The 72,089-nt window shown below is 39.5% G+C and overlaps 2 protein-coding genes across 12 annotated transcripts; both read left to right on the top strand.

The window, feature by feature from the left end:
• The first annotated feature begins 23,848 nt into the window (after window positions 1-23,848).
• LOC110871979 lies at window positions 23,849-35,061 on the top strand. Of its 11 annotated transcripts, none has more exons than XM_035988967.1 (10): window positions 23,849-24,146; window positions 24,236-24,258; window positions 28,422-28,514; window positions 28,920-32,265; window positions 32,347-32,807; window positions 33,007-33,043; window positions 33,148-33,214; window positions 33,307-33,394; window positions 34,125-34,674; window positions 34,780-35,061. In XM_035988967.1, the coding sequence occupies exons 1-4, from the start codon at window positions 24,106-24,108 to the stop codon at window positions 31,538-31,540; spliced, it is 2,778 nt and encodes a 925-aa protein (XP_035844860.1). In that variant the 5' UTR covers window positions 23,849-24,105; the 3' UTR covers window positions 31,541-32,265; window positions 32,347-32,807; window positions 33,007-33,043; window positions 33,148-33,214; window positions 33,307-33,394; window positions 34,125-34,674; window positions 34,780-35,061. The 11 variants fall into 11 exon arrangements, with proteins under 11 accessions (XP_035844860.1, XP_035844863.1, XP_035844857.1 ...); XM_035988970.1 differs by having other exon boundaries at window positions 33,007-33,062; XM_035988964.1 differs by having other exon boundaries at window positions 28,920-32,084; window positions 32,212-32,265; window positions 32,347-33,214.
• Window positions 35,062-39,210: 4,149 nt separating this feature from the next.
• LOC110871980 (rho GTPase-activating protein 5) lies at window positions 39,211-43,814 on the top strand. The gene is made up of 5 exons (XM_022120740.2): window positions 39,211-39,983; window positions 41,728-41,848; window positions 42,010-42,129; window positions 42,815-43,045; window positions 43,154-43,814. Exons 1-5 carry the CDS (start codon window positions 39,565-39,567, stop codon window positions 43,622-43,624), a joined length of 1,362 nt encoding a protein of 453 aa, XP_021976432.1. The 5' UTR covers window positions 39,211-39,564; the 3' UTR covers window positions 43,625-43,814.
• The last annotated feature ends 28,275 nt before the right edge of the window (window positions 43,815-72,089 follow it).

Below are 72,089 nucleotides of genomic sequence, written 5' to 3'. Positions count from 1 at the left end.
ACTTGGGGATTTATCCCAAAAATTAGTTTTTTTTTAAAACCTCGTTGTAAATCAAGTCTTTCAAACATTCAACACCAACACATCATCACTAACATCAAAACATCATTAGACCTCATTAAAAACGTCTTTGAACTCATCATTCGACTTCGTTGAATTGAAAATTATCATTAAAATCTCTTTTAAGAAAATAAATAAAGATTGTGTGTTTAACAATATTTGCCCATACGGGCTTCGTCACCCACGATTTTGCCCTCGTCAGGGCCGTCTCCCACATAATTACCCCGAAGGGTTTCGTCTCCCACATCATGGTCTGTCGTATCACAAAGACAACGACAAACAAAAAAAATAATATAAACACACAACAGTCTAAAAAAAATACACCTTTACATGCGTAGGCACATAATTGTTCGTCAATTATTAAATATATATAATATGTAATCATATCATCTTTAGCAATCAAAAAAAATTAAGCATGTACTTCAGCCCAAAAACAATTGAAAAGAGCACACAAAAATGGGCAATAGAACTCACCTTAGCAAAATGTGCGGGTTAATAAAAGCTAAGGAAACGAGCAAGGAAGCAAATCCTAGAGAACTTCAACAACCTACACATTATCAATTTACATCACCACCTAAGCATTTCATGCCCAGCTTCAAAAAAATCTTTAGACACCTTAAATTAATAAACTTCTTAAATTGGTGATGCAAGAACTCTACAAACTATGTATGCGTTGGCATGCATAGGTCCACCCAAAACCCCATGCAATAGCTTGTTTTCAATTATTCCTTCACATGAAATCATAACCCAAATTTTTGTTATCACCCCATCCTTACAATATACAGCTCACTAGTTAAGTTTTCATGCACCAATCAACATTATCATGCATAATAACCAATTTATCTTGCACCCCATCATTATCAGTTATTCCCATGCTTGCAACGCATGATAGTTTAAACGCCAAGTCCAACTCTAGAGTAATAATGAACAATCTTGCAGGAAACCTATGACCTTCCAAATCTATAAAACAATCATCTAAAGCATCGGTCACTCTAGTAGGTCGACCCACAGCAGTCTCAACACAAAAAGGTTCCTCAATCTTCCTAGGCATTCTACGCAAGTTACCACAAAAGGATTGGGCCACAAAACTCCTACTAGCCCCAGAGTCAAATAACACAGAAGCAGGAACATCATTAACAAGGAATGTACCTGAAACAACATCTGGGTTAGTCTTTGCTTCAGCCTTAGTCATCGTGAAAGCCCGTGCATTAGCCTTCGGTTTCACATCCTCCTTCTTATCTGAGATCGCACCCTTGCTTGACCCTTCGCCTTTGCCAACCTTACAGTTTGTCGAGATGTGACCATATCCACCACATTTATAACACTTATAATCATTCGAGCAGTCTCTAGAGAAATGACCTGTCTTTCCACAACGATAGCATAGTGACGATTCAGCCCTGCACTCTCCCAAGTGCGGTTTCCCACATTTCTGGCAATTACGCGAACCCTCAATCTTAACCTTCTTATCCGCTAGACCCCCATGATCATTACGAAACCTCTTATTTGACCCAAACCATTTCTTCTTTTCCGGTTCTTCCACCTTCTCTTCAACTCCCAGTACATCGTCGTAAAGAGTCGCACTTAACTCAACAGCTGCATCGAAATCTTGAGGAGCATGAGCTTTTACTAAATGCCTGACCTTATCAGGCAACCCCTCAATGTAATGTTTCTTCCACCTTTCATCATTCCCAGACATGTACGGTATCAGACGTGCCATCTCAATATATTTGGAGGTATACTCCCGATGTGACAATTTCCCTGCTTTGAAAGTTAAGAACTCCTTCTCAACCTTCTCAATTTCGTTAGGAGCACAAAATTTCTTTTTTACCATCTGCTTCAACTCTTCCCACTTCATGTCATCCAACTCTTGTGCACTCTTCCTTTCCCTAATAGTGTTCCACCAATGCAGTGCCTCAGCGATAAATGAATGGGCAGCAAATTTGACTGCCTGATCGGCGCGACACTCACTGATAGAGATTACAGCCTCCATTTCAGATAGCCAGTGATAAGTCGCTACTGCGTCCTTACGTCCATCAAAACGAGGCGGGTCACACCTCTTAAAAGTTGCATAAGTACAACCCCCTTTTGTATCCTTAGTTGTACCATCTCCCTCACCATCAGATTCATCATTGGTTGCCTTCTTTTTCTTAGTCCAGATATCTTTCAACACGTCTTCCTTCAATGATTCAAAAGCCCCTTTCACAATATCAGGTAGAAACTCATGAATCATTCCGAGGATTTCATCCCTAACAGCTTCACGAACAGCTGGTTCTAGCACGAACTTCTCAGTATGCTGTGAGGGCTCTGAGTGCTGAGAAGGCTCAGAGTTTCCAGTATGAACCAACCCTTCATCAACATGCTCATCAGTCGTCTTGTTCTTGCGGGCATTCTTAGCGCCTCCATCGTTAGTTGGTTTCCTTCCACGAGCCATCTACGAGTTACTGAAATGAAACACCAAACAGAGCAATTCAGGTACAATTTAAAACACTATAAGCAAAACAATTAGTTAATGACGGTGGCCAATCGCCATTTCCCTCTCGCCTTGCCTTTCGGGTTTTAAACCATCCTGTCCTGCATCGTTGGCATTTCGCCCCTGTCCTAACCTACTAAACACAAATAAACAGTTGACGATCTTGGCTTTAGGTTACCCGTTTTGGCATTTCCACTCATGGTCCCATTTTCAGTCCAAGTCTAGGCATCGGGGATGCCCAGATCTCTCAAACCTGGCTCTGATACCAACTTGTAAAGCCCCAAACTTGGGAACCCAACTCGTTGGTAGTACTATAAGCAAACATAGTTCTAGACCAAAATGTCATCAATACGCAGCGGAAAAATTTAAATAAGGTACGAACAAACTTCAGAGTACTAATACGACTAGAGCATGTTAAAGGTTCAAAACACGGGAAATGCCAAAACACTAAAAGATGCCGGGTAACCGCTACCAATACCAAAGAGCCGCCAACATTCAAACCTTCTTCTTACCTGAAATACATGCTAAAAACGTCAACTACGCTGAGTGAGTTCTATAGTAATTAACTTGGGGATTTATCCCAAAAATTAGTTTTTTTTTAAAACCTCGTTGTAAATCAAGTCTTTCAAACATTCAACACCAACACATCATCACTAACATCAAAACATCATTAGACCTCATTAAAAACGTCTTTGAACTCATCATTCGACTTCGTTGAATTGAAAATTATCATTAAAATCTCAACTTGTAAAGCCCCAAACTTGGGAACCCAACTCGTTGGTAGTACTATAAGCAAACATAGTTCTAGACCAAAATGTCATCAATACGCAGCGGAAAAATTTAAATAAGGTACGAACAAACTTCAGAGTACTAATACGACTAGAGCATGTTAAAGGTTCAAAACACGGGAAATGCCAAAACACTAAAAGATGCCGGGTAACCGCTACCAATACCAAAGAGCCGCCAACATTCAAACCTTCTTCTTACCTGAAATACATGCTAAAAACGTCAACTACGCTGAGTGAGTTCTATAGTAATTAACTTGGGGATTTATCCCAAAAATTAGTTTTTTTTTAAAACCTCGTTGTAAATCAAGTCTTTCAAACATTCAACACCAACACATCATCACTAACATCAAAACATCATTAGACCTCATTAAAAACGTCTTTGAACTCATCATTCGACTTCGTTGAATTGAAAATTATCATTAAAATCTCTTTTAAGAAAATAAATAAAGATTGTGTGTTTAACAATATTTGCCCATACGGGCTTCGTCACCCACGATTTTGCCCTCGTCAGGGCCGTCTCCCACATAATTACCCCGAAGGGTTTCGTCTCCCACATCATGGTCTGTCGTATCACAAAGACAACGACAAACAAAAAAAATAATATAAACACACAACAGTCTAAAAAAAATACACCTTTACATGCGTAGGCACATAATTGTTCGTCAATTATTAAATATATATAATATGTAATCATATCATCTTTAGCAATCAAAAAAAATTAAGCATGTACTTCAGCCCAAAAACAATTGAAAAGAGCACACAAAAATGGGCAATAGAACTCACCTTAGCAAAATGTGCGGGTTAATAAAAGCTAAGGAAACGAGCAAGGAAGCAAATCCTAGAGAACTTCAACAACCTACACATTATCAATTTACATCACCACCTAAGCATTTCATGCCCAGCTTCAAAAAAATCTTTAGACACCTTAAATTAATAAACTTCTTAAATTGGTGATGCAAGAACTCTACAAACTATGTATGCGTTGGCATGCATAGGTCCACCCAAAACCCCATGCAATAGCTTGTTTTCAATTATTCCTTCACATGAAATCATAACCCAAATTTTTGTTATCACCCCATCCTTACAATATACAGCTCACTAGTTAAGTTTTCATGCACCAATCAACATTATCATGCATAATAACCAATTTATCTTGCACCCCATCATTATCAGTTATTCCCATGCTTGCAACGCATGATAGTTTAAACGCCAAGTCCAACTCTAGCATCGCGGTACTCGTCCGTCTAACCCGAACCCAAGCTTGGCCTTGGCCTACATGCGCATACGCACACGGAATCGGGCACATGATCCAGTATCACTCCCGTCACCCGGTACAACCCCATTCCCACGCTAAACAACCTGAACCCAATCACCTTAAACACCTATCGGTTGTCACCCATGACCCCAAGCCGTGACAAATTCTTAAACCTTAGACATGTAACGAGGGATCAAGCGAAGTACCTGCGGTGGTTTGCGATAATTGTCCGGAACGGAGATCGCCTAACTACCGTGTTTAATCACCAACCTGTGTTTTCAAAACCAAAACTGGTTCATCGCTTTATGTTCGACAACACAATTAATCAAGACCCTTAAGGCATTATGACAAAAATACAAGGATGCCTTGTCACAAGTTACATACCTAAGACGCGTGTACCCGGTTGAACTTTTGAAACTGAGTAGGGACCGGGAGCAACTTCCGAGCACCAAGCGATACACCGAAACCTAAAAAAAATCCATTGAACGTTGGTTTTATCAAATCATCATCTAAACTTGTGTTTAAACAAGAGAGTTACCTTGAACCGTCGAAGAGAATGGGTGATTACTTCTCTTCTTTTTTTTTTGTTTCGGCCGTCGTAGGGTTCTTTGTTGTTGTTGGTGAACGCAGTAATGGCGTGAAGGTAGTTTTTTAAAAAGAGGAACTCATATGCACAATTGCACTTTGGTCCTTTTAGTTCTTCCCAAGTGATAACTTGCTCCCAAAGTTAATAGTATCCAAGCTATCATTAATTACCATTTGCACCCCAAAGTTATTTGACATCCACTTATTTGTCAATACATAATATACATACCGTACAAGATATTGAGAATTCGGGCCGTTACAAGTCTACCCTCCTTAAAGGGGTTTCGTCCTCGAAACCTATGTCACCAGAAAACAACTGTGGATAGAGTTCCTGCATCTCTACTTCAGACTCCCAGGTAGCCTCCGACCCCTTATGATGTTTCCATTGCACCTTAACCATGGGAATAACTTTACTTCTTAGACGCTTTTCCTTCCGGTCCAATATCGCTACCGGTTGTTCCATGTAGTTTAGTCTCTCATCAACTTCTATGTCATTTAATGGTACATGCACGTTTTCATCGGCTAAACACTTGCGCAGGTGAGACACATGAAATGTGGGATGTATCCCAGCTAACTCATCTGGTAATTCTAATCGATAGGCGACTTCACCAACGCGTGCCAAAATTCTGAAAGGTCCAATATATCGTGGACTCAACTTGCCTCGTTTCCTAAACCTAATTATACCTTTCCATGGGGAGACTTTAAGCATAACCCGTTCCCCAACGTTGAACTGTATAGGTCGTCGGCGTTTGTCCGCATATGACTTTTGTCTATCTTGGGCGGCTTTCATTCGAGCTTTGATTTGTTCAAATTTTTCCGATGTGACTTTAACCACATCAAGACTCCCCAACTCTTTCTGACCAATCTCACCCCAACACACGGGGGTTCTACACCTCCGCCCGTAGAGCATCTCGTAAGACGGCATCCCAATAGTGGCATGATAGCTGTTGTTATAAGAAAATTCTGCCAATGGCAGATGGCTATCCCAACTACCACCAAAATCAATAACACAAGCCCTAAGCATATCTTCAAGTGTTTGTATAGTTCGTTCCGACTGTCCATCAGTTTGAGGATGATATGCGGTGCTAATATGCAAACGAGTCCCCATAGCTTGGTTGAACCTCTTCCAAAATTTAGACGTAAACCGTGTGTCTCTGTCCGACACAATTGACACTGGCACCCCGTGTCGAGCAATAATTTCGTTCACAAACAATTCTGATAACTGCTCAGATGAGAATGCTTCACGAATCGGCAGAAAATGAGCGCTCTTTGTTAGTCTATCTACAATCACCCAGATAGTGTCGTGACGCTTCGATGTCTTTGGTAGTTTTGTGATAAAATCCATCGTAATGTGTTCCCATTTCCATTCGGGAATCTCTAACGGTTGAATCTTCCCATACGGTTTTTGATGCTCTGCTTTTACCTGGAGACACGTCAGACACTTCCCCACATACTGGGTTACGTCATACTTCAAACCCGGCCACCAGTAATCCCTCTTCAAATCCTGATACATCTTGGTGGCCCCCGGATGAATCGAATATCTTGACTTATGAGCCTCGTCGAGTATCTTCTCTCTAAACCCACCAAAAACCGGCACCCACATGCGATTACCCATCAATCTAATACCTTGGTTATTCTCGGTTAACATCCCATGCTGCCCGAATACCCGTTCGCCCTTCAACCTATCCTCACGCAATGCCTCAGTCTGTGCTTCTTTCAACTGTGCCAAGAAATCAGGAGTTACAATCAATTGGTATGACCTTACTCGAATGGGTGCGTGTCTCTCCTTACGACTCAACGCGTCAGCGACCACATTCGCTTTCCCAGGGTGATAAAGGATTTCACAATCGTAGTCCTTAATCAATTCGAGCCATCTCCGTTGTCTCATGTTCAACTCTTTCTGCTCAAAGAAGTATTTCAAACTCTTGTGGTCCGTGTAGATAGTGCACTTTATCCCATACAAATAATGTCTCCAAATCTTAAGGGCAAACACCACTGCCGCCAGCTCCAAATCGTGAGTAGGGTAGTTAACCTCATGAGTTTTCAACTGACGTGAAGCGTAGGCTATCACTCTCCCACGCTGCATCAAAACACAACCCAGTCCCTGATATGAAGCATCTGAATACACTACTAAGTCATCTGTTCCCTCCGGTAATGTCAAAACCGGAGCTTCGGTCAATCTCTTCTTTAGCACCTCGAATGCGGTTTCCTGCTCTGCACCCCACACAAATTTTGCCTCTTTCCTTGTCAACCGAGTCAATGGCGATGCTAGCTTGGAGAAATCCTGAATAAATCTCCTATAGTAGCCCGCGAGACCCAAAAAGCTGCGAATTTCTGATGGAGTCTTAGGAGGACTCCACTTCACTATTGCCTCTATCTTAGCAGGATCCACCATGATCCCTTCAGAATTAATAACGTGTCCCAAAAACTGTACCTCACGCAACCAAAAGGCACACTTGGAGAACTTAGCATAAAGTTTCTCCTTCCGTAGCATCTCTAACACCTCTCGCAAGTGAACCATGTGATCCTCTTCACTCTTGGAGTAAATCAAGATGTCATCAATAAACACAATCACTGACCTGTCTAGCATTGGGCGGCACACCCGATTCATCAAATCCATGAATGCCGCAGGGGCATTTGTTAACCCAAACGACATCACTAGAAACTCATAGTGACCATAGCGCGTACGGAATGCTGTCTTCGGAATGTCTTCCTCTCTTACCCGTAACTGATGATAACCTGACCTCAAATCAATTCGCGAAAACCACTCCGCACCCTGTAGTTGATCAAACAAATCGTCTATGCGCGGCAAAGGATATCTATTTTTCACCGTGAGCTTATTCAGCTCCCGATAGTCAATGCACATACGCATGCTACCATCTTTCTTCTTTACAAACAACACCGGAGCACCCCACGGAGAGATGCTCGGTCGAATGAACCCTTTATCCAAAAGGTCCTGAAGTTGTTCCATCAATTCCTTCATTTCAGTCGGAGCCAGACGGTAAGGCGCTTTGGCAACTGGCTGAGCTCCTGGCAGTAAGTCAATTTGGAACTCGATTTCCCGTTCTGGGGGCATTCCAGTCAAATCATCAGGGAAAACATCTGGGTAGTCACGCACCACAGGCACATCAGTTAACTCCTTAGGTTCCACATCGTCACTAGTGACATACGCCAAGTAAGCCCCACACCCGCGCCTCAAGAACTTTTCTGCTTTCATCATAGAAATGATTTTTGGCAATGAGCACACCTTATCGCCATAAACCGTCACCAAGCCCCCTTCTAACGAAGTCACTCGTATCATCTTTTTCCGACAGACAATATCTGCATCAAACGCAGCTAGCCAATCCATTCCCAAGACCACATCGAAACCACCCAGAGTAATAATGAACAATCTTGCAGGAAACCTATGACCTTCCAAATCTATAAAACAATCATCTAAAGCATCGGTCACTCTAGTAGGTCGACCCACAGCAGTCTCAACACAAAAAGGTTCCTCAATCTTCCTAGGCATTCTACGCAAGTTACCACAAAAGGATTGGGCCACAAAACTCCTACTAGCCCCAGAGTCAAATAACACAGAAGCAGGAACATCATTAACAAGGAATGTACCTGAAACAACATCTGGGTTAGTCTTTGCTTCAGCCTTAGTCATCGTGAAAGCCCGTGCATTAGCCTTCGGTTTCACATCCTCCTTCTTATCTGAGATCGCACCCTTGCTTGACCCTTCGCCTTTGCCAACCTTACAGTTTGTCGAGATGTGACCATATCCACCACATTTATAACACTTATAATCATTCGAGCAGTCTCTAGAGAAATGACCTGTCTTTCCACAACGATAGCATAGTGACGATTCAGCCCTGCACTCTCCCAAGTGCGGTTTCCCACATTTCTGGCAATTACGCGAACCCTCAATCTTAACCTTCTTATCCGCTAGACCCCCATGATCATTACGAAACCTCTTATTTGACCCAAACCATTTCTTCTTTTCCGGTTCTTCCACCTTCTCTTCAACTCCCAGTACATCGTCGTAAAGAGTCGCACTTAACTCAACAGCTGCATCGAAATCTTGAGGAGCATGAGCTTTTACTAAATGCCTGACCTTATCAGGCAACCCCTCAATGTAATGTTTCTTCCACCTTTCATCATTCCCAGACATGTACGGTATCAGACGTGCCATCTCAATATATTTGGAGGTATACTCCCGATGTGACAATTTCCCTGCTTTGAAAGTTAAGAACTCCTTCTCAACCTTCTCAATTTCGTTAGGAGCACAAAATTTCTTTTTTACCATCTGCTTCAACTCTTCCCACTTCATGTCATCCAACTCTTGTGCACTCTTCCTTTCCCTAATAGTGTTCCACCAATGCAGTGCCTCAGCGATAAATGAATGGGCAGCAAATTTGACTGCCTGATCGGCGCGACACTCACTGATAGAGATTACAGCCTCCATTTCAGATAGCCAGTGATAAGTCGCTACTGCGTCCTTACGTCCATCAAAACGAGGCGGGTCACACCTCTTAAAAGTTGCATAAGTACAACCCCCTTTTGTATCCTTAGTTGTACCATCTCCCTCACCATCAGATTCATCATTGGTTGCCTTCTTTTTCTTAGTCCAGATATCTTTCAACACGTCTTCCTTCAATGATTCAAAAGCCCCTTTCACAATATCAGGTAGAAACTCATGAATCATTCCGAGGATTTCATCCCTAACAGCTTCACGAACAGCTGGTTCTAGCACGAACTTCTCAGTATGCTGTGAGGGCTCTGAGTGCTGAGAAGGCTCAGAGTTTCCAGTATGAACCAACCCTTCATCAACATGCTCATCAGTCGTCTTGTTCTTGCGGGCATTCTTAGCGCCTCCATCGTTAGTTGGTTTCCTTCCACGAGCCATCTACGAGTTACTGAAATGAAACACCAAACAGAGCAATTCAGGTACAATTTAAAACACTATAAGCAAAACAATTAGTTAATGACGGTGGCCAATCGCCATTTCCCTCTCGCCTTGCCTTTCGGGTTTTAAACCATCCTGTCCTGCATCGTTGGCATTTCGCCCCTGTCCTAACCTACTAAACACAAATAAACAGTTGACGATCTTGGCTTTAGGTTACCCGTTTTGGCATTTCCACTCATGGTCCCATTTTCAGTCCAAGTCTAGGCATCGGGGATGCCCAGATCTCTCAAACCTGGCTCTGATACCAACTTGTAAAGCCCCAAACTTGGGAACCCAACTCGTTGGTAGTACTATAAGCAAACATAGTTCTAGACCAAAATGTCATCAATACGCAGCGGAAAAATTTAAATAAGGTACGAACAAACTTCAGAGTACTAATACGACTAGAGCATGTTAAAGGTTCAAAACACGGGAAATGCCAAAACACTAAAAGATGCCGGGTAACCGCTACCAATACCAAAGAGCCGCCAACATTCAAACCTTCTTCTTACCTGAAATACATGCTAAAAACGTCAACTACGCTGAGTGAGTTCTATAGTAATTAACTTGGGGATTTATCCCAAAAATTAGTTTTTTTTTTAAAACCTCGTTGTAAATCAAGTCTTTCAAACATTCAACACCAACACATCATCACTAACATCAAAACATCATTAGACCTCATTAAAAACGTCTTTGAACTCATCATTCGACTTCGTTGAATTGAAAATTATCATTAAAATCTCAACTTGTAAAGCCCCAAACTTGGGAACCCAACTCGTTGGTAGTACTATAAGCAAACATAGTTCTAGACCAAAATGTCATCAATACGCAGCGGAAAAATTTAAATAAGGTACGAACAAACTTCAGAGTACTAATACGACTAGAGCATGTTAAAGGTTCAAAACACGGGAAATGCCAAAACACTAAAAGATGCCGGGTAACCGCTACCAATACCAAAGAGCCGCCAACATTCAAACCTTCTTCTTACCTGAAATACATGCTAAAAACGTCAACTACGCTGAGTGAGTTCTATAGTAATTAACTTGGGGATTTATCCCAAAAATTAGTTTTTTTTTAAAACCTCGTTGTAAATCAAGTCTTTCAAACATTCAACACCAACACATCATCACTAACATCAAAACATCATTAGACCTCATTAAAAACGTCTTTGAACTCATCATTCGACTTCGTTGAATTGAAAATTATCATTAAAATCTCTTTTAAGAAAATAAATAAAGATTGTGTGTTTAACAATATTTGCCCATACGGGCTTCGTCACCCACGATTTTGCCCTCGTCAGGGCCGTCTCCCACATAATTACCCCGAAGGGTTTCGTCTCCCACATCATGGTCTGTCGTATCACAAAGACAACGACAAACAAAAAAAATAATATAAACACACAACAGTCTAAAAAAAATACACCTTTACATGCGTAGGCACATAATTGTTCGTCAATTATTAAATATATATAATATGTAATCATATCATCTTTAGCAATCAAAAAAAATTAAGCATGTACTTCAGCCCAAAAACAATTGAAAAGAGCACACAAAAATGGGCAATAGAACTCACCTTAGCAAAATGTGCGGGTTAATAAAAGCTAAGGAAACGAGCAAGGAAGCAAATCCTAGAGAACTTCAACAACCTACACATTATCAATTTACATCACCACCTAAGCATTTCATGCCCAGCTTCAAAAAAATCTTTAGACACCTTAAATTAATAAACTTCTTAAATTGGTGATGCAAGAACTCTACAAACTATGTATGCGTTGGCATGCATAGGTCCACCCAAAACCCCATGCAATAGCTTGTTTTCAATTATTCCTTCACATGAAATCATAACCCAAATTTTTGTTATCACCCCATCCTTACAATATACAGCTCACTAGTTAAGTTTTCATGCACCAATCAACATTATCATGCATAATAACCAATTTATCTTGCACCCCATCATTATCAGTTATTCCCATGCTTGCAACGCATGATAGTTTAAACGCCAAGTCCAACTCTAGCATCGCGGTACTCGTCCGTCTAACCCGAACCCAAGCTTGGCCTTGGCCTACATGCGCATACGCACACGGAATCGGGCACATGATCCAGTATCACTCCCGTCACCCGGTACAACCCCATTCCCACGCTAAACAACCTGAACCCAATCACCTTAAACACCTATCGGTTGTCACCCATGACCCCAAGCCGTGACAAATTCTTAAACCTTAGACATGTAACGAGGGATCAAGCGAAGTACCTGCGGTGGTTTGCGATAATTGTCCGGAACGGAGATCGCCTAACTACCGTGTTTAATCACCAACCTGTGTTTTCAAAACCAAAACTGGTTCATCGCTTTATGTTCGACAACACAATTAATCAAGACCCTTAAGGCATTATGACAAAAATACAAGGATGCCTTGTCACAAGTTACATACCTAAGACGCGTGTACCCGGTTGAACTTTTGAAACTGAGTAGGGACCGGGAGCAACTTCCGAGCACCAAGCGATACACCGAAACCTAAAAAAAATCCATTGAACGTTGGTTTTATCAAATCATCATCTAAACTTGTGTTTAAACAAGAGAGTTACCTTGAACCGTCGAAGAGAATGGGTGATTACTTCTCTTCTTTTTTTTTTGTTTCGGCCGTCGTAGGGTTCTTTGTTGTTGTTGGTGAACGCAGTAATGGCGTGAAGGTAGTTTTTTAAAAAGAGGAACTCATATGCACAATTGCACTTTGGTCCTTTTAGTTCTTCCCAAGTGATAACTTGCTCCCAAAGTTAATAGTATCCAAGCTATCATTAATTACCATTTGCACCCCAAAGTTATTTGACATCCACTTATTTGTCAATACATAATATACATACCGTACAAGATATTGAGAATTCGGGCCGTTACAACGAGGCATGTCAGTTTGCACTTTCAACAGCTGAACCAAGTTCGCATCAAGAAGCCATCAAGATAACCGAATGGAAGAATGCTATGAAAGAGGAGATTGAAGCTCTAGAACATCATAAAACTTGGACGTTGACCAGTCTTCCACACGGTAAGAAAGCCATTGGTCTTAAATGGGTATTTAAGCTTAAGTTTAATGCAGGTGGAAGTGTTCAGAAACACAAGGCCCGTATAGTTGCAAAAGGGTATTCTCAACAAAGTGGGATAGATTACAAAGAGACATTCTCAACTGTTGAACACTTTGAAACAATAAGAAAAGCCCCTAGGGCTTGGTATAGCAGAATCGATGGTTATTTAGTGCAACATGGGTACAAGAGAAGCCAAAGTGAACCAACTTTGTATGTCAAAAAAGGTAGACCAGGTGAAATTATTATAGTTTGTTTATATGTTGATGACAAAGTTTACACTAGTTCATCGAAGAAGTTATTGGATGAGTTCAAACAGAAAATGATTAGTGAGTTTGAAATGACCGATACCGGAGTATTGAATTATTTTCTTGGGTTGGAAGTGAACCAACAATCTAAAGGAATGTTTGTGTCATAACAAAAGTATGCAAGAGATTTGTTAAGGCGATTTGGGATGGAGCAGTGCAAGCCGGTAATAACGCCAATGATGACAAACTCCAAGCCAAAGATGGAGGAGCTGCAGCAGACGAGTATATGTTCAGAAGTTTAGTTGGTGGGCTAATTTATCTTACGCATTCTCGACCCGATATTGCATATGTAGTTGGAGTCGTCTCAAGATACATGCAAAAACCATTTGTTTACCACATGGGAGCTGCGAAAAGAACCTTAAGGTACATCTCAGGAACTATAAATTTTGGACTGTGGTATGAGAAAAATGGTCATGTTGTGTTAATCGGATATACCGATAGCGATTGGGCTAGTTCCGTAGAAGATCGAAAAAGCACATTAGCAAATGTCTTCTCAATTGGAAGTGCAGCAGTAGCATGGAGTTCAAAGAAACAAGAGATAGTTGCTCTATCGACTACGGAAGCACATCAGCAAATGTCTTCTCAATTGGTATTTAGTCGTTGGAGTCTTATTTTACATGTGTTTTTTGAATAAGTACCTCCTGGTCTGTAGGAAGTATCGAGTCTTGAGTTAAGTTTGTTAGGTTGTTTACCTTTTCCATGTTTCCGTTGTACTTCTACTGCTATATAAAGCAGCTTTATTATTGAATAAAGTATCAAGTTTCCTGGTCTATTTGATATCACAAACAGAAGAAATCACAAGAGCTATGATTTGTGATTGTGAGAAGATTGAAAGAAAAGGGGAAAAGGAAAGTCTGAATGATTGATATTGGGTGAAAAATAAAGCAGAATGCCTTGCATGGTTATCCTGCTCAAATTCTTACAATAAAGGTGTAAGAGGAAGCCAAATGGTCAAATTCTTACACATTTTGAATCGGATGACTAGTGGCAATTAGTGGTGTTAGAAGATGCCAAATGGTAAAAGTTCATTTTTCTTTATTATATAATAATAATATATCATTTATATTTTTGCACACACACATATATATATATATATTATACAAATAATGCATTATATGTATTCAAATAGAAAGGATAACATAAATAAGAAGGGTAAGAAGGATTTTAGTCCATTGATCTTAGATTTGGAGAGTTGAGATTAATTTTAAGGAAAAGAAAAGAAAAGAATGGAAGGACATAAAAGGAATCTGATATTTATTGACATTCTCTCTCCACATGCAAGACACATGCCAATTCCCCTTATCAATTTAAAATGTCCATAACTTTTTCATACGACATTTGTTTTAAAAAAAATTCACCATAAAAAACGAGCGTTTTTTATCTTTAATATGAGTATGATATTGTTATATAAAAATAAAATAAAAATTTTCTTTTTTACTAGGTTTTCTTTGTATTGTTTTAAAGGTTCTAGTCATTGTGTCGTTCAACTGGGTTTTGGTCTTTACGTTTTTACTAAGGTTTCTATACACTGTGTTATTATCAAAACTTATAACACAATGTTAATTTGGGTTATGTCCATTGCGTTCTTATCAGAACCTATGACACCATGTATGACACAATGAAGATAGTGTTGTTGGTGCATACGTCGGTCGACTTCATCTTGTATCGAGTCTTGTATTGTATTAGATAGATCAGGGCACGGAAAACGAGAAAAGTGTATTTGTGGGTATTTCGCACGAAATGACACATAAGTCATTTCGTAGGAAATCAAATGGTCATTTCGCACAAAATAGTGATTTCGTGTGAAACTGATTTCGTGTGAAACTGATTTCGCTTGAACCATTTCGTGCGAAACCAGCTTTCGCTTGAACGGTTTCGTGCGAAACCACCATGCCTATAAATACCTGATGTGCCTTGTCATTTGGAACGATTCTGATTCCGATAGCGAAGCTCTGCCAAAGTGTCTACAGTATTGTAATCGATCTGATATCAATAGAAAGACAGTTTAAAGTGATTTCTCGTGCAATTCAGCTGAAATAACACTGATACATCTGTTTCCGCCTTTTGTATTGGTGAAGATCTCTTCTGATCGACTCGTTTGGGTCTGAAAACGATCCTACAAGTGGTATCAGAGCTCAGGATGAAGAGTTCTTACCATTTCAGCTGCAATTTCTGATTTCTACACCTTCTTTTCAAAATTGAACAAAATTTTACGGTTAAAATGACTTGATTTTCAAGTATAACATGCAAAACAGTGTTTTAACAAACCCTAGAAAGTTTCAGACCTTAATTCAAAGTAAAACCTGATCAAATTGTTCAAAAACTGTCTGAAAGTTGTATTTCGCACGAAAGTGATATCATTTCGTGTGAACTTGGCTGTCATTTCGCGCGAAACTCGTTGCTATTCCGTACGAAATCAGATCTCATTTCGTACGAGGGGTCATTTCGTTTGAATTTGTTCATCAGTTCACTATTTCATACGAAAACATGTATTTTGTGTGAGAGTGTTGTGCATTTCGTACGAAATCAGTCTATTTCGTACCAAGTTAGTCATTCCGTTTGAGAAGGTTCATTTCGTGTGAAAGAACTGTTTTCGTGTGAAACTTTGTTCCGTGTGAAAGTTGATTCCGTGTGAAAGTGCATTCCGTGTGAGAAGCATTTCGTTTGAAGTATTTCGTTTGAAAAGCTGTGGTTGTGAAATTTTGAAACCGAATCATGGAAAACGAATTCTATAATGCCTTTGCTAGTCCGATGACTACTACTCAGAGTACGATGCTAGAAAATGAAACAGGGACAACACAAAAACCGCCTAAGCTCATGAGTATCGAGGAATACAGTGGATGGGCTGAACGTTTTGGGAACTGGGTTCAAGTATATCACTTAGATGCATGGGAGCATACTGAATATAAATATGTTAGACCAGTCAATGACAATAGAGTAAAAATTGAAATTAGAGATATGAGTGTTGAGGAGAAAAAGAAATATAAAGATGAAAAAATGATGGTTAGTCTGTTGCAGCAAGCTATTAAAGAAGACATTTTGATTTTACTTCAACACAACGGAAGTGCATGTTCGATATGGGAAGAATTAGAATCGAAGTTTCTTGGAAGTGATGAAATGATCAAAAAAACAAAAAGTCGCTTATGAAGAAGGAATTTGATTTATTTCGAGGATTAAGAAATGAAAACACTAAGCAGATTATTGAAAGATATTCCAATTTACTGAAGAATATGAGCAGATTGAGCATTAATAAAGATCAAGATGAATTGATTGAAAAATAGGCTGATGCGTTGCCACATGATGTCTGGGGCACGTATCTTATGATGTTGAAAAATAAACCGGGTTTTGACAAGATAATGCTGAGCGAGTTCATTAAACAACTTGAAGCACAGGAGATGGAACAAAGAAAGATAGCAAGAATGAAGAACTATGATGGAGAATAAGACATTGGTTTGTACTACAAAAGTGGTGTTAGTGAGAAGACCAATAGTTCACCAAAGATTGAAACTGCGTTCAATGCAAAAGGTTCTTCTGAAAGTTCATCCCAAGGATCAAGTAGCAAAATGGGATTTTCGTCATATCCATCGTTTGATCCAAATTTCTCAACAACAAAGAGTGGGAAAGTTCTACAGTGCAACATTGCTTTAAATCTTGAAAATGATCAAAACTACTCGAAAGAAGTTGCAAAAAGTCATATGTCTCTGTTGGTGACTGTGTTAGAGTCGTATGGTAGTTTGGTTGCAGGAAGGATCGGAAATCCAATGTTGACAAAAGAGGATTACGATCAGATTGATGCTGAGGAGATGGAATTGATGGATATAAAATGGTGTTTGGCGAGCGTGTTGAGAAGAGCCGAAAGTTCAAACAAATTACGGGAAGAGATGATTTCCGTGATGCAAATGTTTCTACTTTAGGATTTGATAAATCTAAAGTTACTTGTTTTCGTTGCAGGGAAAAAGGGCATTTCAAGAGAGAATGCACAAATCGTGAAGCAAATGGAGCTCAAAATCCCTTTGGAAACAATGACTACTATCAAAAAGCAATTTATCATCAAGTTACTCAACAACTATATTAGCAACAACAGCCACAAACTGCTCATGCTAGGAAGGAGCTTGAAGATTCAAAGAAAGCTTGTCTTGTTAATCAAGATGAAGGATGTTCATCAAATGGAATCAGTTGGGATAAATATATTTCAGAAGAGAGTGAAGCATGTTTGATGAACAAAATGTTAAATCAAGATGATGAAAAATTACCAAAAGGTTTTAGCTGGGAAAATTTTAGCTGGGACAAATATTGTCTGGATAAAGAAATTCTAAAGGGTCAAGCATTTGTTGCTCAAATCGTTAAAGATAATGGTGAAAATTATACTACTGATGATTATTGGGCAGAGAGAATAAGAAAGTGTTTAAATAAAGCAAAGAAAGTTGAAAATGTTGAAGAAGAAGTTTGTGAGATAAAGAAGCAGGATAAAGAAATTCTAGTGTTTGAGGTTAAAAAGGAAGCTGTTGTAGAAAAAGTAACCGAGAGCTGTGAAAACTGTGAGACTATGAAGAAGAAAAACAGTGAATTGATTCACAACTTGAACAGGATGAAGGAATCATATGATGTTTTAAACAAAGCAATGAATCATTACAACGAGTCAAGCGGTGAACAAGCTACAACAATGAAGACACTCAAAGGAGCATACATGAGACAACTTGATAGTGTCAACTATTATACTGAGAAGTGTGCTGAGCTTGAATTGAAGTTAGAAACACAGAGAATCGAAACTGAGAGAGTAAATAGATTGTTAAAAAGTTACTCATGTTCTACTTTTGTGGTTGATAGGATTTATCCGATAGGTTGGAAGGATTGAAGACGTTTGAAGAAGAAAAGATTTCTGAAGAAAAGAAGTCTAAAACAAAAGAAGATAATGAAGTAAAGAATTATGGTAAGAAACCCAGTGTTGATTATAACAAGTGTCCACCCCCGATTGGAAATGGATATTCTCCTCGAAATCCAAATTCAGAAAGAGTAAAAAAGGCAACAAACTTACAGTGGGAGTCTGAGTCATCTGATAACTTGCCAGAAAACATTGATGTCATGTTCACATCATCTGACACTGATCATGAGTCCGAGTTAATAAAGAAAGTGGTCGATCAGGTGTTGGATAAAGATGAAACAGAGGAGTCAAAGTTGGAGTCAAAATCAGAGTCAAATTCTGAGTTCGATACGTCAAGTCAAAAAGTCAAACAGGGCAAAAGGGTTTATAATAATGATTTTATGTTATCAAAATCTAATTTGAATGAAGAATCAATCAGAGTAGCATATACTTTGAATGATTCTGACAAATTATATTTTGATGAAGATTTTCCAATAAGAGGTGTTAAAACTGAAATGATCAAAAAGGTTTTCAAACTAACAGAAATTAATGTTTCTGAAATAAAAGATTTAAATCTTACGGAAAAACCTAAACAATACACCTCAAGAATTAAACAAAGGATAAACAAGAAAATGGGTTACAGTTATGGTTCGGATTTTCGAAAGAAACCAAACCATAATGCTAATTTCAAAAAGAAAGGATTGGGTTTTATTCCATCAAAAAATTATAAAAATGAGAAAACTTATAAACCAAAAACTGTTTTTATTTCAGGAACTTCATTAGAAGCAGAAAAAGAGCAAGTATTCAGAAAGCAATCAAACAAAGAATTCCTTGCAAAGAAGCAAAAGGAAATAAAGAAAGGCGTTTCTCAGCAGAAGAAGGAGACAAGAACCTGTTTTCAATGCAAAACAGTTGGTCACATTGCCAAGAATTGTTCTAAGGCAATTCAATCAAAACAGGAAGTCTCTGAAAAACTCAAAAAGAAAGTTGTTGAGAAAAACGAACTACCAACCAAAAGATTTAAAGTTTTTGAAAATTCAATTTTTGAGGTTGGTGAATGTTCAAAAAGTGTTTGCAAAAGAAAGGAGAAACTAAACAACCAAAAGTGGGTCGTTAAGAATTCAAGTGATAATTTTGGCAATGAATCTGATTCCACAAAATCAGAGGAGCCACAAGTTGTTATGAAAGAAGAGAAATCAGTTCCGCCTTTGGATGATGCAAATTTTCCTCCATTGCGGGCTGAGAACTTGAAATCTAAGATTGGCAAAGTTGAAATTTCAAATCAATTCTTTCCTGAAAAGAAAGAATTAGATGTTGAAAAGGTCTTTAACCCCACTGTTCAAAACATTTTTGGAAAAATGATTGATGGGAAGGTGAAGGGGGTTAAAGAATTTTATGAGAAGAAATTAAAGAAACCAGATGGAAATGGTTCATCCCGGGTAAGTAACTGGGATAGAACCTATCACGACTAAACTCTGGACTTGCCGGAGCTCCCAAGTTCGTAATTGTGGAGCAGGAATCGACATCATTCTTGAATGTGTGTTTGAGTAAATCTTCAAGTGGTAGAAAAGTGGGTTTTACCTACAAGTGGTTAATCAAGGTCATTAAATTGGACTTGATTTAACTTTCATTCAAATGTTTGAGAAAACAAAGTGATGAATGAATCCCCAAGCCTACAAGTGGTAAAATCAACACAACTTATTTTCCGGAAAAACCATTTTGATTAAAACAAACTTAAGTGTTTTGAAATCATAATGGGAAAATAGTTTGTTGTAAGGGGGAGTTCTGATTGTTTATGCCAAATGGATGGCGAATTGAAGTAATTCACAACAGTTGTCATTTTATTGTATAGTTTGTTTTTCAAATTTTCTCAGAAAATCAAAATTGGAACATATTTTGATTTTAGGGGGAGTAAAAGTTTTAGAAAATTTCGAAAAATTTGAAAAATCAAAAAACACGATAAAATCCAGAAAAAGCCAAAAACATTGAAAAATTCAAAAATGAGTTTTGTTGTGAAAAAGAGGAAATGATAGTACATCAATGGACTATCACAGCATGCTAAAGATTTGAAAAGCCAAAAATGTGTTAAATGATCTCACTGTGGATATGTCAGTAGGTTTTTACACATTTAGTAGATTGTTTTCGAGATATAAACTTAAAAATCAAACTTGCTTATCTCGTGGGGAACATCTCTCGGATATATAGGTAACCCCTGAAATCTTGTTTGAAAGATTCTATTTCTGACATACTAGGTCTTTGTGCGTGGTGATATCTGGGGTATTATACCAGGATTTCTGATTTTGCGGGAGCAATAGCCTAGTCCTTGTATAATACTTTGCATAGCTTTAATCATAAAGCCAGCCCTCAGCATAAAAAATGATGAAGCATTGAAAAATGCTAATCATGTGCTGTTGAATAAAAGATCCCCAAACGGGACACACCTAAAGTCGAGCCCTCATCTCTTTGTCTGAACGGAAGTTCTAACCTGAGCTCTCACGATCTCGCATTTACCCGTTTACAGATATCATTAGTGTACATTCACCTGTAAGACTGAATATAGAAGTCTGGATACGGGAGTATATTCTGAGGTGGGACACGCGAATAAGTTTAAGTGACTTAAAACACTAAATTCGTATCTCAAAACAGTTGAACTTTGTATAAAAATTTAAAAAAGGGATCAGTATACTGACAATCTACGTGAATCGTTTAGAACTTAAAATGTTTAAAGCTTAACGGTGTTGATGATTTGTCTCAAAACTGATATGATCCTCTCATACAAACTCACAAAAATATTGTCTGTAAATATTTCGTTTCTGCATTTAATTAAAATCTAAAATCAAAAAGATTTTTAGTGTGTTTTAGCATAAATTTTGAAAAATCTAAAAAGATTTTTGATAACTAATAGTGGAGGGCTGTTTTTCAAAATTCCAAGTGCTGAACATGATGAACGGGTTTGGGAAAGAGTGAGTGAAAAAGTTATTCTTACAAGTGGTCATCAAAGATTAAATCATATTTGAATGATTCCTGCAAAGTGGTTTCTGAATTTGCAAAAGTTTAAATTTATGAAACTTATGTTTGTGGTAGAGAATGTGTAGGAATGAAAGTAGGGAAGTGTCAGGTTGTGAATTCCAGACTGCGATCCCAGCTTATTGAAAGGGGGAGTCTGAAGACAGTCAAGATGGAGTGGTTAGAGCCAGTGTTTGATCCTGGAACTGTATCCATGCAACCGGCTGATGCTGAAAAACTTAAGGAATCAAGAGACATGATCAAGAGAATTAGAAAACTCGAGTGCTAGGTTGCGATTCTGATCCTGCGGAAAGAAGAAGAGAAAGAGATTGATTGAGGATGCTTACAATGGAGAATCTTTGGAGAATGTGTGAAAACTGATAAAGGCTGAAGGTTTGACAACCGAAGACTCGACACTGAAGACTTCGTCAACATCCAAGGGGGAGTCTGTTGGTGCATACGTCTGTCGACTTCGTCTTGTATTGTATTGTATTGTATTAGATAGATCAGGGCACGGAAAACGAGAAAAGTGCATTTGTGGGTATTTCGCACGAAATGACACATAAGTCATTTCGTACGAAATCAAATGGTCATTTCGCACAAAATAGTGATTTCGTGTGAAACTGATTTCGCTTGAACCATTTCGTGCGAAACCAGCTTTCGCTTGAACGGTTTCGTGCGAAACCACCATGCCTATAAATACCTGATGTGCCTTGTCATTTGGAACGATTCTGATTCCGGTAGCGAAGCTCTGCCGAAGTGTCTACAGCATTGTAATCGATTTGATATCAATAGAAAGACAGTTTAAAGTGATTTCTTGTGCAATTCAGCTGAAATAACACTGATACATCTGTATCCGCCTTTTATATTGGTGAAGATCTCTTCTGATCGACTCGTTTGGGTCTGAAAACGATCCTACAAGTGTTATATTTGGGTTTTCTATACATTGTGTTATAGGTTCTAGTCATTGTGTTTATTATGCTATCGATTGTGTTTTAATCTGTTGTCCATTGTGTTTTTTGTTTTGTTGCACATTGTGTTTTAATCCGTTGTTCATTGTGTTTTAGTCTGTTGTCAATTGTGTTTTAGTCTGCTGTCTATTGTGTCTTTTATCTGCTGTCATCAATTGTGTTTTTATTTGGATACTCATTGTGTTTAGTCTGCTATCCATTGTGTCTTTTATCTGTTGTCATTGATTGTGTTTTTGGTCTACTTTCCATTGTGTTTTTAGTTTGATACTCATTGTGTTGTATGTTATGTACATTGTGTAATACGCAACTGGGTTTTTGATTTTTTTTCCTAAATATAACAATATGGTACTCATATTAAAGATAAAAAGATGCTAGATTTTATGATATATTTTTTTAAAAACAAATGCCGTATAAAAAAATTATGGACGTTTAAAAAATATGGGGAAATAGCATGTGACTTGCATGTACATAATATTTTTATTCTCTTTGACAAAATTACTCTTTTCACTTGATTTCTTTAAAAGCATTTATCACTCTATAGTTGCTTTTTACACTATAGTGACTTTTAGAGTTCTTTATAGAATAACTCAGCAAATAAAACTTTGTTCTTAGTTTTCTAGATCTCCTTATTCTACTCGTTGCTTTTATATTTATATAATAGGATTAGGATCAAATACAAAGGATTCTAATTGTAAGAAGTGTAAAAAGGATTTATAGAGTGACAAGTGTCCAATAACCTAAAAAAACCCACTACACAAAAAAATCCCACTATAAAAAAAAACCTTAAACATCCACCACCACCAAAAACCTAAACCCCCCCCCCCCCCACATCACCCACCCTAAAAAAAAAAAAAAAATTTTGCCGAGGGGGTGGGGAGTGGGGGTTTAGGTTTTTGGGTGGGGGTGGGGGTTTAGTTTTTTTTAGATTTTTTTTAGGTTTTTGGGGTGTGTGTGTGGGGGGGGGGGGGGGAGGTTTAGGTTTTTTTAGGTTTTTGGGGAGTGGGGTGGGGGGGGGGTTAGGTTTTTTTTAGGTTTTTGGGGGGTGGGGGGGTTTAGGTTGTTTGAGGGTTTTTTGGTGAGGTATAGTTTTTTTTTTTTTTTTTTGCCGGGGGGGGGGGTGGTTAGGTTTTTGGGTGGTGGTGGGGTGGGGTGGGGTGGGGGTTGGTGTTTAGGTTTTTGATGGTGATGTAGTGGGTTTAGTTTTAGGTTATTGGACACTTGTCACTCTATAAATTTTTCTTACACTTCTTACAATTAGAAGCCTTTGTAGAATAACTTGACCCTTATATAATAATCTAGTTGGATCTATTAACTTAATGCATAAAAATGACCAATAACCACGTTAACCAAAGAGTGCTATTTTCTACACCCCTCCTAATTACTTTTTACGCCCCTCTCCTCTCACATACTTACAGGTGGGGGTCCGCATGGGACTAGCAGTTTTCCTCTCATAAGGGGGGGTATAATCAGGAGGAAGGGGGATGTGTTTAGAATCATCCTAACCAAAACATCTTTCTATGTAACCATAAAAGTCGAACCAATTTAGCTTCGTTTCATAACTAACCCGAAGTTCCGAACCTATCCATAACCTAAACGATCCCAAAAACAATGGTTTAACAGGTAAAAACCCAACCCAAGACACCATTAAGATCAACGAAATGCGAAATTGCTAATGGATCAATTCGCAATAGATACTACCCACTCAAAATCGTGTGGGTTTTGCTTGCGATAAACATAACCCCACAATTTTTTCGAGCATCATCGATTTTCATTATCTCCATTTCTAGGGTTTCAACTTTCAACATGACCAGATCCAGATCCGGTCAACCTCCAGATCTTAAAAAGTAAGTTTTCAGTCTCGTTCGATTACATCCTCTCGAATCTCGATATTTGTTCTTTTCAGTTACTAACTAATATTTCGATTTGATTACAGGTATATGGACAAGCAATTGCGAAGTAAGTTTTCTCTTATTTCAATCCACGTAATTGTTGGATATAATGTTTTATATGGTTGTAGATTGTACTTGTACGTGATTAAATCAAGTTTCTCGTTAGGTCTTTCTGTTTAGGATATTACTTTGTATACAACAACAACAGCCATACCCGGCATAATCCCACCTATAGCGAAGCTATTGATAGGGTCTGGGGAGGGTAGGTTGTAGGCACGCCTTACCTCTATCATCCCAGAGGATAGAGGGGCTGCTTCCAGCGAGACCCCCGGCTCCAAAAACCATAACCAAGAGATAAGCTTCTAAAAAAACATATATAAGCACGCCACTACTACAAAAGATAGAAATAAAAATAATAATAAACACATAAATAAGTAAGTGCTTGTTAGTAAAACTACGACACCGAGTATAGGTGAAAACCTATATATAAAAACCAGGCCAAAAACCATAATACCTGCCATGTAGATGTGCTTGTTATATATATTATATATAAAACTATATCACACCTCATAGAAACTGAAAAAAATAAACTCATAAGACAAGAACCTAAGCCAAAAACCAGGCCAAACTCCTAAAAATCTTTAACCTTAATTCTACGTTTCCATCCACGAAGTTCTGTCCTCGACCATGTCCTCAAAGAGGTGCAAATCTTGCCTAATCCGCTCATCCCACGTCATTTAGGATATTACTTTGTATAATGACTCTAAATGCTTATACTTAGATTTTTGTGAGTGCACATGTTGTAGTTTTGTGTATTGAGGGTTAGTAATAGAGTTACTTGACATCATGTAATCACATAGGAGAGGAATGTTTTAGAATTGAGTGATTTGGTTGTCAAGTTAAAGATGTTAGGAACATAGTTGCTGAAGGCGCAAGGCCCAAAGGGCGATCTTTGGGCCTCAGCAACGCGCTTAAAAAGTGAGGGCCTTTTTAGGCAAGGTGTATAGTATAAGAATACAATATTTAGGGTTTTAGACATGTTTTAGGCTTTGTTAGGGATATTTCAGGTTGATTCCAGGCTTGTTTTAGGTTGGTATAATTGTTTCAGACCTGCTCAGACGATTTTTGGCCAGAATTTCGTCTAAATAGGCCTGAAAAAGGGCCTGATAGCCTGAAAGTTGGGCTTTTGAAGCGAAGTGAGAAGGCTGCATTGGGCCTAGGTGTACGCCTGGGTGAGCCTTGACAAATGACAACAGAGGATATATTGAATGGATCGTTTTTGTATTTTAAGATCTGCAGTCCTTTAGAAAAAAAACACATTTCAGTACCAATATTATATGTTTACACAAAGATTTGTTTTCTAGTTTTGCATATCTGGAATTGGGACAACAAAGATAGTTGATACTCATGTCAACTATCGTAAGTAAAAGCAATAGCTATGTTCCCAGACTAGTCTAAACAGGCTTTATGATGATTTATTTGAGGTTAAAAAGCTTATAAAAATGATATGATCATCTATGGAGGGTTAACAGGTCATTCTTAGCACTGGTCGTAGTGGATTCTTGCTCTATTTTTTCTACCAAAACTAGTGAACTTGTTAGTGTGTTACTTATGATTGCTAAGACTTGCTACCAAGGTAGTTAAAGATGCTCAACTAGGCGTTGAGGCGAGGCAATATTATGAAAGTTATGAGGCGGTGGACTTTTAGATTATCAATCTTATGTATGTTTTATATTTACTTTTATAACAAGATTAGGCCTATGAATGAACCGGATTTGTTATAACTTGAACCGAACAAATGAACGATGACAAATAACAGGCACCTTTTTTTGTTTATGTTTGTTTGTTAAGAAAAAGAATGTGTTTGTTTATCTTTGTTTGATGATATTACAAATGAACGTTAATGAACAAACATAAGCAAATGTAATAGATTGTAAATAAACAAAAGTTAATGATGAAAATGAATGTGTTCTAATGCTTGTTTTTAAAATTTGATTGGGTTGATGCATGATGGGCCAATTAGTATTACAATTGTTTAACAAAACGGCTTAGGCGTGCGCCTCGAGGCGAGGCGCCCAAAAAACGAGTAGCGGATTATTTTATACATGCGCCTTATAGGGCTGAGGCGCTAAGAAAAGCTGCGCCTCAGGGGATTTTGATGTTTGTTTTTTACTTTTTGTGTCAATTTCAAACATTTTATGTCTTTTTTATGTGTTTTTGATGAATCTGATGATGAAAATAGTTGGTACTTTCTTTTTTTAAAAGATATATAATTTTTATATTCATTTTTACTTCCGCCTCAAGGCATACGCCTCGTGAGGCGAAGGGAAAACACCGGCACAACACAATTCCGTACTTTTAAACCTTGAGTATTACTAATAAATAATTTCAAATGAGCGAACACCAACGAACATACAAGACATGTGCTTGTTTTCATTTGTTTAACTTAAAGAACATATATTTTTATTCATGTTTGTTTGTTTATTAATTAGATAATTGTTTATGTACATAATATTGAGTCGTATAGAGGTATATAATAGGGTTTTGGGATGTGTTGTATAACAAGCAATAAAACCTTTACTCTCACATCCAGAGTGTTTGCTGCCAAAGCATCAGTATCTAAATAGTTGACTTTTCCACTCTGTGACATCAAACACTTTCCTAGTCATCTACCTATATTGATGGCCGTCAATCATTTGGTTTGGATGACTTCATACCAGTGATTTTTTATCCAATAAGTCTCGGCATCCTGTGAGAAATGAAGCAAGCTAGTGAGATTACTCGCGCTACGCTGCGGGATTTCGTTCGATATCTATTCTGGTTCAATATAACAACCAACCGAAAGAAAGAAACTCAAAAGAATATTGACAAATTTTTTACATCTATCGAAAACCATAAAAATAAATTTAAATCGGACAACGAGATGGTATGATTTTAAATTAATTGAAAATGAAAACTTAAAGGTTATCTTAAATATAACTTCAATAAAAAAGGAACACAAAACTAAAACACTAAACATAAAGAAAAGTATAAAAATAGAAATAATAAAGTCTAGAAAAAAAAATCAAGAAAGAAAAAAAAGGACATAAAAATAATCATAGAAACGTGTTATATTTGAGTTAACATATTCTGAAAAAAAAAAATACATCGAAAGGTAAACCAACTTGAATTTATACCGAGACGTGCACTAAAATAAGCACGTAAGAAAATTGTTACGGCGATGTCAAAACGTAAAATGACTCGAATTTATACAGTCTAATGAAAACGTATTATATTTTATTCAACTCGTTTCCGAACAAAATTTACATCAAAACGTAGAGAAATTGAAAACGTAAACAAAAATAAGCGCGAAAGTGTAGTATATTTGACCCGACTCATTTTCCAAAAAATTATGTTAAAATATATACTAACTGAAAACGTACATACTTATACGGATGTGAACATATTATACTTGACCCAACTCATTTCCGTGAAAAATTTACATCTAAACGCAAAATAACGCAAATCAATTTTAATTTATACCAACACGTAAATAAAAATAAACACGTAAAACTTGATTACAAAGTTTTTATAAAGTTAAAGGGCTGTAAGTGTCAACGCTGAAAGTTAAGAAGTAAAAAAATAAAAAAACTATAAATAAAAAGCAAAAGAAAAAAGATAAAAGAAATCACAAAAGTATAAAAGAATACAAAAAAAATTAAATGCAACAAATACCTGCCATGTAGATGGCAACCACTGTTCAAGCAATAAAATTAAAAACGAAACAAGCAAAAGGCTAAAAAAGTCGAAAAGGGAAAAAAATAAAACTATAAAAACAAAAAAAAAGGTAAAAACAAAATGGCAAAAAAGTAAAAAAAGCAAAAACATAAATAAAGATTAAAACACTGTTCATGCGTTTTGATAAATGTAATAAAGTTAATGTGTTACTCTGATTTAGAGGTGCAATATGGTGTCAGTGGATAACAGTAGGATCAAACGGGCTGGGTTAGGTTCGGACAAAAAAAAAATGAATTGTTTAGGAGGTTGTTAGTGTTTGAGTGTACTTTCGACAACTCTTGGTTTGTTTCCGTTGATTTAAATTTTCCGTCTTAAGTCTTCTGACCCTTTAGAGACGAAGCGGATTATCTTAATGGGATGAAACTGTCACTATGGTGTCTGTGTGCTCAATTGTAGTATTTTTACTAATTATCTCAAACTGGTCAACTTTTTTAATTTAATCTTGCATTCCAGTCAAGCTGAACGCAAATCAGACAGTGGTTGGGACACTTCGTGGTTTTGATCAGTTCATGAACCTCGTCATCGACAACACAGTGGAAGTGAACGGTGAAGAGAAAAATGACCAGGAGACTGTGTGGTTGACTTTTGTTGACCGCATAGAGTGTGCGACTTGACTGTTTTTACATTATTACCCTCAGAATTGTATGTGAAATTACCTTTGTGCCCTCGCACACTTGAGGGCTGGTCGAACACTCCCAAAATGGACCGCACACTCCTTGTTTTTGGGCCTGTTCCACTGTTTTGGGCCTGTATTGAAACATGATGGACCTGAATCTGTTTTATTATAATTTCAAGTGGTTTTATAAACAGAATGTTATTAAAAAGATATGTTTTTGAATTGATATTATTTTCAAACATTCCAATTTAGTTTGACCAAAGTTTACGGTCAAACTCGGGAATCTCGGGTTTCAATATGTGTTTATTACTTCTAACCTGATCCGTTTGGTGCAGAAACTGGAAAAACAGCTGCAGATCCTCATGTCCCTACTTGGGAAAAGACTATGAATGTGGCATGCTATTTGACGGACCCTCCAAAAGGATTCGAATCTTACAAGTCACTTATTGTTGGATTAAACTCATGCAGATTAGCTCACGCTTTTCGAGAAAATCCGATTATACGCGAGGATTGGATAAAAGATTTTTGGAATAATGCATCGGCAAAGAAAGGAGACACAGTAATCAAGTCAAAAGTTCAAAACAAAGTGGTTTCAATTTCCGAGCAAGATATTCGTGAAGTATTGCTTTTTGGGGATGCTGCTAATGATCCAGTTGATTACACGAAGGAGAAAGTTATGGACGTTTTGAGCAAGATGAGTTACGAGGGATCGTATCCTCCCACGACTAAGAAGTTGTTGCACCCTTACTGGAGATTTCTTGCTCATGTTTACTTAGTGTGCATCAGTGGAAACAAAAGTGGCATAGATACATTGACGATTAGGCAGACTTCGGGGATGGTGTCATTAGTAGAGGGATGGAAGTTCAACTACTCCAGATGTGTTTTCGATGATATGATGGCGAACGTCAAAACTTTAAATGAGAAGTATTGGTTCAAGTTTCCCAGATTTCTTCAGATGGTTCTGGAAACCAAGTATCCTAAGCTGCAGGCTACAGTGAAAATCTACGATACTAAGATAATGAACCACATGGTCTTCTCGATGTTGAATCAGAAGTCAAGAGAGAATGTGAAAGTTAAGTATGAGAACAAGAAGCCGTTAATCAAGTTTGGGGTGTTTTCTGAGATTACTGAAGAGGTACCTGCACCAGTGAATGCAACAGTGGTTGACGAACATGATGTTGTGATAATACAAGCCCCTCCTGGGTCGAATGAGCCTGTTGAGAATGTTGATTTCACTGGGGTTGAAAGTGAAGAAGATGAAACTGATGACAGAATGATAGATGATGCTGAAGTGAGTGAGAACGTAGGTGAAAGAGAAGCAGAGGTTAATACTGGGAGCCTCACAGCAGAAACTCAAAATGTTGAAGAGCCAGTCAGTGTGAACCCTCCTCATACTGAACCGGTTGCAATTAGTACTGCTGAAACCGAAGATGCTGATGAAGATCCTATGGCTGATCTTCCTCCTAGGAAACGAAGTAGAAAAGATCCTAGGATCAGTCGTGAGGATAATTCTGAAACAAGAACGACAACAGAATCAACCTTGCCCGTTACTTCTGCACGACCACCAATTCATTACACACCATCACCTCTTAGCCCTGCAATCATTGATTTTATACAAAATGAAAGAGTTGCGATGTTCATACCAGCTCCTAAGCCTGGTGAAGGTTCGAGCAACAGTCCATCGGATGCAGATGTAGTTAGAGCTGCTGAACTATTGCAAGCTGTTGCTAGGGAAGTTGAAGCGGCAGCTAGGCCTATTCAAGAAGAAACACATGAAGCCTCAAGCAGTTCTGATAGCGATGATCTGTTTGAAGAAAATGAAACCACTATTCTGATGCGAAGAATCACTGTTCTTGAAGAAGATAAAATCTTTAAAGATGCTCAGATTGCTAGTTTGATGGAAGAGGTCGTTGTTAAGAATCAGAAAATTCATGAGCTTGAAACGAATCTGGGAGCTCTCACAACCATAGTGATGGATATGAAGCAGAAGCTTGAAGGAAAATTTCTGAAGGAGTTTGCTGATCCTCCTAAGGAAACTACTACTAAGGAGAGAGCCAAAGAACAGAAAGAACACGACGAGGCTATGGATCGTTACATTGACAATCCTCCTCGTACAGCAAATCAGAAATTGAAGAAAAAGATGGTGGTTATGAGGAATGTGGGTGTTAAGAGGGATCTGCAGTTTGGTGATAAACCAGATAGGTATGTGATTACAACTGAAAAGGATAAGCATGGAAACAGGTCTAGCATTCTGAGCTGGTCTTACAATGACGAGATGGAAATGTTCATAGTAAAGAGAAAAAGTGGAGCCGTAGAATACTATGATCATTCTGATGCGTTTAATTCCTGGACAGCGGTAGACCTGAGAGAGTTGAGCAATGCAACCTTTCATAATCAAACTGTAAATCCAAACTGCAAAATTAGATGGAATTTTTTTAACAAGCTACAGCAACATGCTAGAGTTAACTTTAAAGATATGAAGTTAGCTCAATCTATAGTTCAAGAAGATGAAGAGGTTGTGGATCCTGCTACAGGCAAGCCTTACAAGACTGTGAAGTGGCCAGCTACAAAGCAAACTAAGACTGTGCTACTAAAAGAGCTTCCTGACAATAGTCTGAAAGACTTGCAGTTTTGGATGTATGACCCTATTATAGGTCAGGCTGTAATTGTTTGTGATAATGCTGAGTACAGGTTTTTGGATACAAGAGACTTGATGTGCTTTGGTGAGAATGACATTAAGCTCTTGGCGAAAACTCGGATCCAAAGCGACCCTCAATATGAAGTCTGTGCTAAAAGTTGGACGGGTGCTGTAGCTCAGATTATGGGGTTCAAGTTGTGGTCAGGACAACGTACGAGAGTCGAGACTCAACTATTCGGTCCATACGTTGGAAGAAGGTTGCCTGATTTGCCTGAGCTGCAGTGGAAACAGAAGAAACAAACAAAGAAACGCAAGTAAAGACGAAGCTACCAAGACAACATAAACCTAGGGGGATATTGTAAAGCCATAAACTAGTTTAGGTTTACGTTTGTCTTGGGTTACTTGTTTTGTTTGGGTTCAATTACAATAGTGGGCTTGTTTGGTGGTTTAATGGTCGAATGGGTATGGGCTTGGCCCAATGTATTAGGTCATCCTATGTATCTATAAATAGGGTGTTCCTTATCAAGTTAACCTAATACCTTTTCCAATACTAATCTATACTTTATATAAAATGGCAAATGCCACTGACATAAGAAAAGCTGATGTGACAACCATCCAAACTAGCCAACAATACATTTCTTATGTCATTACTGAATCATAAAATACATTTAAAATACATTTAATCTATATAAATTTCAAAACTCTACCCACATTTAAAATTCAAAACTTCTGCCACATTCAAAATTTAAAATTCTGGCTCCACATATATATCATACAGGCTTAACATTCAAAATTCAAGCCACACTTTCAATCCAGAGCTCCCATGGAGTTATCTAACCCTAAATATCTACAACTATACCAGGTAAGTTTTAATACACTCTCTCTCTCTCTCTCTCTCTTCAAATCCACCATTCAATCTATAGCAATTTCGTATCAAATCTCTATTTTCACCTCCAAAAAGCGTCAATAATAACAATAACCGATGCTAGGGCTTTCGTACGGAGAGCTTTTCCTTCTCATCGGAGCCACAACGGCTCTCATAGGTACACAGGACATGATATTGTTTATTATTTGAGCGAATTGTGTTTTGATTTGAACATTTTATTGACTATTTGTTGACCTAGGGTTTGGTACAAAATCAAGCAAAAACAGATGAGAAGTGTTGTAAGTATCAGTTGTAACAAAACAAGACACATTATGTTATCTTCAGGGAGCGTACGGAGTCTAGGCAAGCATCATCACCATTAACCGCCGTGACGTCAGGCAACGAATTCGCAGACCGGCGATATCGATCATTCGCTATCTTCTTCCGGTTCTGCAAACTCGAGCAACTGATCTAGGGTTTTCCGGTGCATGTAGCACGCCGATACGGCCACAAATGAGGCTCCGACGAGTGTCGCCATGGCTAGATGCAAGGTGTATGCGTCCATTTTGTATAGATTCGTATAATGGTGGTGAATGAAACAGGGGGTCTAGTCTGTGTAAAGTGTAAACCCTACTGATGAATTGAACAGAGGGTTTGTATGAGAGGGGATGAATGTGGGGTATTTATATTAGAAAAAATACCCCACAAAGTCAACTTCAGGTTTGTTTATTATCGTTCGTGAGTTTTTATAATTTTTTAGTTCTGTTAAATATATATCGCTATATTGTTTGGATAGTTCTTGGGATTATTATTATTGTTGCTCGATTTGTTCATCTTAGGGTTTGCTAGGATTTGAAAGTTCAAATTTGAACGAATATGTTTGTAGAATGAATGATGCTGATGATTATAAACATTGCAGGTGAAGGCTAAATTGAAAGTTACTATTACTGTTAGAGGTGAAGGCTAAATTGAAAAGTTGTCAACCTGAGTTATAATAATTTAGTTTTTCGGTTAAATAATAGTGTTTTTTGTTTGATGTCAATTTGTTCATGGTTGTCAGGGAGATGCAGTCACAAAGCTCAATAAGGAGAAGATACTTTAGGCGGGCTTAGCGTAGGCTTGCAATGGTAATGTACTGTTAAAGTTTTCGATACGTTTTCGATTTTTGGCTTAGTTTATCAACATGTCTTGATGGTGGGTTTTGGTTTGTGGTGTTTAGCAATGGCATCCGGATAAGTGGACAACGAATCCGGAGTTTTTGGGGAATGCTAAGCGGAAGTTTCAGCAGATTCAAGTGGCGTATTCTGGTAAGTGTTGGGGTAAAACATATGTTAGAAAATTTACTTTTTGGGCCATTTTTCTTTTTACTCTTTTAAACAGGTTTTGTTATGGATTAATGAAGTTATATATAAGTTGTTAATAAATCAGTAAATCCAGTTTATAATGTCTGTTTGTGGGTTCTGCTTTAGTGTAGCGTGACTGCAAAATGAGTTACTTGTACATCATCTAGGATTTCCTTGTAAGAGAGATTGGTGCATTAAGTTTCAAGGTTGTAGTTTTAACTGCTTGATGACGTATAGGAGGATGCAATATTTTTCTTTAGGTAAAGCTGGATGAGGAAAACAGATAGAATTAAAATTATTATGCTGACATATAGGAAGTTACTGGTGTGGATGATTAGTTCGATAGGGCAAGGATGATGATGATGATGGTGAGGAATTAGACTTGGTGTAAATGACGTGTGACGATTTCTATCCTTTTCACATGTGAATGTGACTAAATAAAAGATGCACCGTTTTTCGTTAATTTCATTCGAATGTTGTACATGGACGACACATTCAATCCTGCTTAAAGGCTACTTTCAAGTTTTCGAAACCTTTGCCTTACACTATTTCCAATTTAGACCAGAATATGAATTAAATTTTTGCTTCCAATGTTTTTTTTAGAAGTGATAAAAAATGTAAAATGTATGTTGGCGATGATGTTTGCTGGTCTTTTTCATATACTTTATAATAATAACTGTCGGTGCCGTTTTAGGTTGTGGTCATGTTTGAGGTGCGAGTTGACCAAATAGGATAAATTCAACCCGAACTGGACAAGACATAATTTACTTACCGTGTAAAGATGTTGGACCCAAACACACATTACTGCACCGCTAGCTCAAGCATGATCCAAGTTTGGGCTGGCAAAACAAGCGGGATGGATAATGGGTCAAACCAGGTTCAGTTCAGAATGTGCCAATTTCAAAACGGTTTGATTTGTTTGGGTCAAAACTGGTCAATTTAAATGAAAATTTATCATATTGTTGATTTATTCATGAAGATCGACGATAGAAACCAGCTGAGGATGAACAGCAGCCAAAACAAAAAATCCTGCAGCAGCAACAACAACAGGTTCATATGATCAAGTCAAACAAGATCCAAAAGGAGCATTTGAAGAAACTAGCAGCAGTTAAGTTATTAACAAAGATCGTATCACTGATCATCAACATACATCTCTAAAGCAACCGGTTCTAAAATCGGTCGAACAGTAGCTGTAGGGAAAAATCGTAACTTGATCAAAAAGAAAATAGATCTGCTTCTCCCAGGTCAGGTCACCTCACTTGAAATATTTAACATTTAATGTTTTATTTCCATTTATATTTTCAAAGAAATGTAAACCCACTGGTTTTGTTTGTTTATATTGATCACAGATCATTTCAACTTCAAGGAATGCCAACGAAACGGTTTAGACCAGAGTACCCAAGAGTTTTGCAAAGAATGCCTTCTTCAGCAAGATACCCCAAGAACGTTTGGAACTTTCCTTAACAAATCTCCTTCTTGGTACAAATTTTCCAACAGTATTAATGGATTCTTAACAACAACAAACTGCCTTACCATGATCGGTAGTTAAATACCTGTATGTGAATGAAATTCTCCGGACCAAGCCAAGACCTTTTGCTTTTGATTATTTAAGGCATGCTTCCCAACGTAAATCCTTTTTTTTTTTGGTTCAATTCTTTTTTTTTATTTAAGAAAATGGATTTTAGTTGAATACAAGAGAGTAGGCAAGACCTGGAATCCTTTACACAAGCTTAATTAATATTAGTTAGAACTTGAATTACAAATTGTGATTTAAAACGATTTTAGGTTCGACGAATTGCTAATGAGAAACAATGATTACAGTTCTCATTTCTCGAAACAGAAGCAGAAGAAGAATCATAAAGAAATTAAATTAAATATGTTAATAATGATTTAAGTTCTCGAAGGAGTAATACAAATCTAGATAGAATTCTCAAATCAATTCAAAAAGGTTTAGGAGCATGTTTTTAACAAGATTCCGGTTTTAAAAAACTAAACGGGTTGTTTCTTTAACTAAAATACGTTTCTAAAACAATATAACGCGTAAAAGCATGGGTTTACTATATCTTCTTGTGGGTTCATAAAGCTACTCACGTTGCGATAACATGTTATGAAATATAGTCATGTTGAGAGATGGCTTGCACTTCAGGATGGGTAATTATTTCTTGTGAGATTAGAAGTTTGGTGTCAATTAGGATATATATACTTTAACAGATGTTCTCCATGTTCCAACACTTTTATGGCAGTGCTATAAGCAGAAAAGAGTCAGACGAAGTTTTACAAGTACTGTTTTTCACAAGAAAAGGTCATTTAGAAGACGCGCGAGCCAACGTTTTGCAGAAAGCCGTTTGATTTTAGGAATATTGGATTTTAATAATACCTATTATTCGTCGTTGGCCGCCAACAGTCCCAACTTCAAAAATAACCACTGGCAGTCCCAACTATTAACATATTGGCCTCCAACGGACCCTGACTAACAGAACCCTAACGCCGTTAGTCTCCAGTTGCCGGAAAACTCAACATTTTTGTTCAAAACCTCTTTGTAACCTTGTTACGGACCTTTAGTAACCTTTTTTCTGGTAAAACCCCCAATTTTTGAAGTCGTCGGAAAACTTCTTTTTCACCGGAAAACTCAACATTTTCGTCCTAAACCTCTTTGTAACCTTTGATTGGACCTTTAGAAACTTATTTCTGGCCAAAAACGGTTTTCCGGCGACCGGAGACTAACGGCGGCGTTAGGATTCTGTTAGTCAGAGTCCATTGGTGGCCAATATGTCAATAGTTGGGACTGCTGGTGGTTATTTTTGAAGTTGGAATTGTTGCCAGCCAATAACGAATAGTTAGGATTACTAAAATCCAATATTCCTTGATTTTAAGAAAGGTTTGTCTTTTTTACTCATTTCACTCAGATTTGATGCTTTTTGGGGTAGACTTGATGATTTTTAGATATTCTAGAAATGTCATTTTTGACCCGTTTAATTTTAAACAAGTTGACCTATTTGATTTGCTAATTCTTGATTTGGGTATATGTTGAAAATACAGATGGTTCACTTATTTGAGAAAAGAGAACATCGTTTCAAAATTATAACAAAAGTTTTTTGAATCTAGGTTGAAGGGGTAAATGTGTAATTTGGTTTTACCTTAAATATTTAGAAACAAAATCTCTTTTAGAAACATTTATAATTCTTGCTTGCAATCTTTTTTAGGTTGCTGGAAGAGATACGACAACTAATGCCATTAAGATTGCTGAGGAATATTATTTGATAAAGCATGAACTAACATATTGGGCCAACACTCATTGATGAAAAACTTAATCAGGCGCATAAGTAATGAGGAATATTATTTGATAAAGCCTGAATTGAAATGTCGTTAAAACATATAAATTTATTTAATTTTAATAATTAATGATAATTGATAGTTATTATGAATTTAGTTGTCTATGTATCTACTCTAACTTTTATGCTCATTTCTTCTTTAATAAAATGTGGTATGCATGGTTTTCTTTACCAACTGGAGATAAACTTTTGAAAGTGATTACTTCATGTAAGATTATGTGTTAACTTAGTTAAATTCATCACATGTGAAATGTTAAAACTTATTCTCATAACTTATAGTCACATTTTTTTTAAACTTTGACCAAGATACCATTGGACTACCAAGTGATGACAGCTTTGTGGAAAGTTCAGTTACACAGAAATGACAGAGTATTTAGGGGAGGCAATAGGTCAATTGGAAAGGTGATCGAAGATTTGGACGGAACAACATACTTTTGGCTTAGATTTAAAGCAGGGCCGATAGATATCTCTCCTCCAAGTATTAAGATTGATTGGGCCATGTATACGGGTCTTTAATTAACTGACCAATATTATCATGCTTTTGGCAAAATGGTTCTTTAAACTCGCTTTATGGTTGTTTTTTACATTGCAAGAATATATTATATGTCTAAATATTTTCATATTACGTGGAATATCTAAGAAACTAGATTTACAAAAAAAAAAAAAAAAACAAAAACAAAACTCATGAAGCAGTTGTAAAAAATAATAAAAGAAATGAAGTTAAATATATGGTTTATCAAGTTTTGAGATGAATTTTTTAAAAACCATCCGTTTTTACACACGAGTATCACTACTAATACTTTAGTATAGGGTCAAAATAACACCTTTTCCAATACATATATGGATAACAAACCACTTGTAATCTAAATGATGTGTTATGAAAATCTAACAAATGAAAACATTAGCATAAGGTCGATTTGACTTGAAATCCGATCAACCCACTCTCACCCCTAAATATAATAATACTAATAATGACTACTTTTTAGACTAAGTTTTTGTATTTAATAATGTTCCACTTGAGCACTAAACCAACCCACAAGTGTGCTTAGGTAATGATGCAATTTGGCCCAAATCTAGCCTTAAATAATGATCAAATGCAACACTTTTACCAACATGCGTACCCAAAACATGTATCTTTTTTCGGTGGGAAATATAGGTTACAACTTATAAGTTAAAAAATTAGCACTCTTACTAGGGTTAGGTTATAACTTATAAGTTAAAATAATTAGCACTCTTACCAGGGTTAGGATCACAAGAATAACCCTAAATCTTGCACCAATTTTGGTACATAATTTCTTGTCTTTTACATAACTATAGATGCAATGGTTTATATTCAATTGAATTTTCTTTCTTGTTTTAGTTTTCAAAATACATAAACATTTGATCATGTATACTTGTATAGTAGCCAACTCTTTTTACCGTCTTCAACATTATAATTACGATCGCCGTGACTTGTTACTGACCTATCATGTTTTAACATGTGGTAACATTGTTAGTTAAAGTTTGTTGCAATTGGTAGTTGGTTTTCGTTATTGTAACGGGGTGTGAGGTTACCTTGTGTTCGTGTGTGTACACACACTTTGTATAGATTTATTGTCTTCATTTATTTCATTCATCAAGTTAAAAAAAAAAATTCATTGCCTTCAGTTGTTTCATTCATTAAGTTAAAAAAAAAGACATAACTTTTTGTTCTCTCTAAAATCAAAACGATATGTCTAACTTAGAAATAGTTATGAAGAATCACACTCATCAAATATCACCAACATTACTAGTTTGGCATGTAAGAAGTTGAATAATGACAGTTAGAAACACCAATGACCAACATACCAAAGACAATAGGGTTTCTACAATACTCATATTTCACTTCCATCAACAAGAAAATTGGATTTTGCTAACTATGAGCGTGTCGATGGTTATATTTTGGCCTCCATCATAATTGATTTTGATCAGGTCGGGGGATCTAGTTATGGATTGGATGCTAAAGGTTGTTGTGGACGAGCGATCCAGTGTTGGATCACAACATCTACCGTGAGGTTGTTGCTTTGCTAGACATCAAACAAAAAAAAACAATCTTAAATAGAAAATCCTAAATCAAAGCAAATACAACCCTAAACAAAAGACTCGTTGTCTCTTATTATGAAGTTGGAACTGATATAGGGTGTCACCAGGATGACTTCATAATCTTTTTCTTGAGTTACGACCAGTCAAGATGTATTATGTCAAACGCGTGTTTATGTCATTTTTATATATTTAGCACTTACAACACCAATAATAGTTGCACAAAATCATATGTTTTTTTTTTCTAAATAAACATAAAAAATAATTTGTTTTTTACTAAAGCCCTTTAACACATGATTTAACATATAGACCGTTACTTCTACTTTTTCTTTCTTTTTGTTATATTCTAGTGTTTAACAAAAGCAAAAACAGAATCTCAATTCTCATCTAATGGATGATGGATCTCTTCATCCAAACTCCCTTTCCCTACCCACAACTCCACATACATAAAAACATGCACAAAGTACAACCTAACAAAGTACAACAATCCTGCACCCATCAACTATCTCTCTGGTAAAACGAAAAAAACCACATACTCAAACTAGAAATAAATATCAACTTTGATTATTTAATCTTTAGATGCACACTTCTCACCATCCAAAATATTGCTTCAATCCAACTCATTGCATTCTTCCCAAATTTCCAAAACTCACCAAACCCATTCAAGATTCCACTCTTCCCTTCAAACCCAAGTCATAATATCAAAAAACTTGTAGAAAAAAACAAATCTTTTTGGTAAAAAAAATGACAGAAATAGAAATAGTTCAATCACCACTTCACATATCTATAGGTGAAAATGATGGTGTATACCAACAAAGCAATGATCATTATTATTATCCTTCATCTTCTTTTATTAACAACACTTGTTCTAGTTCAGTAGAAGAGAGAGAGAGAAGAAAGAGGAGAGAGAGAGAGGAAGGTGAGGAGGAGAGAGAGGTGTCATTGTTGGCTGTTGTGGTGACTGTTGTTAGGAGATCACTTGTGGGATCTTGTAATAGTGTGAAGTTGTTTCAAGAGTTTGGTAGTTGTGATAGTAAGATGGAGATTGGTGTGCCCACTGATGTTAGGCATGTTGCTCATGTTACTTTTGATAGGTTTAATGGCTTCCTTGGTTTGCCTGTTGAGTTTGAACCTGAGCTTCCTAGAAGACCTCCCAGTGCCAGGTTTGTTCTTGTTATTTCTTTCTGTTTTTTGGATTTTTTTTTTGTGCATTTATGACTTGTACTGCCCTTCATTTCTCTCTCCCTCTTGTTTTTTTTTTCTCTCTCTCTCTATATATTGAATTATAAGAAGAAATCTAAGAAAATTATGAAATCCAAATGAATGGAATTCCTTTTGCCATGTGTTACGTTTTTTTGCAGACGACGACTTACGTGTAATAACCAGAGAGGCTGTCACGTGTTAAGTATAACAGCTTTTGCAGACTTTCAGTTTTTTCTAAAAGAAAATAAAAGTTGTTACGTAACAGGTGACAACCTCTGGTTGTTACACATAACACACTCTGCAAAAAGGTGTAACACGTGGCAAAAGGAGGTCCATTTATTTGGGTTTCTTAGTTTTCTTAATTAATATATATAATGAACCTTGATTGTTACATATCATGTATACCTGTTGTCGAATTTTATATAGAATTTACGAGTTTGTTTATATTATGTTTTATTTCGTATTATTATGATTTGTATCGGTTTTTACCTATTTGGTATCCATATTGTATTGGTATTAGTACCGATTTTACTTATTTGATATCCATATTGTATTGCTACTCGTACCGATTTTACTTATTCGATACCCGTACTGTATTAATACTCGTATCAATTTACCTATTTAGTACTTATACGAGTGCTTAAAAAATAAACAAAATGGTACCAAAGCGGTACCGTACAGCCCCCACGTTAAACATGTGTGTTGTATGCTTTGCTAACCGTGCAACTAACTGGGATTTTGGGTCTTTTTTTGTGAAAGAATTATGTTCATTGACTTTTTTAGGTCAACTGTATGCCAATTTTGATATTGAAATTGTATGTTAATTCTTTGAATTTTGGAAACAAATGATAACTAGATCAAACTTAATGATGAATGTTACAAGTAGGAAAAAATTGAGGTTGAATTTATTACATATTCTAAATTATTTTGTATTTAGAAATAGTTACAAAAGACCTTGATTTTGATATGTGTTTGGCAGTATGTCATGTTATAGTTGTTGATTCTGAAGCCATGTGCATTGTGGTGTTGTACTGTACCACCCTGCAACTCTTTTGTTATGTATTATGTTTTACTTTTATGGATCTTGCATCATGAATATATATATATGAGTGAACATGTGGTATGTCTGCTGCCAACCCTGCAACTCATATGGATTTTGAGTCTTTTTTGGTAGAAGAAAAATGTAAAATTGACTTTTTTTGGTCAGATGTTTACCACTTTTTACATTAAAACGGAATGCTGATTCTTGAAATTCAGTTGGATGCATGCCCGAGCCACCAAAACATTTTTTACAATAATAATCATTAAAGTATTAGACCATGCGTAGTGGTAAGGGTGAATAATGCCCCCACCCTTGGGCATTTTCCGCCATGTGGCAGTACAGTCAGCACGGGGCGTTTTTCAAAAATGGGTGTAGTGGAGATGTGGGCATTATGTTAAAAGGGTGTAAAGAATTAAATAAAAATAGAAAAAACCAACAAAAAAAACTGTTGGACTAAAAAAGGAAGATTAAATGTTATTGGCCAACTCAAAATGTTCAGAGCGTGATTTGAATCACGCGAAAACAAAAAAAACAAGCCAAACACGCCCAGGGGGGTGGAATCGTGGATCCCCGGCGTGATTTGGCGTTTTCGGGCACAAAAAACTCCCCAAATGGAGCCACTACGGGTGGTCTTATTGCTAACACTTTTTCTTTGTCTGCAGTACAAGTGTTTTTGGAGTTTCAACCGAATCTATGCAGCTCTCATTCGACTCTAGAGGAAACGTCGTCCCCACAATCCTTTTAATGATGCAGAGTCGCTTGTACGCTCAAGGAGGCCTTCAGGTGTGTTTGCGTGCATATACGCATTGCTGACTTGTACCTTACACGTTCCCAATGCATCATCGTACAACTCAAAAACGGATAAGATTACAACTTTTTTAATTTCCCAAAAGTTTCTAATCATTTTCAACTAGCAACAATAATGTATGGCCGTTACTTTGCAGGCCGAAGGTATCTTTAGAATCAATGGTGATAACGGACAAGAAGAGCAAATAAGGGAACAATTGAATAGAGGAGAGGTGCCCGAAAACATAGATGTACACAGCTTAGCAGGTCTAATTAAGGTACACATTTTGCAACTCAGGTAACGGGTCAAAACAGGCGGGTTGGGTTGACTTTGCAAGCTCTAGTTTTGCCATATAATTAATACGTGATAAGAAATGATCATAGGAAATAGACACATTAGTGTACGGTTGGGTCCGCCTATATATGTCTAATGATAGGTTCTTGTCATGCACTTATCTATATATCGAATGCATTGTTAATCACTGCCAAATGTTTTTTGTTTTTAGCGGTTATTAATGTAGACAACTTGCCTTCAGTTAATTATATTAATACATTGAAGTGTTATTGATGTAAGTACAGCTGTTCTTTGAATGAAACAACTATGCCATGTGTGATAAATGTTTTCTGTCTTGTACTATGGGACTATTTGTAATTTAATCATTAATGAAGTGAATTTGATTAAAAAAAAGCCTAAAAGGAAACAAGCCAATATTTAAAATTATTAGATTAACTATTGAAAAATATATAATTATTGGACTCGTGTCCCACCAAATTTACTTATAAAAATGTTGTACAAAAATGTGTTCCACGTCAACCCGTACCAAAAATTGCATGCTCTGACCCGAACCTGGTATGACCCGTTATTCAACCCACTCATTTGGTAACAATTGTCCCATTTAAAATAAGTTGTTTAATAAAGATATTTTTTTTTGGCTTTCTTGTTAACTGTTTGTGCATGTGTAGGCTTGGTTTAGGGAACTTCCGAACGGTGTACTGGACTCGATTGAGCCCGAGCGGGTGATGCAAGCCCAGTCGGAAGAAGAGTGTGCTCGGCTCGTAAGTCTGCTGCCGCCAACTGAAGCTTCTCTGATGAACTGGGCTGTGAATCTAATGGCTGATGTTGCTCAACTTGAAAGCGTCAACAAGATGAATGCGCGTAATATTGCTATGGTGTTTGCCCCCAACATGACTCAGGTACGTAGTAAAAGTTTCTAGCTTTAAGGATCTTGTGTGTCGTATTGTCTTACATCTAGGTACAACTATTTATGCATGCCTTACAAGTTACAAACGTTGGTATTGCAGATGGCGGACCCTTTGACCGCATTGATGTATGCTGTTCAAGTTATGAACTTTCTCAAGACTTTGATCGTCAAGATTCTACGTGAAAGAGAAGATGTTATAGTTGAGGCGGGACCCGCATCACAGTTTGATCATTATGATGAGAACGGGCCCCACTGTTCGTTTCAAAGAACAACTAACGAGACCGATGAAGTGAACAAGGAGGATCAAGATTTTTCAGTTAAAGAACCCACATTGGAAAGCCATGAAAATATCTGTCACAATGATTTGACTTCCGAAAGTCAAAGTCAAAGTCAAACTACTGTGTCTGAAGAAAAAAGTGGTGCTAGGGTGGTACAAGGTTCTAAGAGTAGAAACTCGCAGTCGAGCCACTCGAATCAAAAGAAAGGGAGAAAAAGTGTGGAGAAGAGCAAAGGAAGCACGATTGTTAGTCGCTTAAATTCAAGAACCGAGAGGATCGAAGCATGGAGGTAAAGCAGCGGTTCACAGGTGATGGTGATGGTGATGGTGGTGGTGGTGGTGGTGGGATGGGTATCTATTTTAAGGGGAAAAAGTGAAACTTTATGTAATTTGGTTTGGACATGTAATTTGGTATATGCTATGCATACCAATGGGTTGTTTGTTTATGTTTAATGTGCATTTGGGGTTGATCCTGTTAATCTTTTTGGTGGTTTGGTTTTATTGAGAATATATTAGTTTTAATTAAAAAAGGTATTTCATATTAGATAAAAGTATTTTTCTTTTAGTATTACATGTAAGTTGTGGATCCTTGCATCCTTTCTCTCATTCATCCAATATATATAATAATACAATCCTGTATTTTGGGATAAGATACAACTGATTTACATCAAATATGGAAACAATGTTATGATAAAATATATAGGCTATTACACCCCCGTAGTTGAAGTGGGAGGTGACCGTATGTTGACACTGGATCTAAAATCTTCAAAGAGAACACGAGGTAGGCCTTTGGTGAAGATGTCGGCAATCTGATAACGTGATGGAACATGTAGAATACGAACTTGTCCTTTTTGTACATGCTCACGTACGAAATGAATGTCAAGCTCTATGTGTTTTGTACGCCGATGCTGAACAGGGTTCCCGGCCAGATAGATGGCGCTGACGTTATATACCAAGGTGGCACGCGTAAGCGGGTAACGAAGTTCAAGTAGTAAGTTGCGCAACCAACAAATTTCAGCAACCACATTAGCCACCCGCCGGTATTTGGCTTCAGCACTTGAACAAGAGATGGTAGCTTGACGTTAGAGGCCCATGAAATTAAGTTGTCACCAAAATACACACAATATCCACTGGTGGACCGATGAGTGTCCGGGCATCCGGCCAAGTCCGCATCGGTATAAGCAAGAAGAGCAGGGCGGGTAGATCGATGTAACGTGAGTCCGTAAGTCGAAGTACCTTTTATGTAGCGAATGATCCTCTTAAGAGCATTCCAGTGAGTGGTCCTCGATGCGTGCATGTGAATGCAAATTTGTTGTACTGCATAACTAATGTTGGGACGGGTGAACGTAAGATACCGTAAAGCCCCGGCCAAGCTACGGTACAGAGTAGGGTCACTGAAATCATCACTTGAAGAGCTAAGTTTGGAATGCGTGTCAACTGGAGTGGTGACGGGGTTGCAAATCTGCATGCCACCACGCTCAATAATGTCAAAGGCATACATTTGTTGAGAGAGAAACATGCTATCTCAATGGCGAGTCACGGAGATGCCAAGAAAGAAACTTAGAGGACCCAGGTCCTTCATAGCAAAATCACTTTCCAGACGTGCCATTAGTTGATGACGTAGGCTATCAGAGGAGGTGATCAGAAGTATGTCATCCATATAAAGAAGAAGAAAAACGTCTTTACCATGGTGAAGTGTAAATAAAGAGGCATCACATTTGCTATGTGAAAAACCCAAGGTGAGTACATAATCAGTAAAACGTTGGTACCACTCCCGGAGTGCCTACTTTAAACCATAGAGAGATTTCTTAAGTCTGCATACCTGATTAGAAATCTCTTGTCCCAGAAACCCATGGGTGGATACATGTAGACCATTTCATTCAGATTCCCATTCCCATGAAGAAAAGCATTTGTGGCATCTAGTTGATGAACCGACCATGACTCAGATATAACAATAGATAGAACTGTTCGAATCGTGGTATGTTTGACAACGGGACTAAATGTCTCACCACAGTCTATGCACACCTGCTGTAATCGACCATCACAAACTAATCAGGCTTTGTAACGCTCAAGACTACCATCAGACTTAAATTTATGCTTGAACAACCACATGCTTCGTATAACATTCATATGTGGGTGTTTTGGTACCAATTCCCATGTCTCGTTTTTAATAAGAGCGTCAAACTCATTGGTTATGGCGTTATACCACTCAGGTATGGACAAGGCATCTACCGGGTTTTTGGGGATGGGAATAATGGTGGAAGCATGAAGATTGAGTTGTCGTTTTGGTTGTGTGATACCGTCCATGGCGCAAGTGCGCATGGTGCAGGTAGTGACGGGAGGCGGAGGTGGGATGGGAACCGCATAATGATGAGGTGGCGTGAGAGTGGCACTATTCGGTGAGGCTAGGGTGACAGTGGGGTGAGGTGGGAGGTTGTGGGCCGATGGATGGGTGAGTGAGTTTGGGTAGAAGTGGGAAGTTGAGTTGGATATTTTGTTTTTTCTTGATATAATACAACTTAATTTTCAATAGAATTTATATCAACATATTTAATAGCTCATAAGTTATGTTAACTGAGTTTTAGGCTTTTAGCAACGTTCTAGAGCTCGTTTTTTGCAACGCTGACAATAGGTAACCTGCTAAGACACGATAACAGAAAAGTACACCATGTGATTTTTTTACGTTTTTAAAAATAATCAAAATTTGAAAGTTAGGATCCATTATTTCTCCTTCTAGGTGCATAAAAATACATCTGTCTTGTAGACATTGGATATAAAGTAGTTAAACGAGTCGTATTCATGTTTAAAACTTTTGTTGTTCGCGTTCTGTTAAACTTGCTAAGACACGATTTGCCAGCCTTAGTTTTCTGATTAAAAAAAAACGAGTTTACACCTCTCTCCTCGAACTCATCACCTCTCTTCCACGTCGGAGTTTTTAGGAATTGACGGAACCCATTGTAGGTGATGATCTCAGTCACACAATGGCATGTCACTTTAGGGCTGATGACGGGGGTAGCCCAAAGCCAAATATAAATGACTTAAATACATAGATGTCCAAAAGGTTAAACGGTTCAAAGTATGGGGAACTGAAATAAAGTAACACGAAACAGTAAGTAGTCATGTCTCTGGATTACTTCACCAACTCGCCAGCCGCAAAAGTAATACAGGTCCTTAGAACACACTCTTTTACCCGCAGGTCAAAGCCTTCAACCCCCAAAAAGGGCAAAACCCCCACTGCAAGCATGGTCACTAGTCAAATACATTCCCCTTCGAGAAATGTCTCCTCCTATAAATTTGACACTTCATTAACTGAGGAAGACATTCCTGGCCCGCCCTGATTTCTCGAAATCCCCGGTCATACATCACGAGTACCTGCTTCTCGCAAGATACTTGCTCTCATAATCAACACACACATTCCTTTTGCTAGATCATCCGAATCTGAACACACTTCAGAAAAGGATCTCTTGTCAACAACAAAAATAAACTAGTGAACCTCTCTCCACGTCTTGCAAACGTGGGGGGACCCCACGACCTGCGTTAGGCAAAGTTGAACCCTTCAACCCTTTTGCCTAAGCAGCCCAACTACTATCCTTGGTCTATTATTTGTTGCATCAACAAGTTGGTGCCCACCGTGGGGCTACGCCACTATTTTTCTCCAACAGACCTAGTAGTGTAGCTCCATTCTCATAAAATTGCCATGTCGGAAAGTGGATCTCCTAGAGAAGCGAATCAGGTCCCTAACACTTCCACCCCAAGTGCTAGCCAAGCCCATGCAACTACACCTGTTTCCTTCTCGACACCAGGAGGTACCCCTGAGTTCCTCACTTTCAGTACACCTACTCCGTCCAGATCAGGGGTCCCATCCCCTAATGTTGGTGTCACTAGTGCTCCGTCACATGTCGAGCTTACCCCAGAGGGGGTTGCAAACAATTTCCTTGAGTTGAGGTCTCTCCTCAATCAATATGTGAGTAGAGAAAAGGACAAGGGAGTGAGGATCCGTTTAGACTATGATGAACCTGAGCCGACATTGTCTCCTGGACCTCCTATTCCTCCCTTTACATCCAGGGATGAGGCAGGTCCCAGTAATCCTCCAAATCCTAACCCGTATCTGTCCGCGAGGCCGAATCCTACAATATACCCTCTCTTCTCGTCTCAACCAGCTACAAGTGGTGCTCCACTGGGTCATGAGCTGACCCTTGACCAGCTCCTACAGTCCCCAGTGACGAATCTTCCACCCTCAACCACAACTTCATCGGAGCAGGCCTTGTCAGTACTCCCCTTGGCACGAAGTGCCGTTATGAGCACTCCCTTGGGAGTCAATTGTTCTGTTGCACCCGGAAGCCTCCAAGGCTTCAACCTTATGCCCCAGATGATGACTCAGATGATGGCTAGCTTCCCGTGGCAGCACTTTATCAATCCAGTGTTGGCCACTCAAGGGAACAACAATAATAGCAACAACGTGGGTGCGAGGGTTGAAGAAGATTTGGCCAAACCTTATAAACCAAGTAACCTCTCATGCTTCTCACAGCAAATAGTCGATTATGATTTTCAAACAAAGATCAAGATGCCGGCCCACATCAGAACATATGATGGGACTGAAGATCCCGAAGACCATCTTCAGATCTTTACTGGTGCTGCAAGAATCGAGAAATGGTCAAATGCTGAATGTTGTTTGATGTTCATGCAAACCCTTGTCGGATCAGCCAGAATCTGGTTCAATGACTTACCTGCTCGAAGCGTTCGAAGCTTTGATGATCTAAGCAAAGGGTTCCTAGCCAATTTCTCTCAACAGAGGCGGTATGTCAAAGATAACTACAGTGATCTTTCAGATCAAACAAAGAGATGATGAAAGCCTTCGAGAGTTCATAGAAAGATACAAGAAGGAAGGTCTAACTTATGTGGGGGCAGACGAAAAGATGAGGGTGGCCGGTTTCATGAATGCCATTACCTCAAAATATCTCACAAGGGATTTCAACAAATCCCTGCCCAAGACCTTGGAAGAAGCTCTCGAAAGGGCTGAAGCCCACATCCGGGGAGAGGAGGCGGTAGACATTAAAGAACAAAGGAAAAGAGGATCCAGCTGGCGAGGCAATAGCCCAGCTAGAAAAAGAGGAAACTTCAACTCGTATGACAGACACCAAAAGGGTTCAGACCATCGAAGGTCTGAAGGCCGGAACCTTCCCAACAGGGAAAAAGGCATGAGTTTCACTATCACACCCCGATTTCCACATGTCTCACCGGTGGGCCCGTTGGGGGATTACCGTGACGTAGTTGGCAACAATATAGTCAAACCACACAATTATATGAATGCACAGCGGAAGCATAAAGATAAATATATTTCAACATTGAATGTAATATCAAAGTATCACCATTGTTGAAATAAAATCCACAGGGGATCAATAATAAGATAAAAATAATTGTTCAACAGACGTAGGCATCTTAAGCTTGCGAGACTCTTTAATGATGCTAAGGAGAAATATCCAGCCAATTATGCTTAGTACCTGCATTTAGTCTTTTTGGGAAAATACGTCAGTTTACACTGGTAAATACATTCAACTGACACTTTGATAAAATGTTTAATAAAAATTGATTTGAATGCACAAGGCACAAACTCTTTTATAACTTGGGAGAATTATTTAAATTTATAATCTTGTGAACGAATTACATGTTCCTTATGCGTTCAGTAGCCCGGATCTTGTTCGGGTTAAAGATTAATAGACACACCACATAGCATAAAACCGTGGCGGTTAAACCAACGGCTATACCTTTATAATTATGGACATAATGCCGGGTGTATGCCTACACTCGGATGTCAAGGTCGTGGCCATTTCGTAAAATGCTGCCAAGGATATCCGGGACATGGTCATTACCCCCCCAAAGGCTTTTAAGTAAACAAAACTATTTAAACAAGCCGATCAAATTATTCAATTGACCACCATACGATGGAAGATTTGATGCCCGATCAAGCGGTATTTTATATACCGTAACCCAAGCCCGTATAACGGAAAATAAGTTAAAAGTATTTACCTTTGCAAGTATAAATCCTTAATCGAATAAATTGCAAATAGCTTTTACTGGTCTCCTATTCTGGAACGAAGGTTTAAAAATAACCTATTAGAATCCTAACGGGTCTTTAATTTAGCCGTAGCTTAGACCGGTCAGTTTCAAAGGATAGCTATGGTTTAATTGCGTGAAAGGCGAAAACCGGGAATGGAATGTGATTTGGACCCAACAAGTTTGAAGACTTGTTTTATATGGGTATAATAACCACACCCTGGATTTTGGGGTCAAAACAATAAGGTTTGACCCGTTTCGGCTAGTTTATGTAAACTAGTTACATAAGCCGAACCGTGCGCGCAAAAGGCGTAACGGGTAACCGTAGGAGTCCTACACATGTTTCCTAAGTCAATATGCTTTAAAGAGGTTGTGGTATCAGTAGAATATCTTCCATAATGCCCGTAACGAGCTTAAGTTCATTATATGCCCCGGAGGGGTATTTCGGTCATTTTAAAGATTTTAAAAAGAGGATTCTGAGTTCTACAGGAAATCTGAGTTTTCCGAACAGTTTATAAAGTCCAAAATACTCTATTTATTATTTAAAATCAGTAGCAACTGGAATTGGGTCAAAAGACCTTGTAGAACCGAAGTTATGCTCGAAAAGGGTATATTCGGTATTTACCGAACCGTTGCCATAACCGCAGGTTATGAGCAGGTTAAAAATAATTAAAAATATTTAAAAATCCCAAAATATTATTTTACATCAGTGTGTAAAAGGTTGGGTGTCGAAATCTGGGTTTAGATAGGCGTTATGCTAATTGCGCTATTTAATTACTAAAGTTTCTGTAATTGCGCTATTTAGCATAACTCCTATTCTGGACCTCGGATTGACGTGAAATTTTAGGGACATGCTTAGAAATCAGTAACTAAGGTTATGGTCCTTTCACATGTCCGAAATTCTCGTTTTAAATTAAAAAGGGCGTTACGGTCAACTTTTAAGCATTTAACGGAAAGGTGTAAAAGACTCGGACAAACAATGAACCGGTCACAGAGGGTTATGCCATCATGTAACCTGGTCCTAAGAGAGTCCTAAGGTATATCTAAATCATACTTTAACGGGTCAGAACTGAAGTCAAAGCAAAAGTCAAAGCTTTGCGACTTTCGGCTCCGAACCGGGTCAAAACAGTAAATGGTCGGATCAAACAAGCTTAGACTAGCTAATATACTTATTATCATGTTGTATGAGTGTTAAAACAGGTTACACACCATCTACATTATTGATTATGCATAATATCGCAAAATAGCATTTCTGTTGACTTTTTCTAAGCACGTTTGACTCGACATTCGGACTAGTTAGAGTGGGAATCAGAGGGTGCCCTTTTAGGGGTTTAATGCCCACATGATTACCAACATATAACTACCTTTGATTCGACAAACCACTGGACCATTTGTGATTTATCGCAAAGTCAATCGTTAATTACGACGGGTTGACTTTTAAGCTAAGCTATGCAAAAACTAAGCCATAAAAGGGTAGGCATACTTACAGAAGCTTGGTGCACGACTAGGGATGTTAGAAGAATGCTTGAGAGCTCCAGAGATGATCAAGAGAGCAGGTTTGAGGTGTGTTTCAATTGTGTGCAATGCATTGCCTTTTATAGTGAAATTTCATGCACAAGATCATTACAACTCATCCTATAATTGCTCATGGATGATCAGCAGGTGTCCCTGAGTGCTAAGGGACATGTAGGGGGCGCCCATGCTTCAATTAATGCATCCAAGATCGTTCACAAGCTCAAACAGTGAATCTGCCCATGTTTACTGCATCTGGGACTTCCACGCGGCCCGCATTAAGATTTAGGCTTGGCTCATGCGAGCCGCCTGAATCTTAATGTCAGTAACCGTATCAACAGATGGCGCACGGCCCGCCTGAACTTCCTTGTTTCGCTAATGCGGGCCGCCTGAGGCCTGAATTTCAAGATTTTCATATCTTTTGTAATCATTAACCTGACATTTCGGTTTCGAAGGGGTAACTTTGCGATTTGGGCCTCGATTATTTACAAATAAGGGCCTCACGACTATTACCCGCATTGTTAAGTCCCCGGTTAGTTTAATTACTATCCGGAAGGCCTTAACTTTTATTGTTGACGCTTTTAACCCCTCGCATACGAAATTTATCATAACTTTCTCGTTTTAAAATGGAACTCCGCGAAATTCATGTCATATATTCTAGTGAGTGTAATTTACTGCTACAACTTCTCGGGTTCGTCAAATGGTCACTCAGAGGTATAAATTAAACATGTTGACACATTTAACCCCTGTAGTTTGTAATCTCTCACTTTCTTCCGCGTTTCGCTCCGTACGATCCATGATTTATTCGTTTGAAGGTACGAGCATTATTTAGGGTTCTATACAGTATATTTACCCCTCGTTGACATTTTTAACCCTCGAATTTACATACTTTCAAGGTTTGTCAACTTTAGTTCTTTATTTAATATTTAATGCCACGTGTGAACTCATGACACGTGTCAACACATTATTGGACACAAAATTTCGAGTTGTTACATCCTCACCCCCTTAAAATAAATCTCGACCCGAGATTTATTGAAACAAATAAGGGTATTTTTCTTTCATCGTGGATTCAGCCTCTCACGTGAATTCGGGACCTCTACGGGCATCCCATTTGACCTTAACAATAGGTACGTGCTTCCTTCGAAGCTTCTTTACCTTTCGGTCTCCAATCGACACATGTTTTTCCACAAATTTTAAGCTCTCATCTATGTGCACATCTGTATGTGGTATTACCAGTGATTCATCAGCGAAGCACTTCTTTAGATTGCAGATGTGGAACACATTGTGAATTCTACTAAGCTCTTCAGGCAAGTTTAACTTATAGGCAACGGATCCGACACGTTCGATAACCTCGAAAGGTCCTATGTATCTCGGACTTAGTTTGCCTTTCTTACCAAAACGCATCACCCCCTTCTAGGGTGATACTTTAAGCAACACTTTATCACCTACTTCGAAGTGAAAATCTTTACGCTTTGGATCTGCGTAACTTTTCTGCCTATCTCGGGCAGCCTTGAGACGGTCTCGAATCTGGACAATCTTGTCCGTCGTTTCGAAGACTATCTCTGGTCCTGATAATTGGACATCTCCAACTTCCGCCCAACAAACGGGCGATCTACACTTTCTACCGTATAATGCCTCGAAAGGCGCAGCCTTAATGCTGGTATGGTAGCTATTGTTGTAGGAGAATTCGATTAATGGTAGGTTCTTATCCCAACTACCACCCAAATCGATCGCACATGCACGTAGCATGTCTTCCAACGTCTAAATAGTACGCTCACTCTGACCGTCTGTCTGAGGATGGTAAGCCGTACTGAAATTCAAACGTGTGCCCAAAGATTGCTGGAAACTTTTCCAAAAATGCGACGTGTATCTAGTATCTCTGTCAGAGATAATAGACACAGGTATGCCATGTAAGGCTACAATCTTATCAACGTTTAACTGGGCTAACATATCGGAGCTATAAGTCTCCTTGATGGGTAAGAAGTGTGCTGACTTAGTCAGTCTATCAACTATAACCCATATTGTATCATTTCCTTTCCTCGTCTTGGGTAACTTGGTAATAAAATCCATAGTTACACATTCCCACTTTCATTCGGGAAGTTCAGGCTGTTGTAGCAAGCGTGACGGCTTTTGATGCTCAGCTTTGACTTGCGCACAAGTCAAGCATTTGGCTACATAAGCGGCTACAGACTTTTTCAAGCCTATCCACCAATAATTTGCCTTTAGATCCTGGTACATCTTATCAGCCCCAGGATGAACGGAGTATATAGAACTATGGGCTTCCCGGAGGATGACATCTCGAAGTCCTCCGTAAATTGGAACCCATATTCATCCATTTAATCGTAAAATTCCGTCCTTGCTAAGAGTTAACTGCTCCTCAGTTATTCCTAGCTTTTCTTTAGGATAGTTAGCTTCCAACACAGCTTCCCTCTGTGCAGCTAACAACCTTTCAATCAAATTATTCTTCACTTCAATGCACTTGGCATTGATTCGGATGGGTTTCACCCTTTCCTTTCGACTCAAGGCATCAGCGACTACATTCGCCTTGCTGGGATGATATCTGATTTCACAATCTTAATCATTTAAAGTCTCCATCCAACGGCGCTGCCTCATGTTTAGATCCTTCTGATCAAACAGATGTTGAAGGCTCTTATGATCAGAATAGATCACAAACTTGACACCATACAGATAATGCCTCCACAGTTTTAGTGCAAACACAACGGCACCCAACTCCAAGTCATGGGTGGTGTAATTCTTTTCATGCACCTTTAACTGTCTTGAAGCATAGGCAATAACCTTGCCCTTTTGAATAAGCACACATCCCATGCCAGTGTGTGAGGCATCGCAGTAAACTACGAACTCTTCGGTACCTTCAGGTAATGTCAGTACAGGAGCGTTGCTCAACTTTTGCTTCAGAATATCAAAGGACTCTTGCTGCTTAGGGCCCCAAACGAACTTTACTTTCTTCTTGGTCAAGGAAGTTAAGGGCGCAGCAATCCTTGAAAAATTTTCAATGAAACGCCTGTAATATCCTGCTAACCCCAGGAAACTACGAATCTCTGTAGGCGTCTTTGGCTCTTGCCAATTCATGACAGCTTCTACTTTAGCGGGATCCACTTGGATACCACGCTCGCTGACAACATGTCCTAGAAATTGGACTTCTCGAAGCCAGAATTCGCACTTAGAGAATTTGGCATAGAGTTTCTCATGATGCAGGAGTTTGAGAATACAGCGAAGGTGTTTCTCATGGTCAGCTTGGTTCTTAGAGTAGATAAGAATGTCGTCGATGAAAACGATGACGAATTTGTCTAAGTATGGCTTGCAGACCCGATTCATGAGATCCATGAACGCAGCCGGTGCATTAGTGAGCCCAAAAGGCATCACTAGGAACTCATAATGACCATAACGAGTCCTAAATGCGGTTTTATGTACGTCTTCATCTCTCACCTTCAGTTGATGGTAGCCTGACCTCAGGTCAATCTTCGAGAAATAACTTGCCCCTTGTAACTGATCGAACAAATCGTCAATCCTCGGCAAAGGATACCTATTCTTTATCGTGACTTTATTAAGCTCGCGATAATCGATTCACAGACGCATCGATCCGTCTTTCTTTTTGACAAACAAGACAGGTGCTCCCCAAGGAGACGAACTAGGTTTGATGAAACCTTTAGCTAGCAGTTCATCCAGTTGTGTCCTTAACTCCTTCATTTTGGTTGGTGCTAACCTGTAAGGTGCTCTAGCAACAGGTGCTGCTCCAGGGATGATATCGATCATGAATTCCACTTGCCTATCTGGTGGCAAACCCGGTAGATCTTCAGGGAAAACTTCTAGGTATTCAGAAATGACGGGAATGTCTTCTATTTTCGGTTTTGGCTCTTCAATAATCACTTGTGCCATGTAGATGACACAACCCTTTTTTAAACATTTTGAAGCCTTGAGCATAGTCACTTGCTCAGGCAATCCATACTGGGTATCTCCCCGAATGGTAAGCGATTCACCAGACGGAGTCTTTATCACCACTTGCTTTCTGTTGCAGACGATTTGGGCCTGGTTGTGAGATAACCAGTCCATACCCAATACTATGTCAAAACCGGCCAATTTAAAGGGAAGTAGAGATAGAGGAAAAGAGTGGTTCTTAATGGATATAACACATCCATCTAACACAGTAGAGACGGTTTCTATGGTGCCATCTGCTAACTCTACCTCATAGTTTACACTCAAGGTTTTGACAGGCATATTCAGCAATTTGCAAAATTTATGATCTACGAAAGACTTATCAGCTCCTAAATCAAAAAGTACCCTTGCAAAGATATCATTTACAAGACAAGTACATGTGATCACGTTATCATCTTGCACGGCTTCTTTCGCATCCATCCTGAAGACTCTTGCATTAGTCTTCTTGGCCTCTTCAGGCTTCTTGGCGTATTTAGGGCAGTTGGTTTTAATGTGCCCCTTCTCATTGCAACTATAGCAAGTTGCATCCTTCAGCTTTTTGTAATCCAAGGTCTTGTGGTCCTTGGACTTGCATATCCCGCAAGCAAATGACTTTGATTGAGTCTGCGAGTTCGATTCGAGTCTGTACTTTCCAAAGTGTCACCTCTTGCAAATCTTGCACTTGGGCTTCTCATCAGATTGTTGCCCATCTCTCCTTGACTCAGACCCTTTCTTGTTGTCACCGTTTCCACGGTGCTTCTTGCTCGACCTTCGTGAAGTATCATCTTCACGTTTTCTCTTCTCAGCTTCTTTGTTCCTCAGCGATCTTTGTCTGACCGCATCCAGAGTGAGGGACAAAGATATGTTAGCTACAGATCTAAAGGTAGCTGGCCGAGAGGCCTTTACGCTTGCTTTTATCTCGGGGGCTAAACTACCGATAAAATGAGCTATCCTCTTTGGCTCTGGGGTTACCAGGTACGGAACCAGCCGGGACATTGTGTTGAAGCTCGTGAGGTAAGCTTGACAGTCAAGGTTTGTCATAACCAACGATAGGAAGTCAGACTCTATCTTTTCAACCTCATGTTGAGGGCAGTAATTTTCCTTGATGAGAGAAATGAATTCCTCCCACGTCATGCTGTACAAAACAGCCTTCCCCGAGGCCTGAACCAACGACCTCCATCAAGCCAAGGCTTCGCCCTTGAATGATTGCGAAACAAACTTTACCACGTCTCTCTCTGCACAACCACTGATGTCCACCATGGTGTCCATCTCGTCTAACCAATTCATACAATCTACCACGCCTTTCTCCCCAGTGAAATCTCGGGGTTTGCAAGATACGAAATACTTGTAGGTGCAACCCCTGGCGCGAGATGCATCAGTAAACACTTTTTCCTTAGGACGAACACTGTTTTCATTAGATGAGTGTTTATCGTCGTCCTTTTTAGGCTTAGACGGAGTTGAGGGTGGTTTGCTGTGAGATTTTGAGTGGGTTTTTGGCTTTGAGTGTGGTGTAGATAAGGTTCTGCTCCGGGATTCAGTGTATTCTTCATACTGTCGATCCAAGGCTGCCTTAACAGCACCGTCAACAAGAGCTTTCAATTCCGCGCCCGTTAGATGAATCTGGGCGTTATCATTTTCATCTTCTTTTGAATGACTATTCCCTTCATTTGGATCAGCCATCGTAACTTGAATCTGCTACAGAAGATAATGACAAAGTTTTATTTAGGAGTTTATTATGGAATTGTCTTTTATGGCAATTCATTAACCATGGTAATATAGACCATATCTGGTTAATTTGTTACTCACATTTATTTAGGATTTGAATATACTTATCCTAATTACAACAATATTGTCAGTGGCACAGAAGCCTAGTCACAAGGACGTTTTTATAATATAAGCCGGGATTACAGAGAATCAAGGCATGAAGGTTTGAACCGTAGTCCTTTTACCTTTTCGGACAGGGAGTCATAGACTACAACTGTCTTTTGTCTTATATGACAATAAATATGGCCCGTAGGCATTACATCACTAATGGATGTTTAATAGGTTTGGCCCGTAGGCACTACATCACTAATGGATGTTTAATAAATGATCATCTTCATTGATGATTTAACCCATGATTTACAAATCATTAATTTGGGCTTTGGAATCCTTAGAAGGACTCTTACATAAGAATGACGCGTGCGATTTTAATGAATCACATCTGCCAAGAACGTTAACATGTTTACAGAGGTTACAGGGAATCTGAATCTTTTAATCAGGTCTTACCATCTTGGCCAGGTCTTATAATGACACCTGGCTAGGTTTCACCATTAAGATTCTTTATTTAGGTAGATTAATTTAAAAAGAATGATTTTCGATTTATTTCATATAAAAATAATAACAAACATGAAATTTATAACTTAACATTCCATCAACCATAATAAGAATTACACGCTGCCCTAAACGGGACTTTTTAGATAAGTAAATACCTACGCAGAGGTTTGTAGAAAACAAGTCCACGCAGGGACAAAATACAAAGATAGATGTCCGCGCAGGGACTAAAAGATAAGTCCACGTAGGGACTGAAATGCAATTGCCCACGCAGGGACTAAACACGGTAAATGTCCACACAGGGACTAATTTGTAATAGTAAATACAACAATACATAAGGAGACTAATGATCTCGTTTCTTCCTTCCTTTTAGTAGGTTTGCTAGGCCCTTGAGGAATCCACGATTACTCTTACGTTCTTGTTCGAAGTCTCGTTCCACACGGTTTAGACGGTGGAGGATTTCTTCTTGCTCCGGTGGAGAAAAACGTGGCTGCTGCGACGGTTGCTGAACCGGAGGTCTAGGAGGTGCTGGATACCCATGAGCTGAGTAATCTGGTCTCCAAGAGGTTCCATGGAGGGCATTGTAATTAGCCGCTACCACGTATGGGTCGGCATCATAATTATAGTTGTAGTGCGTGTGAGTCGGCTGCTCAAACGGGTTATACGCGGTGGAACCGCCGTACGCTGGTATAGGATTGTCATATCCGAATGGTGGCGGAGATGGTGCAACTGGTGCAGAATTCACCTCTGCAGGGTGACCAGAAGGTTCCCCTAATTGTGGTTCCTCAGGCACTGGCGGAAAGTGACTCGCACTCGAGTGGCGAGGGGTGCTGAAATGGAATTCCCCTCCTCGGGTGGACATCCGCGCGCCTGATCTCCTACGCCTTGGCGGATCAGGAAGTATTCTCTTTTTTTTTCTTTTTTCTTTTTCTTTTTCTTTTTTCTTTAATATAATAGGTCATGTGGTTGAACTGGTGGCGGTGGAGGTGGTGGCGTAACTGCCACAAACCGCGAATCCTCAGAAGGATCCTGTTGCTGCTGTTGGTCATGAGGCGAGAAATGATGAGAAGGTGTGAAGTACCAATCACATTGGTCAAACCTCGCCTGATAACTGTCGGGACCTTGATAGGGTGTTCCATGAAAGGATGACCCATCAGAGATCTCGATTGGATGGTTGGGAGTACCTCTTGCAGGTTCTATGGGATCCGTGTCTTCATCCATATCTACCGCATTATCTTCGGAGAAATGGTCTTCAGGTCCTAAAGGGTTATAGCCTATCGGCTCTTGAATATAATCAGCCGGATTAAATCGGCTTTGAAAGAAAGGAGTAGGATCACCATAGGAACGGTGCGAAGCAGATCGCTGGAGAGGTATAAACGAAGGTTGAGGGTTACTAGGATTGTTTTCCGAATCTGGTCCAAAAGAGTGACGGTATGAAGGTGTCGAACTGTGTGAGGTGGAATGTCTTGCAGGTTCGAAGAGGTTCCTTCTACGTCTCTGTGGTTCCTCACTCATTGTACTCGAAGGAGCTCGCATGTTCGAAGGTCCGGCCTCGTGATCATTATGAGTAGTGATCGGCCCTTTGCCTCTTCCTCCTCTAATTGCTGGTGGCATATTTCCTGCTTAAAAATCTTTTAAATCATAATAAACAATAAAAGACAAACTGGAATAAAATTTCGAATTTGTCCTATGTTCTTGTCTAGACTCAAGTATGTGTAATTGTGTCATTGAGATTAAACACATAAGGATAGTGTTTAATTTACTCAACGTTGGCTCTGATACCAACCTGTCACACCCTGATTTCCACGTGTCACACCGGTGGGCCCGGTGGGGGATTACCGTGACGTAGTTGGCAACAATATAGTTAAACCACACAATTATATGAATGCACAGTGGAAGCATAAAGATAAATATATTTCAACATTGAATGTAATATCAAAGTATCACCATTGTTGAAATAAAATCCACAGGGGATCAATAATAAGATAAAAATAATTGTTCAACAGACGTATGCATCTTAAGCTTGCGAGACTCTTTAATGATGCTAAGGAGAAATATCCAGCCAATTATGCTTAGTACCTGCATTTAGTCTTTTTGGGAAAATACGTCAGTTTACACTGGTAAATACATTCAACTGACACTTTGATAAAATGTTTAATAAAAACTGATTTGAATGCACAAGGCACAAACTCTTTTATAACTTGGGAGAATTATTTAAATTTATAATCTTGTGAACGAATTACATGTTCCTTATGCGTTCAGTAGCCCGGATCTTGTCCGGGTTAAAGATTAATAGACACACCACATAGCATAAAACCGTGGTGGTTAAACCAACGGCTATACCTTTATAATTATGGACATAATGTCAGGTGTACGCCTACACTCGAATGTCAAGGTCGTGGCCATTTCGTAAAATGCTGCCAAGGATATCCGGGACATGGTCATTAACCCCCCAAAGGCTTTTAAGTAAACAAAACTGTTTAAACGAGCCGATCAAATTATTCAATTAACCACCATACGATGGAAGATTTGATGCCCGATCAAGCGGTATTTTATATACCGTAACCCAAGCCCGTATAACGGAAAATAAGTTAAAAGTATTTACCTTTGCAAGTATAAATCCTTAATCGAATAAATTGCAAATAACTTTTACTGGTCTCCTATTCTGGAACGAAGGTTTAAAAATAACCTATTAGAATCCTAAGTCAATATGCTTTAAAGAGGTTGTGGTATCAGTAGGATACCTTCCATAATGCCCGTAACGAGGTTAAGTTCATTATAAGCCCCGTTTCGGTCATTTTAAAGATTTTAAAAAGAGGATTCTGAGTTCTACAGGAAATCTGAGTTTTCCAAACAGTTTATAAAGTCCAAAATACTCCATTTATTATTTAAAATCAGTAGCAACTGGAATCGGGTCAAAAGACCTTGTAGAACCCAAGTTATGCTCGAAAAGGGTATATTCGGTATTTACCGAACCGTTGCCATAACCGCAGGTTATGAGCAGGTTAAAAATCTTTAAAAATCCCAAAATATTATTTTACATCAGTGTGTAAAAGGTTTGGTGTCGAAATCTGGGTTTAGATAGGCGTTATGCTAATTGCGCTATTTAATTACTAAAGTTTCTGTAATTGCGCTATTTAGCATAACTCCTATTCTGGACCTCGGATTGACGTGAAATTTTAGGGACATGCTTAGAAATCAGTAACTAAGGTTATGGTCCTTTCACATGTCCGAAATTCTCTTTTTAAATTAAAAAGGGCGTTACGGTCAACTTTTAAGCATTTAACGGAAAGGTGTAAAAGACTCGGACAAACAACGAACCGGTCATAGAGGGTTATGCCATCATGTAACCTGGTCCTAAGAGAGTCCTAAGGCATATCTAAATCATACTTTAACGGGTCAGAACTGAAGTCAAAGCAAAAGTCAAAGCTTTGCGACTTTCGGCTCCGAACCGGGTCAAAACAGTAAATGGTTGGATCAAACAAGCTTAGACTAGCTAATATACTTATTATCATGTTTTATGAGTGTTAAAACAGGTTACACACCATCTACATTACTGATTATGCATAATATCGCAAAATAGCATTTCTGTTGACTTTTTCTAAGCACGTTTGACTCGACATTCGGACTAGTTAGAGTGGGAATCAGAGGGTGCCCTTTTAGGGGTTTAATGCCCACATGATTACCAACATATAACTACCTTTGATTCGACAAACCACTGGACCATTTGTGATTTATCGCAAAGTCAATCGTTAATTACGACGGGTTGACTTTTAAGCTAAGCTATGCAAAAACTAAGCCATAAAAGGGTAGGCATACTTACTGAAGCTTGGTGCACGACTAGGGATGTTAGAAGAATGCTTGAGAGCTCCAGAGATGATCAAGAGAGCAGGTTTGGGGTGTGTTTCAATTGTGTACAATGCATTGCCTTTTATAGTGAAATTTCATGCACAAGATCATTACAACTCATCCTATAATTGCTCATGGATGATCAGCAGGTGTCCCTGAGTGCTAGGGGACATGTAGGGGGCACCCATGCTTCAATTAATGCATCCAAGATCGTTCACAAGCTCAAACAGTGAATCTGCCCATGTTTACTGCATCTGGGACTTCCACGCGGCCCGCATTAAGATTCATGCTTGGCTCACGCGGGCCGCCTGAATCTTAATGTCAGTAACCGTATCAACAGATGGCGCGCGGCCCGCCTGAACTTCCTTGTTTCGCTAATGCGGGCGCCTGAGGCCTGAATTTCAAGATTTTCATATCTTTTGTAATCATTAACCTGACCTTTCGGTTTCGAAGGGGTAACTTTGCGATTTGGGCCTCGATTATTTACAAATAAGGGCCTCGCGACTATTACCCGCATTGTTAAGTCCACGGTTAGTTTAATTACTATCCGGAAGGCCTTAACTTTTATTGTTGACGCTTTTAACCCCTCGCATACGAAATTTGTCATAACTTTCTCGTTTTAAAACGGAACTCTACAAAATTCATATCATATATTCTAGTGAGTGTAATTTACTGTTACAACTTCTCGGGTTCGTCAAATGGTCACTCAGAGGTATAAATTAAACATGTTGACACATTTAACCCCTATAGTTTGTAATCTCTCACTTTCTTCCGCGTTTCGCTCCGTACGATCCATGATTTATTCGTTTGAAGGTACGAGCATCATTTAGGGTTCTATACAGTATATTTACCCCTCGTTGACATTTTTAACCCTCGAATTTACATACTTTCAAGGTTTGTCAACTTTAGTTCTTTAGTTAATATTTAATGCCACGTGTGAACTCATGACACGTGTCAACACATTATTGGACACAAAATTTCGAGGTGTTACATTCACACCTCTCACCAAGACTCCTCAAGAAATCCTAACTACAGAAAAAGTCAAACAAAACTTTCGGCCTCCTAGGCCTCTCCCCAAAAGCAGAAAGAATGAGAACTCCACACAATACTGTGAATTCCATGAAGAAAAAGGTCACCATACCAATGATTGCTTCCAGCTTAAGAAAAGGATTGAAGAGGCTGTTAAGTCCGGAGAACTTGCTCATTTGGTAAAAGGAGTAAGGGACAAAATGGCTGAAGGAAAAGGCAAGGAAGTCAATATGGTAGATTTTGAGGGAAGGTGTGACACCCCGTTGAAACGTTCTCATTTACATTAGCTTGACAGTGACTGCCTTAACTTTCGGGACGAAAGTTCCTAAAACTTGGGGATAATGTGACACTCTAGGTTTTTCCCGAACAAATACCTTGTAATAGCCTTATGTGTATACGTTATTAAATGAAAAGTTGCGTGTTATCTTGATGATACTATTTGATCTTTGTGCTAAGTATGTTGTATGATAAATATATATTAGATATATGTGTGTGTTACAAGTGGGCCGAGACCCCACGGATCCGACTCGAGACCACTCTTGGTCTCGAGTAAACACTAGTTAGCGGGCCGGTTGGGCCAAGCAATCGAGAAACCCATTCGGGAGCCCTCAACCCACTCGAGATGGGTATAAAACCCATGAGGGTGACCAACCTTTACCACTTTTGCAAACACTCTCCCTCACTCACTCCTTCTTCCTCACTAAACCCTAAAACCCTAGCAAACCAAGATCACTTTCTCACCCTCTCATCTCTCTCGGATCCAACCGTAGCATCAAGGCTCTCGGATTCTAGCTCGAGATCATCATTTGGAGCTTGGTTCATCAATCCCTCGTACTCCTACTTCTAACCGGTTAGTATATATATGTATATTATAGTTGTTTTGCTTGATTGGTTAAATGATGAAGGAAAGATGGACCACTATGCTTAGGATGTTTGATGATGAGAATGATGGTTTGATAAAATAAATGGTTTCCTGTTACTAAATGATGCCTATGTGTTGATTGAATGTCTTGAATATGAAAGATGGTTGTATTATCCGGTTTTGGTGCATAAAATGGGTTGTTAAGTAGCTATGTTATCCGATTAATGATAGATGTTTGGTTAAATAGTTGTTGTCCGATTTATGTTAAAAATGATTAGAATAAATGTTCATGATTGTTGTTGTTAAATGCATGTTTGGGTGGATTGAAAGCTTAATGATTTGCATCAAAAATCGGTTTGTTGGAGCATGCTTGTTTAGAATGAGAAAAACCCAAAAATGATGAACTATATGAATACGGGTTGATTATATGAAGAACAGTTTGAAGATGGTATGAATATTTGAATTGTGATGTTTGATCTGTTTTGTGTATAATTCAGACAACAAAACATGTTTGTGGCATTGTATTGGATAGTACTAAATTACATGAAAATGCAATACCATTGGATAGTACACTGCACAGGTTCTAGAAGGATTCAGGTGCACGCAACGGCGGTTGCGAGTCGGAACCCTCGGTTGCGACTCGAGACCACAACGTGAATTGTCGGGACCTCCCGGTTGCGACTCGCAAAGCAGCTCATGATCAACCGAAACAACGGTTGCGAGTCGGAAATCCCTGGTTGCGACTCGGAACCAAAGCATGATGAGCCGAAACCGTGGTTGCGAGTCGAAATCCTTAGTTGCGACTCGTAACCATGCATTCTCGAGTCGAAACCATGAACCCTTGTCTCGACTGGGCTGTTATTGGGCCAAAGAGCTTGTTGGATTATCTGTTAACTGGACTGCTTGTGTATCTGTTACTGTTTAGGCCCAATACCCCAACTGTTTGATTGTATACATTCTAAGTGTGCCTATACGTGTTTGCTATACGTGATTATTTGTGCCCCAACTTGACCTATATTTGGTAACCATGCTAGGACGTGGTGACCAACGTGTTTGACCAAGTAAAATACATACCGAGCAACCCAAGGTGAGTTCACAACTTAAAAGCATGCGTCCCGGTGGTTTGGGACACGAGACTAGAACAACCCTATCCCCTTGTAAAGGGGATACCATTCACTTTCCTTCCCTAGTTACTGGGAACAAACTTACTTTCTCTTCCCTTGTATTGGGAAACCTTTTAGTTAATTACTGTTTATACGGAATGCAACCAAACGGCACTAAACGCAACTCTATCACTCAAGTCCCTACTACATAATACCGATTAGTCGCCGGGGCCAGGCGAACGGGTTATTAGTTGATAGCGCTATTTAGGTTTTACCAACCTCACACCGTGCCATGGTATGGGATCGGTCGTGAACTAATGTACTCAGGCATCCGTCAATGATGATAGAACATTGACATCGGGGCATCCTGCGGAAACGCAAACGGTTACCTAGTGTTCGGTATTGGAAAAACAGTTTAGTCGCTAACTTTTGGGGTAGCTCCCCATGGCATGTATAAACGGATAAATTAACTAGTGAAACAAGTTTTTGGTAATTAAAACTGGACAACTAGTGAACTCACTCAGCATTATTGTTGACCCCTTACTGCATGCTTTGCAGGTAACCAGTGACTGAGGAGCTGCTGCTTGGGAATGTGTAGTGATCGTCAAAACCCGTGTGTTGGGTTTTATTTATCTTGAACCATGAACTATCTTTTAAAACTATTTGGTTTATGCTTCCGCTGTTTTGTTTAAACTTACTATCGAACTTAAACTAAGATGTTGCTAAACTACTCAAGATAGCAATTTACTTTACTAATAACCAATGCTTAGTATAATTGGTGGCTGGATCCTGGTCAGTCACGCCCTCAAAGCGGGTGTTATCCGCAGGTGGATTTTGGGGGTGTGACAGATTGGTATCAGAGCCATTGGTTATAGTGAACTTGGTTTCAAAAAAGGGGAAAATCTTTTTGAGAAAAACCAGACTATAACCCGTGACTTGTGACGACACTACACTCCAAGTGCAAGGCTCGACTTATCTGACCTCCTAGCTCGGACCCATATATACTTGCTTATTTGTCTTATGCTTTCTGCTTTACTATACGTACTAGTTTGCCTGATTAGATAGATACGCCTCCCCTCTTCTATCTCCTTCTCGCTATATTGCGACATCACACTCATACTATGTTTTCTGGTTATGAAGACAATGAGTGGACACGGACGAGGAAACGTTAACATGACCCAGGCTCAGTTCACTAACCTGCTCAACACAGTGGCTGCAGCTTTCGCAGCTCACCCTATAGGTAAGCTCGTTGTTTTAGGATGTTTAGATCCTACCGCCACATCGTCTTTTCGCCTCTAAACCTATTTCGCTTCACTCCTCACAACAGGTCAGCCTGCGCCTGTGTAACCACGTGTCTGTACCTTCAAGACCTTCATGGATTGCAAGCCTCTTCCATTCAGTGGCACTGAGGGTGCCATAGGTCTCCTGCACTGGATCGAGAAGGTCGAAGCTGTCTTCGCTGTCTGCGAGTGTCCCCCTGCTAATTGGGTGAAGTTTGCTACTGGTACTCTTGAGGGAAGCGCACTTTCATGGTGGAAGGCGCAAATTCAAATGCTTGGTTTGGAGACTGCTAACGCTACTGCATGGGAAGATTTCAAGGATATGATCAAGGAAGAGTACTGTCACAGGGATGATATCCACAAACTCGAGGACGAGTACTATGAACTCAAGATGGTTGGGTCAGAGATTGAGACCTACACCAAGCTGTCCAACGACTATGCTGCTCTTTGTCCAAACATGTCCCGACCCATGTACCGAAGGATCGAATTGTACATCAAAAGGCTTAGTCCCAGAAATCAGGAGCCATGTGACCTCGGCCAACCTCACTACCATACAGCCTGTGGTCCGTCTTGCCCACAAACTCACCAACCAGGCTGTGGAGGAGGGCAGGTTGCCCAAAAGGATCAGTGCTGCGGAAGGAACTTCTAGTGATGGTAAACGAAAGTGGGATGGAAATCAGGGCAAGGATGCTAACTCTACTCCGGCCCCAGCTCAGCAAAGGAAAACTGACATCAACAAAGGCACTCAGCAACAGGGTGGCTACCGGGGAAGCTACCCTAAGTGCAACAAGTGTAACAGGCACCACAATGGGGCATGTAACAAGGGCCAGTGTCAGCGATGCCACAAGATGGGGCACGAAGCCAAGGATTGTAGAAGTCAGTTCCCAGCAAGGCAGAATCAGCAACAACCTCAACAGCAACAGCAGCAGGGAAACAACCGAGCATGTTTTAAATGTGGGGCAACAGGGCACATGCGAAAGGATTGCCCTGAACTGAATCAGAATCGCAACAACAACCAGGGAGCTGGGAACAATGAGCAAAACAACAATGCTGGGAATGGTGCAAGGGGAAGAGCTTTCGTGATTGGTGCTGGAGAAGCAAGGAATGACCCCAACGTTGTGGCGGGTAAGTTCCTACTTGATGATCGTTATGTTTCTGTGTTATTTGATTCCGGTGCCGATGCCAGTTATGTATCCCTTCGCGTTAGTAAGAAACTTAAGCACCCGCCTGCATTATTAAGTTCTAAGCACATCGTCGAGATAGCTAATGGTAAGAACATCAAGGCCACGCACGTGATCCACGACTGCACGCTAGAATTGTCTGGTCACACGTTTAGTATCGATCTTTTCCCCGTCAAACTTGGAAGCTTCGACGTCATCATCGGTATGGATTGGTTATCCAAGCATCGCGCTGAGATCCTCTGTCAAGAGAAAGCGGTTCGTATTCCTCGCCGTTCTGGCCAACCCCTCATCGTTCAAGGCAACAAAGGTGGAGAAGTCACAAGAATTATCTCGCTCCTGAAAGCCCAGAAGTGTTTACAAAAAGGGCACACCGCTATCCTAGCACTCGTCACCGACACCCACGAAAAGGAAAAGAGGATTGAAGATTTTCCTGTAGTACGCGACTATCCCGAGGTATTTCCTGAGGAACTACCTGGACTCCCTCCCCACCGTCAGGTCGAATTTCAAATCGAGCTAGCTCCCGGAGCAGCACCCATAGCTCGTGCACCGTACCATCTAGCCCCTGCAGAACTAAAAGAACTCTCCGCGCAATTACAGGAACTATTGGATAAAGGATTTATCCGTCCTAGCTCATCACCCTGGGGAGCGCCGGTACTCTTTGTTAAGAAGAAGGATGGCACGTTCCGAATGTGCATCGACTATCGTGAGCTGAACAAGGTTACCATCAAGAATCGCTACCCTCTCCCGCGCATCGACGATCTGTTCGATCAATTGCAAGGATCGAGCTACTATTCTAAGATCGACCTACGGTCAGGTTATCACCAGTTGAGAGTGCGTGACGAAGATATTTCCAAGACTGCGTTTAGGACCCGTTATGGTCACTATGAATTTCTCGTTATGCCTTTCGGAATGACTAACGCACCTGCGGTTTTCATGGATCTCATGAACCGAGTGTGCAAGCCTTACCTCGACAAATTCGTGATTGTGTTTATCGACGACATCCTGATTTATTCGAAAAGTCAAGAGGAGCATGAACAACACCTACGCCTTATTCTGGAACTCCTTCGCAACGAGCAGCTGTACGCCAAATTCTCTAAATGTGACTTCTGGCTTCGAGAAGTCCATTTCCTCGGCCATGTAGTTAATAAGAACGGAATTCATGTTGACCCAGCTAAGATCGAATCGATAAAGAACTGGCCTACGCCTAAGACTCCCACTGAAGTTCGCCAATTCTTGGGTTTGGCAGGCTACTACCGCAGATTCATTCAGGGATTCTCAAAGATTGCACAACCCCTCACAACCCTTACTCAGAAAGGCATTGTTTACAAGTGGAATGAAGCACAGGAATCTGCTTTTCAGAGGCTTAAGGATAACCTCTGTAGCGCTCCTATTCTCTCGTTGCCTGAAGGCACTGACGACTTTGTGGTTTACTGCGATGCGTCTATCCATGGGCTCGGTTGCGTGTTAATGCAACGCGAGAAAGTTATTGCCTACGCCTCACGACAACTCAAGACACACGAAAGGAACTACACAACGCATGACTTGGAACTGGGAGCAGTGATTTTTGCTCTTAAGATATGGAGACATTACCTGTACGGTACCAAGTGCACTATTTACACCGATCACAGGAGTCTCGAGCATATCTTTAGGCAAAAGGAATTAAACATGCGACAACGTCGATGGGTCGAACTCTTGAATGACTACGAATGCGCCATCAAGTACCATCCGGGCAAGGCCAATGTCGTGGCAGACGCCCTCAGCCGAAAGGACACTATACCAAAGCGCGTGCGAGCATTGCAACTTACCATCCAGTCTAACCTCCCTACCCAGATCCGAAATGCTCAAGTTGAAGCATTGAAACCGGAAAACATCAGGGCTGAGTCTCTGCGAGGGTCGAGGCAGCGACTAGAACAGAAGGAAGATGGCGCTTACTATGTAACAGGGCGCATTTGGGTCCCTCTCTATGGAGATTTACGTGAACTCGTGATGGATGAAGCCCACAAATCCCGCTACTCCGTACATCCTGGTTCGGACAAGATGTACCACGACTTGAAGACTACATATTGGTGGCCTGGTATGAAGGCCCATATAGCAACATACGTCAGCAAATGTTTGACTTGCGCAAGAGTCAAGACAGAATACCAGAAGCCAGCAGGCCTACTCCAACAACCAGAAATCCCGAAATGGAAATGGGAGCAAATTTACATGGATTTTGTTACAGGGCTACCTAGGTCTCAACGCGGAAATGATACTATTTGGGTAATAGTAGATCGATTGACCAAGTCCGCGCACTTTCTGGCTATTAAAGAAACATACAAGTTTTCTACCTTGGCGGAGATTTACTTAAAGGAAGTAGTTTCGAGGCACGGAGTGCCAACCTCAATTATTTCCGACCGAGACGCTCGTTTTACTTCGGAATTGTGGCAAGCTATGCACAAATCCTTTGGCTCACGTTTGGACATGAGCACCGCTTATCACCCGCAAACGGATGGACAGTCCGAACGCACCATCCAAACCCTAGAAGACATGCTTAGAGCATGTGTGATCGATTTTGGCAAGAATTGGGAGAAGCATCTACCGCTAGTAGAGTTCTCCTACAACAACAGCTACCACACTAGTATTCAGGCAGCACCTTTTGAGGCATTGTACGGTCGTAAATGCCGGTCACCTCTTTGCTGGGCGGAAATCGGTGATAGTCAAATCACGGGCCCAGAGATGGTGGTAGATACAACGGAAAAGATTGCCCAGATCAGACAACGCATGGCGGCAGCTCGTGACCGTCAGAAGAGTTACGCTGATAAGCATAGGAAACCACTAGAATTCCAGGTCGGTGACCGGGTTCTACTTAAAGTCTCACCCTGGAAGGGTGTGGTTCGCTTTGGTAAACGGGGCAAGTTAAATCCGCGATATATCGGACCATTCGAAATTACCGAGAAAATCGGTAAGGTTGCTTATAGATTGAACCTGCCTGAAGAACTGAGTGCGGTACACAACGTATTTCACGTATCTAATCTGAAGAAGTGTCTATCAGATGAAACGCTCGTAATTCCTTTCAAGGAACTAACTATCGATGAACAGCTACACTTTACTGAGGAACCGATTGAGATCACGGATCGAGAGATCAAAATCCTCAAACGTAGCCAGATACCTCTTGTACGAGTCCGTTGGAACTCGAGACGTGGCCCAGAGTTTACCTGGGAGCGGGAAGACCAGATGAAGCACAGGTATCCCCAGTTGTTCCCAAACGAAAATCCCAGCACTGAAGCTACGGCCGAATTTCGGGACGAAATTCCAAACTAACGGGGGGATGATGTGACACCCCGTTGAAACGTTCTCATTTACATTAGCTTGACAGTGACTGCCTTAACTTTCGGGACGAAAGTTCCTAAAACTTGGGGATAATGTGACACTCTAGGTTTTTCCCGAACAAATACCTTGTAATAGCCTTATGTGTATACGTTATTAAATGAAAAGTTGCGTGTTATCTTGATGATACTATTTGATCTTTGTGCTAAGTATGTTGTATGATAAATATATATTAGATATATGTGTGTGTTTGATGTGTATAAAATGCAACATATAAAACACATCAATTAAGGCATAAAACTAACCCTTTTTAAGTACTAATGTTGGAAAAAGAGTGTTTTTGTCTTCCTTTTGTATTTTCAGGATGAAATGAGCTCAAAATCACAAAAGAAGCAAAAAGACCACTAATTCTACCATAAATACAAGAAAAGGAACAAAAGTCGACTGCCCGGACCCTCAACGGCACCTCCCAAGGCAAAAAGAAGGAAACAGAGTCTGAACACGCCCCATGTCCAGCGAACACGGGGGCGTGCCCAGGAAGCAGCAGAAAAGACAAACCAGTAGAAGCTTCCATTGCCCACCACGGGGCCGTGTCCAGCGAGCACGGGGGCGTGGTGAAAGTACAGCAGGCGCATTAATTGTAATTCGCAATTACAATTAATGAAGAGAGAGAGTGTCAGGCGGGCACGGGGCCGTGTCCAGCGGACACGGGGCCGTGTCCAGCCTTCTGTTCAGCCTATAAATAGAGGAGCTTGGATTCATTCTCTCTCATCCCTTGGCACACCACCTCTCTCACACCTCATCCACCACCCACCACCACCATAACACCATCATCCACCACCATCATCCATTGTCCATCGTAGAGTGTGTGAGTCGTCTCGGGATCCAAGATTGATCGTAAGAGTTCTTGACAATCAAGGCCATGTTTGCCTAAGTCTCTTACATCACTTGGTGAAGACAAGTGTTTAGTATAATACTTTTTATTTTTAATCTTTTGCACTTTTTATTTGGTTTTGTATTAATGACTTTAATAACTAGTTACTTATGTTGAAGGTGATCTTTCCTTATCGTTTGTCCGTGGTGTCTTGGCGTTATTTTACTGTCTATATAAAATAAAAGATTTTCACCATTCATATCTCCACGGTCTATATGGAGGTATGTTGGCTACCTGGTCGGGGGTTAAGGGAACGGTTTGGTAAAGGTCTTGCCCTTGTTCAGCGTTTAGAGGTCCTGCTTGGGACCTGGGTCAAATTTAGTAGGATCTCCTTCAATGCCCATAGGTATTGGATGGCGGGGATCCAAACTCTTTGACCCCCTCATAAGTTAACTACTATTAATACTATAACCCGGCTATTTAGGACTGTATCCCTGCTGACTCAGACTACTTAGCCGAGGGTAACGTCACCGCCAGAAGCGGGGCCTACCACAATTTGCATTAATAACTTAATTCATTATCTTTCAAAAATCCGACCCTTTAGGATTGTATCCTTGCTGACTCAAACTACTGGGTTGAGGGTAACGTCGCCTTCAAAAGAGGGGCCTACTACAATAACTAAGATAATCTCTTAAACAAGTGCAAAAGTGCGAAAATAATCAAAGGTTATACTAATACACGTGTCGGATCCAAGTGATTCATCTTGTCTATCTGTTTTTATTTTATTTTTATTTTCAGCATTTAGTTAGTTTTTATTTTTCTTAGTTTAAAACATTTTTCTAACCTTTTTGATTTGATTAGACGTTGAGGATAAACCGGTATTAAAAGCTCTTGTGTCCTTGGACGACCTCGGTATCTTACCAACACTATACTACGTCCACGATGGGTGCACTTGCCCATATGTGTGTTTAGTGTTAGTAAATATCGTGTTTTATAAATTTAAAACTTGGCTAAAAGTGTAAAAAGGGCTTAAATATATATCTAAAAACATATATACACTAACACGCATCAAGTTTTTGGCGCCGCTGCCGGGGACACAAGGATTTTAAGAAAGTTAGGAATCAACGGCCTAATCATATTTTTTATTTTTTTAGGATTTTTTTTAGATTTTTAGCTTCTGCAGAGCTCAACACGGGGCCGTGCCTGTTGAACACGCCCCGTGCTCAATCATTGGAACTGGCAATCCTGTTTTAAGTCAGACAGTAGGCTGAACACGGGGCCGTGTCCACTCAACACGCCCCCGTGCCCAAGATTCAGTTGCTGAAAACAGAACCGTTAGATCCCGGCGGTTGGTAATCTCTGATACAAACATGAGTGATAGTAATTCTTTTTACTTTCGGCACTCTTATGGTTTGTGGTGTCGAATATGTGGAGGCGAACATGAGGAATTAAAATGTTTCTTC

The sequence above is a fragment of the Helianthus annuus genome, chromosome 4, assembly GCF_002127325.2.
Source record: "Helianthus annuus cultivar XRQ/B chromosome 4, HanXRQr2.0-SUNRISE, whole genome shotgun sequence".
NCBI classification, from domain to species: Eukaryota; Viridiplantae; Streptophyta; class Magnoliopsida; order Asterales; family Asteraceae; genus Helianthus; species Helianthus annuus.
This window is presented reverse-complemented; position numbering and strand designations above follow the sequence as displayed.

Coding starts and splice junctions, on each gene's coding strand:
- LOC110871979 (XM_035988964.1), top strand. CDS start 24,106: ATGACCAGATCCAGATCCGGTCAACCTCCAGATCTTAAAAA. Junction 24,147..24,235: donor CAACCTCCAGATCTTAAAAA/GTAAGTTTTCAG, acceptor ATTTGATTACAG/GTATATGGACAAGCAATTGC. Junction 28,515..28,919: donor CAACACAGTGGAAGTGAACG/GTGAAGAGAAAA, acceptor CGTTTGGTGCAG/AAACTGGAAAAACAGCTGCA.
- LOC110871980 (XM_022120740.2), top strand. CDS start 39,565: ATGACAGAAATAGAAATAGTTCAATCACCACTTCACATATCTATAGGT. Junction 42,130..42,814: donor GCTTAGCAGGTCTAATTAAG/GTACACATTTTG, acceptor GTGCATGTGTAG/GCTTGGTTTAGGGAACTTCC. Junction 43,046..43,153: donor TTGCCCCCAACATGACTCAG/GTACGTAGTAAA, acceptor TTGGTATTGCAG/ATGGCGGACCCTTTGACCGC.